Source organism: Molothrus aeneus, chromosome 4 (assembly GCF_037042795.1).
Source record: "Molothrus aeneus isolate 106 chromosome 4, BPBGC_Maene_1.0, whole genome shotgun sequence".
Classification (NCBI taxonomy): domain Eukaryota; kingdom Metazoa; phylum Chordata; class Aves; order Passeriformes; family Icteridae; genus Molothrus; species Molothrus aeneus.
Window position 1 is genome coordinate 51,472,362 of NC_089649.1, and position 72,089 is coordinate 51,544,450.

The window sequence follows — 72,089 nt, forward strand, 5'->3', positions numbered from 1 at the left end:
TATGGTAAACTCAGAGCAGTTCTTTTAAAGTGTAGTTGTTTATTGCTGCATTACCATCGGCACAGTTGGGAGCTACTCTGTCAGGACATTGGCACAATGAGTTTGATAAAGAGATACATCATGGCTCAGGCTGATGTAGGCTGTGTTCTCATCTCAGCCCTCCTAAACATGAGACCTACTATGTTTCAAGATAGGCACCCGGAAAGTGAATGACAATTTTTGAAGTGCTACTGGGAAACTTGTTTGGACTCAAATTTATTTTAAATACTGGTAAAGACAACCCCCTTTCTTTTCCCAAAGAAAGTTGAGTGCTTATCTGAAGCAAGTTGTTTCATTTCATTATTATTATTCTCCACTTCTTTTAGTATCTCCTAGCATTATGTAAAAACAAGAAAAAGAGATGTGTTTTATAGAATGAACTGTGGAAAAATGACATTACCAGCAATCATAAACAACACTTGCTGCTTTTGAGCAGTGGGAATCCTCAGGATGTGGCAATCCTATGATGAACTGGAGATCTTTAGTAAATTTGGATTGTGTAACCATCTAGAATGCAGTCTTTAAATTCCTATAGAGGTATTAAAAAACTGAGTATTTAGAACACTGTCTGTAAACAATTACAGTTTGACAAAAATTGTGATGAGAAAAAGATCTTTGTGATAAAAATGCTAATGCTGTAGCCTGGAAAACTCAGTGCATGTAAAAAAAAAATTAACTCCTGAAACATTGACAGTAATTGTCAGTGAAACTTCATTGTGCCACATGAAAACTGATATGCTTTAATGCAATTTAACTTCTCAATTTAAAATAAACTGGTTTTAACTGACTTTCCTCTTACTCTGCATTTTGCTATTTTATTGTTCTTTTATGGTACACTGTAGTACTCCGCATCTATCTTTCATTGCTTTTGTAAGATTTTTTTTTAAAATGTACCAAATTCTAGGAGGGGAATTTAGAAATCAATAAGTTCATTAAGGAAGTAAAATCTATAAAAATACAGTAGGATTGGTGTGGGTGAAACAATGTGCAATTCACGATATAAGGAAGTTAGAAGAGTTCTAATTCCCTTCATTTCAGACATCAAAGACATATTAACTCCTCCTTTACCCCACATACTACAACTCAACCATTTCAATAACTAAGAGATCTCTAAAAACATTGCTTTTTAAATAGGTTTGGCTTAAAAATTGTTTTCTTTGGATTTTCACTGAGCCAAGTCTATTTCTGAGTGTAAAAACAATCCTGACTCTACAACAGGTGGAACAAGTGAGATCAGATATTTTCAGTATAGTGTTCTTAGACTGTCCTGAAAGGTAGAAAAAAAGAGTACAAAATATGTCCTGTAAACAGTTTCTCTAGAAGGCACAATATTAAAAGTTTAAAAGAACTTTTCCTACCTGTAGCTTTTGTGTGGATCAGGAAGTGGAGCTTTTCCTGATTACAATCTTCCATGGCTTAGCTTGGCTTCTGCATTTGAATGTTAAATATGTAAGAATGCCTTGTTTAGCTTGGGAGTTTGCATGACCTCTTAATGAGACACTGTAGTTAGTGTCATTGGGTATTAAGGCATCATGTGACTGTAGATGAAAATAAAATCCTTTAAAGTTTGCATTTAATACTTCCTAGAATCTGTAACCCTTTACCTGCAAGTTTGATAAAAACCTGATAGAACTCACCGTTTTCTGGCCAGGGATAAAAGAAGGAGAGGCGGAAGAACACGTGCCACGTAATTCCTTTCCTCCGGGACAGTCACAACGACCACAACAAAGCCCGAGCCTGTCAGTGTGCTCACGCTGCCATTTGCGTATTCTTTAAATTAAATCTCCCTATATCACAAACAGTGCTGGAGGGATTTGGCAGAAAGATCCTCTGTTGCATGTTGCCTGGCAATGACATTTATTCCCCACTGTTTTTTGTGATTCTCTAAAGAGAAATTCAGCTCTGAGGTGTATTTGCAGGCATTGTGTCACATTTACCTTTGAAAGGTGCTGACTTTCCTGAAATAATTTTGATTTGAGTGTGGCATTTCCAGAAGTGATATGAAAGATGTTCTATTGCCACAAACAGTTTGAGAGAGTTTTCCCTGTACAGAAGGAGAGGTTTACGTTAGGCAAGCACCTGTTGTGTGTGATCTTTAACATATGTTGGTGTACCTGGAAACTGTAAAACAACGTCCTGGAAAAAGACCTGGTGCTAAGATTGCCTGTGTGGCAGCTGAGGGGTGCAAAGCAGAGCTAACAAAGCCTTATCCATAACTAAATGCCTTAGGGTGTGGTGGGGGGGTTGTGGTGGGAGGTTGGTGGTTTTATTTTTTCCTTTTTTTTTTTTTTTTTTTTTTTTGCTGTTAAGCCTCATGGAAGCACTGCACTGAAGTTTGGTGCTGTATCGAGTAGGCGTGCTGTTCTCACTCTAAATAATGCCGGATTTACAGTTGCCTCCCTGCCTTGCAGGGCTTGCATCCTCGCGTTCCCTGTGGAAGGAGGGTGCTGGATGAAGGTCACCAAGGCTTGGTTTGCCCTGCTATACTTCCCCTCGTGTCCCGGCACGGAGCTGGAGCCGAGGCTGTCAATCTGCTGTCAGCAGCGGGCTGGGGCAGGCAGGTGCCTGCCTGTAGCAGGGACTCGGATGCGCCACCTGGCCCTTGCAGGAGCCAGCACACACAGGGGCTGAAACGGCATGTGCCAGCAAAGAAATCAATAAAAGCTGCTTTAGATAGTCTTATTTTAAGCAGACAAATAAGTCATAACGTGAAGACCAAGCATTATTTGCAGGCTATGAGCTAGCGTGCTGCAAAGCTCTGCAACAGGTCTTTGGCACATTTTAAATATTTTTCTCCTGCAAATGATTAGTTTTAGCTGAAAATGGAGTTGAACCAGGAAGTTTCTTTGTACAAAACATTCACTAAACTCTCCAAAAGCTTTCTGGTCAGTAAATAAAGAATCGGCAGGCTAACATATCCCCAGGTTGTGAGGGAAGGTGATGGAGGCGAGAGATGCACAGAGTTGAGGGCTGCGGATCTGCAGCTGCGAGCAGCCCTGTGCACGGCGTGTGCTCGGACCAGTCTCGTGGTCCTGCCCAGCCACAGGTCACCCCATGGCCAGCTCTGTGGTATTTTGCCTTCTGTGGTATTTTACATTGTTCTTGTGGCTGCTGGGCTAATAAGGTGGGCTAGAGGCTGAGATACGTCCAGTCAAAAAGCTGCATTTTAAGCCAGGAGACCGCTCAGAGCAAACACCGTGAGGCTGCCTTCCCCCTTCTCCTCGTGCTTAGCACCCTTTTCAGACCCCTTCCATGGCTACTGTATTTTTTGTTGTTCCACAGACTGTTCATTTCTGAGATTTCTCAAACCAGCACTTGGTATTCCTGTGGAGTAGAGCAGCTCTGCCCCAGCCCCTGCAATCCCAACCTTGCTGTGCTTCTGAAACCTATCATTTTCTGTATGTGCAAGCTGCTGGGATCCTTTTGGGTTGATTGCCTGACAGGTTTTCACAGATGTGTCCTGCAGGAAATGGTCACTTGTCTCACCAATCCATAGTGCTTGTTCAATAACATGGGTGTTACACTTTTTCAAAGGAAAAGTAGTTGAGACATTCAGCCTTCAGAAATCCTCTTTTCCCTCTCATCTCATTCTTGTACCTTAGTCCACTGTTTTGGCTGTGGTTTTCTGGAGAATGCTCCTGCTGAGATAGAAGGCTGCCTCGAAAAATTACATCCTAAAAGGCTAAATTTGTGACTTCATATGCTATTGTCAATGTGATATTACAGTGGGAAGTGCTGGGCAATTTACTAGCAAGCAATGGGATAATGCAGACAAATGGCAGCAAACTATCCAGCTGCTTTGGGGATGTTCTGTTCTCATCTGTGCATGTCTGGATTTTTGCTGCATCTCTCACCTTGCAATTCTGTGTATTTCACTTTAAATATGCTAACTAGAACTATTTTAGTCTAGAAGCTTTCTCACATGCACTGAAATGCATGTGTAATCAGAGATGTAGTAGGAGAGCAGGCAGATGAATTTATTTATACAGTACTATGTGGTGAAAGCTCTGACAGTGGGAACATGAGAACACACCTTAAATCCATTTTTGTACATTCCCTGCTGAGGCTGGAGAGGAGACCAGTGAGCTACCACCAAAAGAGCAGGTGCTGCAAATGGAGAGTGTACCGTGGCTGGGAGCACATCAGGGGCTTTGCTGAGTTGGGATGGAGCTTCACCCACCCTGGCAAGCAGGGCAGCAGAGGCAGGGAGAAGGCCCTGGTAGGGGCAGATTTCAACAGTCACTTGGGGAAAGGTGTGATTTTAAGAGCATGTTATACTGGACTTGGAAACATTCCCTCACACTCTTCTGCTTACTGGCCTCTGTTTTCAAGTGAATTGAGCACTGTATAGCTTGTCCTTGATCGTGAAAGACCCTTTTTCACAGAAGGGTGATGGTTCAAACTGCTCCTTCTGGATAAACACATGATAAAAGGCTTAATCCTGCCTGGGAACGATCATGATGACTATTCTTGCAGCCTTTGACCTTCCTGTTGAAACTGAGAATTGAGATTATGAACTGGACCCACACTGAGAACATCAGTTCATGTCATAAAAGTCAGGAGATTACCTCCAAAATGCAAGGAGTGGTGTTCTGTAACCAGGCTGGAAAGGTAAACCACGGGAAAAAATGTAGCTCACTGATCTCCCTGCAGCCATGTCGTGATCTAGGAAGAGTAATGTCTGAAACAGGTTACTACGAGAACCTGAAGTAGGTTATATTTGTAGCATAAATACTTTATAATGATTCTTAGTAACAAACCCTTGTTAATGAAACCTATCCAGAGGCCCTAGTCCACACTTGGATGACTACATGATCAATTTTATGATTATATTAAAGAATGCAATGATTATGTTAAAATATTATTATATTAAAAAATAGAAGAAATAAAAATAGATTTCAGAAGTCTGTCCTTTTGCAGTCTTACTATTTATACTAAAAGAGGTATTCTTAAATCTTTAATCAACAAAATGAAACAATGCAGATTGTTGTTAACAGCTTTATGGAAGTGCCCCAGAGGACCCATTTTATGATGAATTATACAGACACATTAATAGTTTTTGACAAAGGGCAAACTCTCAGGGTTTTAAGCTGAAACAGCCCCCTCTGCATACAAACACCATTTCAGCAATCAATGTTGGCTTTAAATTCTCATTGCAAAACGGCTAACACTTCTGTTTCAGCAGGTAAAGGGCTTGAGTGTGCCTCATGGAAAAATCAGGGCTGGGGAGCCACTGAAACCTGAATGCCTTCTGAATGCAAACTTTTCCAGGCTACATGTTAACCCACATTCTGATGTTATCTGATAATAATGTGAAAAAAAGTCGAATGGCCACAGGCTGTTTGAAATGAAGTCACGGGCCATGCATTCCCCAGCTGTGGTGCAAAGGAAATGACTGATAAAAATATTTTTTCTAGCTGACCTCTGGCTTACCTTTGTCTGCCTAAGAATTTCCGGCTAAATTCCCTGTTAAAGCTTTCTTGCAGCTACAGCCTATTCCTAGAATCTTCTGTGTCAGAAAATACAGACTCCACCTGAGCTTGTTTATAGATGCACTTTATCTAAATGATAAATGAAAGTTTTGTTCTAGAGATGCAAACAGTGCTTCTTAACAAAAAGTAAATTGCACTATTCCTATGTAGGGGTAGAACAGCACTTGGTATTTGGATGGCTCCTTATTGGAGAAAGTACTTTGTCTCAGTACCACTTGATACACATACTTGGGGACAGATTTGTGAAGGGCTGTGGAGCAGTCACTCTTGCAGTAGCAAGTATCAGCAGCCTGGAGCCACTCAGAACCCTGTGTCTGCTGTATAGGCTCAATATGAGGAGTCTGACCCCTGAGAAATTGATTCAGAAAGCTGGCAAGCTGAATGAATGAGATAGGTTAGGCACAAGGTGTGATTCTTGGGGGTGTCCTGTGCAAGGCTAAGAGTTGGACTTGATGATCCCTGGGGGTCCCTTCCAACTCAGAATATTCTGTGGTTCTGTGATTACATTATACTCCATTACTAACCCCAAATCAGCCACTCTCCTGGCAGACAGAGGATGCATTTTACCCTTCCAAGATAATAAAAGAACTAACTTCCCAATATTACACGAGTTATGGACAGGGAGTTCATGGCCAAAATGCACAAGTCATGCACCGTGTTTGAAAGAAGGTGGAAGCTGCCTCTTTTGGGACAGGATCCTGGGAACTGTGGTGTCTCTTCCCATAGCTTCACAGGTCTGAACTGGAGTGGGGTTTCAGGTCCCTTTTTTTGTGCTTTTTATTGGCTTGGTCACAAAAGCCTTCATGTCTGTTGATTTGCATACTGTCAGTATGCAATCCAGTCATAAACATCGTCTAAGAAGGGTGGGGTTTTTTTGGCAAATCTCATTGTATTTTGAATGCTTGATTTAGTTAGCTGCAATGGGAGAAACACTGGAATTTTTCCTTATCAATACCGTCCTTAAAAATTATTTATGTACAGGCCAAAGGAGGCTGCAAAGGCCACATGTCCCTCTGTCAGAGTGGAATTTCCACAAAATTAAGGGACACACAAGTCTGCTTCCACAGTTTATTAGTACAAACAATGCATACACAAGACTGTATATTTGTTTGAAGACTGCAATAGATTTCTAATTTAACAACTCTGTAACAAAATTTAACTAAATTTGACATTTATGAAAATATAAATCTCTGATTGGGTAGGTTCTCCCAACAATACAAAGTTTACATAAAAACATTCAATATGATCTATTAGTTGCAAACCAGTTAGGAAAAATCATTCAAGTCACTTAATATACTATATTGGCTTGTACATTGAACATTCACACACTACATTAAGTTCTAGCTTAGCATTCATTTCTTGGAAATTTGTAGTATGGAATTCTGATTTTAAAAATAAGATTATTCTGTTTAAATAATTTGAAAATATTTCCATGGGTATGCCATCTTTAAGATATGTAAGTAGGGGAAAATTTTCTTACGCTTTCAGATCTTGTCCAGTATATTTACTTAGGAAAATGTAAATTTTTTTACAGCATTTTTCATTATTTCACAATTTCTGCCTTGAAACTGGTAAAACTGTACAAAAGGCTCAGAGTAGTTTCTAAAGCAGAAAGTGAAGGTTGTATGCATGTGAGAGTAAGAAAAATCCATTACAAACTGGACTAAGAAGGGACCTGTTGACAGCCTTTACATTTAGTGGAATATTTCAGCAGGTACACAAACAGTCTCAGAGTGTTTGGTCATTTGATCGGTATTTATCATGGGAAAGAAGAGAAACAATACTAAGGCAAATGTCATAAGGACTAATACATGGCATGTCTGAAAACTACCAGGATTACTTTGGAGACAGAGGAGATACTTTAGACTTTCTTACAACAAAATGGACAGCAATATTTTAACATAAAGAAATTAATGTCCTTAAGTGTTCATCAGTAATGCTCCTTCTCTTTGAAAAGTTTTCGTTACAATCTGTACTAATACACACTATGAAGACAAAACATTTCCCCAAACCAAAAATAAAACCCCAATCCCTATACTTCCTTTAGAATTCAAGACTTTTATAATTTTTATCACAATACAGAAACCTGAAATCCCTGCATGCAATTTTAAAAAAAAGCTCTCATTCTGTTCATTGAGGTGAACAAATACTTGTTGCCTCACGTGCTGACATGTTAGCAGCTGACTGGCACTTACTCCTTTCAGCCCAAAGATTAAACCCAATTAAAAAGAAAAATAAAAGTAGATATTTTTAAAATGATGATGGAATGTATCAAGTGTTCCAGGTTGGCAGGTGACATCTTGTCATTGCACCATCAAGCAGAAGAACACATTTTTGCAAGTGGGTATAAAGTTGACTGTTAGCTATAGACCCATCTAGGTGACTTGGAATATAAAATAGTGGTCTGACTTCTCACCAATCACTTAGAGTTTTGGCTCTAGTTAAAACAGTCTGTCAACCACAGATAGAATCACCTAACTTCTGTAATAGCATAACAATTTTGATAGTATTGCTAGAAATTTTTAATCAAGGCCCTGGTGAAATTCTGGACTAAACCTTGTATTCCGAAATTAAAAAAAAACCCTGCAGCCCATTTGCTTTATGTTTGCTCTTATGTTTACAGAAATGTAAGACAGGAAAAAACAGCTGGTCTGCCCTCTGCTGTTTCTATCTGTCTTCCAAGAAACACACTGATTTTTACATGAATTCAGAAGACATACCTAAGCACGTGTACTACTCAGATAAGCTTGCCCAGATGGTTGCTCAGTTGTCAGATGCAAAACTGTGTCTGCAATCTATGGCTGAGCACACTTTCTCATAGCAGTAGCTGTGTCTTTTGGTTGGTGTTGCTTCACCCACCTCAGCCTCTGTAACTGTAATGGGGCTATCCCTTGCAAATACTTCTGTTGATTCCCTCCAAATGCAGTCTGCAGTCACTTTGAAACTATAATTGTGACACTTTGGCCTAATCACTTGTGTTGCGTTGTTGAAAATCTGACGGCTGTTTGAAGTAGCAATTTTGATTTTCAGTGCAGCATCAACTCGATCCACTACAGTGTAAGTACCTATACTTCCATCATCAAATCCAATAATAATGTTTAAATGTCTCTGTGAGAGTGCAAGAAAAGTGGGAGTTTTATAAAGAGAGCAGGCACCGATGTTTTTGCCATCTGCTAGCCTCATTACAATTAAACTAGAGACTGCACCATTGTCATCATCTTCTTCCCCACGACAACAAATGTACACCAGGTAGCGGCCGTCACGAGACAGCCTCTGCCGCCAGATGACACCTGGAGCGTGAACCACGCGGAGTTTTCCGCTGTGTAGATCAAGCACATTGATGTTCTCATCACCACGGGTTATAATTCCTAGCTTCCCGTTTGGAGATATTTCAAAGTCTTCCAATTTTTTTAAGAAATTGGTAGGCAATTGTACACGTCTGCAGATGACTTCCTCTGTTAGGCTCCAGATGTTCACACTTTCAGTAGATGTTATAAATACTATAATATCTGGGCAGTCTGGTATCAACTTAATATCCACAATGCTTGCACCATCATCACAGCAAAACTTCTTTGTTATACTGCCTGTCCAGAGACTAACTGCCAAAACTTTGTTCTTTGCCATTCCAACCACAAATGTATTTGCAGTTGTAATAAATGCATTCTGTAAGGCAACTAAAATATTGCAAACCCTATGTCCTGTAGCCAGTCGCCAAACTCTGGATGCATTTTGCTCACAGAGAGAGACTACAAACTGATCATTATGAGTAATCATTAGCTCTGAGATTTTTTGTCCATTAATGCGAAAGATATTTTCACCACTGACCGTGTGCCATACATACTGGCTGCATTTGTCATCTGATGTAACCATTATCTCTCCAGAAGACGTCAGCACACAGTTTTCAACAATACCTTCATGCTTGAACACAGCTTCAATAAATCCAGTGCTGAAGTTCCACTTATGGACAGAATCTGATCCATCCAACGTGTATATTAATTCACCTCTGGCTGGCAACACCAGTCTTTGGATGGGTTTGCCAGATTTGTCAATATTGGACATAGCAGTTATGATGTCTATATCCCAGATAGAAAGGACACCACTGGTGGATAAGGATAGCAGCATGTTATGATGATTTGATTTAATTAGCCTGACTATAGTTCCTGAGATTTCCTGTAAGCTTGCCATACACTGTCCAGTATCTCTTCTCCAAACAAAAATGGCTGAGGTATTTTCCATTGAAGCAATTATACAGTTGCCATTTTTGGACAACACGGCAGATATAAAGCGCTCGTTGTGTTTAGCTCTAAACTTTTCAGCCACCTTCCACACACGCGTGTCAAGAAGTTCAATGCTGAGAGCCTTACAAATTAAAATTGCACTTTGGTCTTCAGAAAGCTCTATGCTGACAACTTCACTGTCTTCTCTTCTGCAGTCAAAGTCATCTGTAAGCTGGGGTTTTGCAATTTCCTCTGTATTCCAAACCGAGAGGCTACCCTCACTGTCCACCATCACCATTTCTTGGGCTGTGTCTAAAATGAGAAGGAATTTCACAAATCCACTTGAAAATTCAGAGGTCACAGTGGTCAGCTTCTCTCCACTGCCCAAGTGGAAAATGGTTGCGGTGTTCAAATACTGCCCGCAGAATGCATAAACTCCATCTGGAGAGCACTGCACACAGGTCACTTCGTACCAGCAGTGGAAGTGATAGAGAGGCCAACCGTAAAGCAGATCTATTACAGTAACATCTTTACTGGCCTCCAGCCAAGCAAGTGCATGGTTGACCGATAATGTAAATCCATTTATAAAACTGGAGTCCCCTGCAATTCCACAGTGTTTTGACCCCTTAATTTCCACCTCAGAAAGAAGACAGGAATTTATGTTATCATATACCAACAGAGTGTTGTTTGTTGTAGCTACTACAAGATACTTTTCATCACTAGAAAGCTTCATCCCTAAGATAACAGATGGAGCTGTTGTAATTTGCCTAAGTAACTGGCGGGTTTCTACATCCCAAGTGCTAATGGAGCCATTTTCTAATGCAGCAATAATTGTGCTGGGATTAAATGTAGGCAGAATCTCAGTGACATGCATGCAGCTGGATGACAGCGGCAGGCGCTCGGGGCTGTAAGTCACATCCATGGAGGAATGCAAAGGGACGATAGAGCAGTACTTGGGTCCATCCTTGTCACATTCTAGGAGGAGATGTCTGAGTTTGGGCAATGAACTTACTACTGGGAGAAGTCTCTGCTGCAATTCAGCCGAGAGTGAACCTGGGTATTTTACTACTTTGAACTTTATACTGCGGAGGGTACTGGCCAGAAATTTCAGCTCCTTTTCTTGAGAGTAAGTGTAAGCTAGCTCTATGTCAGAAAGTGCTTTATCAAACTGCCCTATTCTAATCATGGTGTACAGCCAGCTGAAGTTCATGATCACTCCGTACAGAAGGTCATCAGTTCTTCCACATCTTGTTAAGTGATGAATAAGCTCTGTCATTTTTCTGTGATTAATAAAAAAGATATCAGGTTCCAATGGGTTACACTGAAAGACCCAAGGCTGATCTGGAGCCTGCCGGTCAAAAGCCGCCTGATCCACGCAGTGCTTTTCATCCTCGTTCAGGCCTCTACTGGCGTGGTCAGGACAACCACTCAGATACTGGTCATTGCTGTAAAAAGGTTTTCTTCGTCCACCTGACCAAACACCAAGGAAATACTCTGCCATGACTGTGTGCATTTCACGCAAGTCTTCTTCATTGTGCAGGTACAATTTCTGGGCAATTAGTTGCAAGTGCCTATTTGCCCAAAGAAGCAGTGTTACATTTTTCACCTGTCGCTCTATTAAATACCCCTGTAAGCCCTCCTTAAGTCTTGCAATGTATATATATGGAATTCTCAATGGGTTACTCTCTCTGACTCTCTCATTCAGTTCACACATAACACTGTTGTCAAGGGCTAAAATATCCTCCAGTTCCATTTCACTCAGGCCAGATTTGGACATAGTGATGTAGCCAAGTGCTCTTGACAATAGTCTTGACCCACACTTGTTTTCCAGCGACCAAAACAACTGCTCTATGCTTTCATGGACAGTAACACAGAGGGAGGACTCATCCACATCCTTGTGAGATCTCCAGTGCCTGACCTCTCTGAAGGTTAAGTTCACAAACATAGGCAGTGTGCACTTGGAGAATGCCTCATTGACATAGATTTGTTGCCCTGATGTTACTTTCCTTTTAACTCGCAGCAGCTGATGTTTCAGTACTTGACTGCACATCTTTCTGTCCCTTGCAGTCAACTCAATGTAGTTGCTTTCTTCATGAATAAGGCACCTCAGTTTTTGCAGGATCCCATGCTTGTTTGGCAGTGTTGACAAAATTATCCGTACTGAACGTGGAAGGTGAATGGGAAGCCACCAGAGCTTTCTACCATCATCACTATCTGTTAGCTGTTCTAAAGCATCAAATATAATCACCAGTGGCCTGTGAAATGAAGACTCATTCAAGAGATTTATGAACAAGTCCCGAAGGTCATGAATCTTTTTTGGGTAACTTTGTACGAGGCAGCGATAGTTGACTGCTAGTTGTTCACAAATGCTTTGAAGTATATTCTTCAGATCTGTACTTGTTTCAGTAGAGCCCAAAAATCTTATAACTACCACGGGGTCAGAATCTGGTCCCATCTCTTCTTGCAACCAGGAATAGGCCTAGAATATAGACCATAATTTAGTTTATATCTCAATGAAGCACAGTAACACAGTTTATTAATAGTAATAGTCTACATATGAATAAACATTTAAAAATATTACTGGTTGAATAGAAATGCTCTCACTGGCAGAGTTCAAGGCGGGTGCACTGAATAAAATTCAAATCATGTATCATCTGTGTTTAGCACAAAAAGGCTTACATCAAAGGGGACATGACTAGAATGTGTTCCATAAATCCTGGGGTACTCTTCACAAAATCTGTGTCTCACCTCTGAAAGTGTGTAGATAGAGTCTCTTGTAAATAGACTTCCTTAGACACTACACAATGTCATCCTTGGTCTGCCACACCAGCCTACCACCTAAACCTGTTTAGCATTGATTCTGACTGAGTAAAAAGACATGTCTCTAGAGGACACGGATCAGAGTACAGATCCCTGGCCCATAGAACTACTTTGCCCTGGTGTACCTGTGACTTTTACTCTAAAACACTGCCACAAAAAAGAAAAAGTGTCTGTCTCCTAAAGTTTTCTTGGTTAGAGCACTCCAAGCTAGTGAGGAATGTAACTTCTTTAAATCTTCCCAGTCTGTGCAGGCTAACACACTCAGTTCTACATCTCTCCACCTCACTTTATGTATTTTACACTATTTTAAAAGAAAAGCAGTACCAGACTCTCTAGGCTGACTTATGTACTCAGATATGAAATGAGATCTTGAGTTGCAACTCCCAGTTTCATGTGTGCAGCTAATGTGACTCCACAGGAAGTAGAGACAGGGATTTTAAACAGTATTGTTCCTTTCTTCATTTCCTTCTGGCTGATATGGCTTTTTCCCAGCTCACTATGCTAAATTCTCTGACCACCCTGGCGGATCACGCAGTTGTGACTGTCATCTGCAGAATTAGGTCTGGTGATGCCAGCTTTGTCTTGTTCTGCATCTTGTCCTGCCTTGCACAAAGTGTTTCATTCATTTCCCTGTAGTACTCAGCTCAATGACTTAAACAGCATATTCCAGATAAGTAAGTATGGGTATTTTTGCAGCTTATTGCATGTCGATTTGTAGCCAGTGTATTAGAATAATTCTGGAATAGTTTCTTATGAGAACATGAGATGGTATGACTTGGAAAGATGTACTGCATTTGTGTTTAAGACTAAAACCAGAATAAGATGTTTAGATGGTTGTGGATTCACAGGGCCTCAGAGGAACAAGAAGGAAAGAGATCATTCTAAATTATGTTAATTCAGAATATTAGATTAGATTTCTAAGAGCTTTAATAAACTATATTTGTTTTGGCTAAGCACATGATACAGATAGGTTATCATTGAAAAGTAATATTTTTCTGCACATGTGTACAATAATGTGGCAAATATACATGTTATTATTTTTATTTTCTGTATTGAGGGCTGATAGATCTGTTGAAAAAAGAAAGAATTAAATTAAATGGCCTTTACACATAGTAGTGCTCTCAACATGACCTTAGGATGTAAGATATTTATTTACCTTCTTCGCTGCTTCAGCTAACAGAAGAGTCTTTCCTGTGCATGGTCCTCCATATATGATAAGAGGGTTAATGTGTCCTATTTTTCTTGGTAAAACATATTTGTGAACGATGTTTAATGCCTCACATCTATATTCATAAAAAGTGGAGTACGTTTTACACAGCGATGAGTGTTGAAGAACTTCATCGTACAGCACGTCTGTCTCTGTGTCAAAATTCTGCTGCACTGTAGCTTGGATTATGTCAATCATGTCTTCATAGAACTGTTTGCCAAGTCCTTCAATGTAATGGCTCTCCACTTCTTGGGAGTAACCCAGTTTCATGTCACAGTGGGTGACAGAGGTGTACACTCTCAGATTGGACGATGCGACAATGGTAGGAATGAATTCATCCCTGAGCTTGATCAGTTTCTCATGGGCTTCAGGATCTCGTAGGAACTTCCCAGCTTTATGGACCACATCCATGTATTTTCCCATCTCTGGAATTTTAACAAAACGCTCAATGTTGGCAATTTTCCGGATGTAGCAAACACACTTCTTTAGGAAAGCTGGTGTTTGTTTACCCAAGGCAAAATCAAGTTCATCTTCAATAGCTGTGGATAAAAAGAGAACACAGTCTCTGTCAAGTTTTCTTTATAAACAGTTCAAGAACATGCCCCACCCCCAACAGGCAGACTCGATTGCATTTGTTCTCTGTAAAAACAGAAAAAACAAACACAGAGAATTTGCTGAGTGCTTTTGTATGGGTTTTAGTCTCAAGCAAGCACAACAAACCTTTTCCCCCCCTTTAATTATATGAGAAATGCCAACAGAAATATATTTTCATGTTTGTGGAAAGGTTGACAGAGCAGACAATAAATGAATACATAGAAATTGTTAGTGTGGACCTTACCAGAGGAAAGATATCTCTTTGCCTGGCTGTGTTTCATTTTTCCTTTCTCATACAGCAATTTCACAGCAGTCTTAAAAATCTTCTTAATCTCTTCTGATATATCTTGCCATTTGTTCTCATTCATAGAATTTGAAGAAGATTCCATCTTTTAAAAATATCCATTGTTAAAAAGTAGGTGTAATACATACATGTACAACTTCAGAAAGTAGAACTCTAATATTCAAGGCCAAAAATAACATTGTAACAGAGAAACACATATACTAACAAAAATCAATAAAAGATAAACATTTCATACTGCAGATATTCATATTGCATTCCATTTTAGAATTCTAAGAGTTAGCTCCTTTGAGTATTTTCTAAATCCCTAGTATAGGCAGCTAATGCAATATTTTTCAAGAATAGGGCCAATAACACCTTTATAGAAAGAGGGTTTTGAGAACTAAGCCTGAAATAATAATAAAGCAGCAGCAATACTACTAAAATTATTGCTCCTTTAATGAGATGTAATAATGATAAAAATTCAAACTTGGATCTCAAAACTGAAAATGGGGTTCCTGGAACCTATAATTAAGTGCCTTCTATTACCTACCATATTTTAAAAATACAGGATTACCTGTGACATTATGATCACTCACATTCATTGCTATAGTAACACTAATCTTAACTGTCATCAGAGAGGAACTCTAATATAAATTCACTAATCCTTTCAGATGGTATCTTGCAAATGCCATGCTGGTGCTTTCTCTAAAGCAGCTAAGTTTCATTTACTGCTGGTGAAATATTTCAGGGGTCTCCAGTTTTCTTGGAGTCTCCAGGATTTCGTGGAAGCTCCAGGATAAATTCCCTAGCAACTCTTTCTTGACAGAGCTGAGTATCTTTTTATTACTTTCTATAAGTTTATGAGATGCAACTCTGTGATACATCTTTAAGTTATGTTACATCTACATTATAGCTTTAAATTGTGAACATCCTTTTTAAGTTATGAATATTAAGTCATTTAAGTTATGAACATCTTTTTATTTAGTCCTATGTTAGTCGGTAGCTTCAGGAAAAGTACAAAGATTTAAGAACAAAAGCCCCCAATAATATAATATACACTCAAAATGAAGTGAAAACTCTTTCAAGGACTTCAGTTTTTGTACACTAAAATATGTCCTTAGGTATATACTGGATGTGTAGGAGGGTAGAACTGAGCCCTGAGCAATAGATACAGTTTTTATCATCAATTAAAGACAAATGCCTGCTTTAAAAATTATAATTAACAGTGTTGGAAAAAATCTTATGTTATAATACAGTTAATAAGTTAAAAGTATGATACCTTGTCACTGTCAAGGCGGTCACGACACAAAGCAGAGACCACAAGCAGTCTCAGTTGGCAACTCTTTATTATTGAGCATGGCTGACTTTTATACACTTTCCAATTGTTTATGCTTCTTCTACCCTAACTATTGGCCACAATAAGTCAACATAATACTATTGGTGAAAAGTTATAGTGACTTCAACTAATTTTCTACAAATACTTCATCCAGCTGCAAGGTTCTCTTATCTTTCTTCTCTCAGTCTCCTTGGTTACAGCCTTAGAGAGAGCTCCTTATCAGCTTCTTCTTACTTCTCAGCTTCTTCTCGCTCCTTTAGCTAACAGGCCCGCTGTTAGCCCCTTCCACAATACCTGACTCGGGGCAGTGCTAAGCACTTGTTTGACAGGTTTTCTTCTATGGGGATAGAAGGGAAAATGTGTATTTCCTCTGCAAGTCCTGCTCATTGAAATCTAGCATATGCACAGTAAAAGGCAGAAGAACCTGAGTTCTCCATGTTACAACATCAGGGAAGGGACATCTGTACAACTGTCCCACCAGCCCTGACAGGGCACAGATGACCCAAGTTCACTTGCTTTATCTAGAGAGCACATCAATGCAGGAGTTGTGCTCCTGGGTGTTTTGCAGCTGCTCTTTCCCCGTGTACAGGAAAGGAGCACTACAGCAGCAGTTGTTCAGGTGTGGACAGGGCTGTAGGACCTAATTCAAAGACAACAGCAAGTGCCTGGCCTTGGAGACTGCCTGTCACTGTAAAGGATTGAGAAAAATTTCGTGAGCAGGAGACTGTGACTTACCGTATTCTGGTAGTTCTTCAGCATTTCTGATTTTGGTCTGAGGTAATATGCTGGTGGCACAGCGTTCTCATCCCTGCAGTACCACTCTTCTAAAATCCTTGTCTCTAGCTTGGCCTCTACAGCAGCATCCAGGATCATTTCAAATTCTGCTGACTCAACTTCCCCTGGTATTCGGATGTTCCCATACTTCTCTCCCAATAGGCCCTATGTAGTTACAGAAAAGCAGGAATTAAATTTTTCTTTTTCATTATGCAAAAAGCATCCTCAGGATCTGAATTTCCTAAAAGTAAGTCTGGTAATGACTTTGAAATTACTAGGAAGGGAAACAGATACTGTGTGACAGGAATTACTGTTAAGGGTACTGTACTGAGCTATATTTTACTATGATAACTTCAAAAATTTCAAGTAGATGCATTGTCTCTCATGGTACTCAGTAGTATAAAAATACTACTAGTATTTTTAGTACTAAAAAGAAGGCATTAAAAAGAAATAATTAAAAAATACCCAATATACTTAGCACAGTATTGACTCATGTAGTATTGAGTTCCATTAGTCACAGGTTGAGATTATCCTCACATGTAAAAGCAAATTGACACTGTGGCTTATACCAGCAAGGATCAGTGTTGCAGAACCACAAGCTGCTTTGCTGTCCTCTATTCTTGTTGTCTTTGCCCCAGTAACTGTCCACTGAATGAACAGTGGGGCAAGGAAGAAGCAAATACTGAGTAGAAATTGATCAAACCCAAGGTTTGTGGAAGTCAGTCCTTAAACTGGGGCACAGGAGACATTTTCCTTAAAAAATGAGGATTAAAATACTGGTTGTGGTGCTCTAAATATACTCTTTTAAAATAAATTTATTTCTGTAGTTTACTGTCTTCAAACATTTTGTGAAAATATGATTGTAATGTCCTACAACTTCATAAACAATAGTATTATAGGAAATTAGTGCAATCTTTTGACAATTTTTTCAAACTTGTGACCGTTAGATCAATTCTGCCTTAAAGACTTGGTCCACAGAAGTCAGTGAGAATTCTTGCTTAATTTAAAATGTGATTTTAAAAAATTCTTTCCTCATTTTAAATTTATTCGTCAAAGATCTCGTGTTAATGAGAAGGAGTACTTAATGTGGAGAGGAACCAACAGTATCATAATCCTGATTTGAATCAGAAAGATCTCTTGGTAAAGTAATGCTAATGCAAATATAGTAGTGCCCTAAAAATGTAAGTGAGCATGTTTGTAAATAATATCTAAATATTCATTATTTTTAAACCACTTGTCATAATGAGAAGCTGTTTTAAACTCTTCCAGCAGAAGAACACCCTGAAAATCAATAACTGATGATGATGAAGTCTGCTTCACTGATTATAAAAGCAGGAAGCAGCAGGACACTTTGCTGAGCCCAGCTATGCTGGCACACAGCACTCCAGTGGCTCACCATGGCAGATGCTGCAGCCCCAGAGCAGACATCAGAGCAGTGCACCAACACTTCCTAATCCTTCCAGGGAAAACCAGTCAGCTCAGACCACACCTGACATTGTGCAAACCGACCTGGCTGAGTTCTGCCTGGAGCAGACTAGGGAGAACTCGTGAACTACCATGCTGGCTCTGATGGCAAGCACTTGGCACCCTCCACAGAGGAGCACTGGCAAACAGCTGGTGGACAGGAACAAGTCAGTGTCTGCCCACTGCTCAGGAGGAGCAAAGGAATGTAGGAATTGTGATAGTTCATACAGTCCAGGATCCAGTTTCTGACAAGTCACAGCATCCAAGTCCTTAAAGAAGCTTCTCCAGTAGAGAGCTTTAGGGGAAAGATGAGTTTGCCTGGCTGCCATTCAGACCCCACCATAGCTCCATTCAGGGCACACATCAAGGAGTCATGAGAACAGAATAAATGTGTTCAGCAACTAGAACTATATAATAATTAATTTAATGAAATAAAATGATCCAGTATTTCTATAATCTAAATTTATTTTTGATCATTTTGATCATTCCAGCTAGTAGCTCCCTTCAGAGAGGGCTAGGCTGCTTCAAATAATGAGATAGATGGGGAAAATTTCAAAGCTTTTACTGTTCTGATCTATTCATAGAGCCCTGTAATTTTGGAACTCTGAAGCTGCAGAGGTTAAACAAAATATAGTATTATTTTCCTTCTTCATTCAAGTGAGGTTAATAACTTATATCATGGTGAATTGGAAAGCCTCTTCACATTCAGGTTGACATAGAAATCTCATAAATTTCTCTCAGAGGAGCTTTTACCTTGTTTAGAAATTATTACTTAGAATTCATTAGTCCCCACTTTTTCTAAATATAAGTCTAGTGGATTCAATAGACAGTTCCCTCAGCAAAGATCAATAACTGGACCCTTCATTAACAATACTAAAATGTCAACATTATTATGTCTGATTTTAATGCACTGCATTTAATCAACTAAATTTGTTTTGGAATTATTCTGTGTACTTTTCTGCTTCTCTGGTACAGGTTATGCTGTTCTCTCTTCACTGTACTATAGTTAAATAATGACTGGTTTTACTTTAAAATGAAAAGACAAGACTTTTTTTATACCTCTCATCTGTCATTGCAAAAGACATTATGTAAATAATCTTGTATTAGGGATTATCCTCCTGACTACTTGAGCAAAACACAATAAAAAAGAACTTTGACATGATCCAGCAAACCCAGCAAACTAAATACAGTGCTGAGCAGGTGTATCATTTAGAGCAGGGTCATCCCAGGCACTGCACTGCAGCTGTGTTCCACAGAAGTTACCTGAAGTTCTGGTATTAATACCTGAGTCAGTGTAATCATTTGAATAGTATTCTGGTAGAAAATTTTATGAGGTAGAAAACTCTTAATGGAGTCACTCCTTTGTTTTCTGATAACTTCAGACCAGCCTCAACCAGCCTCAGCCCAGTTTTACTGGTCCTTTAATGGAGGCATTGAAACAAACCCCTTTTTTTACTGGAGAGTACAGAAGTGACTAGCACTGGTTTTCTGAAGGACTGTGGTATCACAGCCCAGGCTGGGAGCAGGAGGCATGCTGAGCAAGTGCAGCTGTTTTCTACTGAGAAACTAATGCTCAAATGCTGGGTTACACCAAATAAACATACCAGGTTCCTGGGGAACAGTTACTTCACCCAAATGCCCCTTCTCTAGATGCACTGCATGTTTTCCATCAGCAGTGGCCCTAGTAAATTAAAAAAAATACTAAGGGCTATAAACAGACTATATGTATTTGCTGGAATTTTTATCCACTATTTGTTTCTAAGGCTGCATGACAGCCTTAGGATGGGTGCGTTTGCAGGCACAGGCTATGAAAACTGCATCTTCCCATGTTAGAGGAGAGGCTTGGAAGTACCTCCTTCCCTTCACTCTTTTGGTGTCATTCTGGTTAAATTCCTATCTATCTGTATCAATGTAATCTACAAAGCCACTCCAACCTTAGAGGCCTCAATGAGAAGCTCTGAACTTCACTTTTCCTTCAGGAGCTTCAGTGTCTGAACTGCATCTGTGTCAGAGGCTTGCAGCAGCCTCTGGAAATATCTGCCCCATCTCCATTTCCCTATACATTCAGGTAAATATAGATTTCTTCTTAGAAAAATGAAGAAAAATTAAGCAATGGGATTGAAAGTAAACAGAATTTCTCACAATCTTCATGTTGCTTCATACTTAGTCTGTAAACAAGAATTACCACTATTTCAGATCCTTTTGAAATATATTATAGTACTCAACAGTAAGAACCCAAAACTTCAATTTATGATAACATTGCAGCCTTTTGATGAATATTATAGGGAATTATTTTTAAAGGGAACTATAATGTTTACACTGTGTTCACTATCAATAGACAGTTTTATATGCAGGCTCGTGAACCAAAATCTCCCACCTGATGAGTCATTTTCCTCTAATAGTAAAACGACAAATTAAAACTCATGAGATTGAAGGTGATTGAACTGTATAAAACGACCAGGCTGACAAATGTATAAAACCCTCAGCAACCATTTGTGTCTAACAAAACTTTCCAGAATTAGTACAGAGCAGCCTCAGCAGCAGCCTTGTTAGATTTCACAGAATCACAGAGTGGGTTAGGTTGGGAGGGACCTCAAAGATGATCTACTGCCAAGTCTGCAGCCTTGGGCAGGGACACCTTCCAACAGACAAGGCTGCTCAGAGCTGCATCCACTGTTGTTCCCATCAGGAGTGCTTTGTTGAGGCTGAAATCACTATTAAATGAAGGTTAAAAAACTACTGTCTGTACAGTGGGAAGTATTTTTCATTCTAATATTCTTGGTGTGGAAGGAGATTGAAATTATAGGTGCAGTCACAATAATGACCAAAAGGAGGACACAAAGAAGATTTAGATTTGATCTTGAGGTATGAGGGATTCACATGGCGTGTCGTATGATTAGTTCAGACATCATCACCAAAATATTAATGAATTCTGATGCCATACATTATCTTAAAGAAGAACAAGCTGAAATTTTAGATATAGTTAGTTACAGCTAAGATATTTGGTGGTAATTTTAATAAAAAACAGCTGTCAAATAACAGCAAATTATATTAATTACTGATTGGTTTAATTAATCTTTTTTTAATGAAATTATATATTGACATCTGCAAATGAAGCCATTTGAGAAGTCAGATTTGTAATGTTTTATGGAGTGGTTTCAGGTACTTGACAGCTTAAGAGCAACACTTTTTTTTGCCATTTCGCCAACAGAGATCTGATCCAATGACCTTTTGCTGAATTACTTGGAACCAGTCCTTTGTCTTGGTGTTTGTGAAGATGTGACACTGAAGTGCATACCTATGGCCTCTCTGTCTCTTCTCATAGCAGTCCTGGATTGCCAGCTTTTTGAAGCATAAGCATTCAAGAAATTATCTTTGAAGGAATCAAATCTAACCACAGCTAATTTTTAAACTTAATATACTTCCTTGTGTACAGGGCTAAGCACTCCTTAACCAATTTGGTTTAGCAAGATCCATGAGAAATTACAAGTATTACTGTCCCCATGCGGCACAGGAATTAAGCGCAGGGAATTACGGCTAGGCCGGGACTCAGAGCTGGGACAGGTCTGCAATGGTTAGTCATAACCACATAGTGGAAGCTGTTTTTTCCTAATTCTCAGCTTTGTCCTTCTTACAGAAACTGCTCACTACTGAAGGAGGAAAGCCCTGACCCCTTGTGATGACATCCTGAGTGACTCACATTTCAGCCTGCTCGATTAATATAAGCTTAGACTAAGATCACTTATACAAAGAGGAACAGCTCCACTAGGAGAATGAGTATCTCACATTATTGAAGAGGTGCTCAATGCTGCACACTGTGGGCTGAGATTTGGAGGGATTTAAGTGCTTTTAAAACACCTTGGGGGGTATTAAGTTCATCTGTTGTCAGGGGTTGGGAAAGGCCGGTCCTACTGATGTCCCAGAGGTGTCCTTCTACCATTCCCAGGAGAGCTGTGGATTGCAGTCTGGATCATGCCATGCCTCAGCAGGGGACAGGGCAGCCACCTGGAGCAAGGCATGAAATAACAAAGCACATCCATGGTGCAAAAGCCCAGTTTCAAAACCTCCCCTGAACTGGAAGAAGGACAAGTCTGTGGTCACCAGGTATAAACCCCACTCATCAGGCCTCAGAGAGTGAATGATTGGCTCACAGTCACACATCAAAGGCCCTGCTACTGCAGCTCCTTTCTGTGCAAGCAATCTCATAGCATTGAACATTAGCAACTGAGTATTAGCTGCAACAGAAATATGAATGCTATCTTTCCACAGTTTGCACGACTAACAAGGGCTACAAAGTCCTCTAGATCCCTCTCTCTCCCCTATGGTCACTTACTATTCATTGCCTTCTGTTTATCCTGGGGTTAGAGACCTAACTCCCTGCACCCTCAGCCTTCGCTTCAAGGCTTCCTCCCTTTTGTAGTAAAATCTTTCTTATGAAATAAAACCTTTTTTTACTCTTTAAAGCTATACATTTCAGTCAAATAGCCATTTTTTCTCAGACAAATACGTTTTTTTCTCTACTGCTTACTGGGATGTTCACACACACGTTGGCTGGTAAAATGTATGTTACTATGCAGTGGATCAGACTTCTTTAGACAAAAGAGACACATAAAGAAAAAAAAGTAAGTGAAGTATTGACATTTATATTTAGCACCAGGCTTAAAAGACCTCAGATTTAATAAAAATATTTTTTCTAAAAAGCATACTTACTGTAATCGGATTACAGTACCCCTCAATTTCTTTCAGTTGCTATATTTGTATGTATGGAGACAGAATCACTTCAGCATCACTACAAGAAATGCTCCATTGTTTTAAAATCTTACTTTTTACATGCATGCTGGTTACATTCCATGTCTTGTCTTTCATATTGAATTTGGAGGTGGTCAGACAGTACATTTGCACGTGCAAACCTGCCCAGGAAGCCTTTCAAGTTCAGGAAGGCACACAGAACGGTAACATGTCAGCATGTTCACCCTCCTTGTCTGCAGAAATGTGGCATTAGCTGATATAACCATATACACAGTAAACCATATCTTGAAAATCTGAAACAAATGGTCAGGATACCAGTTTTTAAGGGCCTTTTATTTAACATCCCATCCTCAGAAGTTTAATACAACAATAGCTCTTTCTGGTTTCTTGCAGGTATATGATAACTCTGTTCTAACAGTATCCTGTAGAAATCACTTATGTGATATAAAATATGCAGGTCCAGCCAGACATGTTTTTTGGAAAAAAAAGAAAATTAAAATAACACGATTAGCTGGGTCCTTGCCTGCCAGGCCTTGAAACCAAGAATTTGCTACCAAAAAGCAAAAAAAAAAAAAAAAATGTCCTACTTTATTATTTTTTATAACTTAAGGGAACAATAGCCAACTTATTTCAAATTCAAAGCAGAAATGCTAATGGCTAAACAATAGTGAATCATCAGATCTAAAGCCAGAAAAGTATGTTTACTTCAATTTATCTCAATGGAATATACATGTTAATTGCTTGTTAGGGCAAACTCCAAGCTGTTGTACCAGAAACTGAAACCAAGGTGAAGAAAGCTGTAATACTATGCTTAAATGAAGCCAAGTTTTAGGAAGCTGGAGTTCCAGAGTAGCTGGTGCCCAGGAAATGTCCTGAAAATAACTGCCTCTACTCCTTTTTATTGAACTTCTAGCTGCAATGAGGTACAGTGTAAAGACCTCATGATAGAAACACAGGGAGAATGTCCTCCAAATAAATAAATACATTTGATGGCTCTTCTTCCCAATCAAAGGAGAAAAGTTATGTTGCACTGGTATTAAGTCTCCCAAAAATACTACCACTAGAAATTAAAAATATGAAAAAACCACAAAAATGTCATAATCTGTGACTTCTGGGATGTACAGGTCAAAGTGTCTTTTAGAGCAGCATTTTTCTTCTCTGCCAAGATCTGTAAGGCAGTACAGCTAATCAGAAAGAACATTAGAGCTGCCGCAGATCTCCTAAAGCCTCTTTCCTACTTTTACTGCATCTCAGTATGGAAACTTTTAAGTTCCTGATACTTTTGTCACTGACTCAGACCATCTATCCATAAAATGAGGATAGTGATAGCTTGCAAAAGAAGCCTTTTATTTTGAGTATTTCTATTTTGATATGCAAAGGATGTGTATTTATGTATCAGCAGTGATGGAACTGTTATTTTACACTGTTTGTCCTTTTTAGTTTTTAAGGGAAAAATGAGACCATAGGCAGCATCAAACATTTTCATTTGCTTTTTCATTTCATTTGCTTCAACCTATGGAGATAGGTTGAAGCTGTGAATAAATAGAATTAATTTTAGAACTTCAGCTGACTGTAGAAAACACAAGAAATACAATTTTTAATTGAAGTTGCTGAAGTGAATAGGAAACTGAAGGCATAATAAAGACGTTTCTGTACTGAGAATTGTTCTTCCCCCTGCCCGGATATATATTTATGTTCCCTGGCTTGAGAAATATTGCAGTGTGTTATTTCACTGAAGCATGCCCTAATTTCTGTTTTCCCTTTTTCCCTGGAGGCATTGCAGGAGCAGCCTGGGGGGACTATATCAGTTTCAGAAACTCAAGACAGGTTTTGGTTTCAGTTAAATGAGAAACAAAAAGGATTGTTGAACCACCTTGTAAGAAAACTGACTGCAACTGGGACTGGAAGGATGAGGTGCAAGTGCTGAAGTGTTTTGCTGTGAGTACAGTTCCTGACATAAAAGGTGTAGAAAAGAAGAAAATGATGGTGAAGTTGCTTGATGCTTGACCTGTCTTTCAGAAAACTAGAGTGGCAAAACCTGGCTATAAATGAGCCAATTCCCTCAACTCCGAACTTCGCCCATAGTGCAGTATTTTTAAATCTCAAAGCTTTCCCTAGTGGTAGGGACGAAATAAGGATGAGTAATTTCTCAGGACATAGTGTGTAGGAGCTACCAGTCTATCATACAGAGTGAATGTGCTTCCTCAGAAGAAATTCATGACCTACTTCCTTGATACAGTCTGCTTCATCAGAACTCTCTCCTGGCTGAGAAAGTGTCAATGGTCTTTCTCCACAATCTCCCTGTCTTCTACAGGATCATGCAGCACCGAATTAATTTTGTTGCCTTTTCCTTCACTGCTTATTCTTGCTGGGTCTTTGATCAGCCTGAGAATAGATGCAGGTGAGAAAATCAGTCAAAATGTTATAAATAGGGAAGAGGTCAGTGAATAAAGATAGCATAGAGGAAGAACTGGAGATTTTGCCTGCCTCTGCCTAAAGATCTGAGGTGCTCAGGTGCTCACTCTGATTCTCCTCCAAACAAATGTGTTATTCTCACTTTGCTATATTTTTGAAATTGCATGGGAGATTTCTTGACAGGCATGTACATTTTCCTTTCACATAAAGCTCAGGACCTTGCGGGTAATTCCTACCACAGTCCAGATTTCTGGCAACTCTCTGACAGGTCCTGTAACACTTGACAAGAGTGGAACTGGGTAGAAAAACAAATCAAAAGGGTTAGGTTTACTAAAAGACTGCTGCACATAGCCCAGACTGAAGTCAATAACCTTGTCTGTGGAAATCACTGCCTTTACAGAGAATGAGGAATGCACCTTTGTTGGAAACAGCAAGGAGATCAATACTGTCTTTTAGAGGAGGGCATAGTGGTGTAACCTTCCTTGCTTTGTAAAATAATCACAACACTCATCTAAGCCAGAAAGAATTGTGATTTGAAACCCTGTCTTGCATCTCACAAGCAAAGAGCGGCTAACGGGGAAAAGCTTCTCCTCCTACTGCTGTTTAATGTGCCCCCCTGAGTACCCAGGGACACAGATATCATGGAGTCAGAAAGGAGGAAGATACTCTGAACCTATTAGTGGAGTCCCTGGGAGGACAGGGCACTGGCTTCTGGGCCCCAAACCCTGGAGTCAAAAGCTGGCACTCTTCCACATTCTTACTGCCCTCTTTGGAATACTTTGTATGCAAGAAGGGGCCGTATCTTTTATTTTCTATAAAATATGCTCTTTCTTTTATTTATCAAAAAGGTATCTTAGTTTCTGCATTCCCATTTTGGGATGGTATTTATTGTTAAATGGTGAGGCAAAGAGCTTAGATCGAGCTAAAAATTAAATAGTGCCTTTCTGTTGGGATATCTTCATGACTTTTCTAACACTAATTTTTACACAGTAGGTTATTTGACTTACAATTAATGGTAAGCATACAAACAGTGAATGTTAAGTACTGCCTGAAGGTAATGGGTCAGATCATTAGCCAAATTTTAAAAATTCTGCAGCAGATGTCCACGGAAATGAAAAGAACATGGCAAAAATACATATATGCCACTCAACTGAATGAAAACACTGCCTTGCCTGTGCCATGCACTTGTGTGGCTGAGAGGCACAGGATACAGACTGCCAAAGCCTGTGGCCAGCTGGTGAACTGTGTTTCCAGCCATGAGCAGCACTGGTATACTAAAGCATTTTAAAACCGTTTCAAGCATTAAAGTAATTTCTGTACTATGCAAAAGAGATAACAAGAAAAGAACATGTAATTTACTCACAATAATTGTAGTCTCCCCAGTTTTCTAAGCAAATATTCTGTGCTTCATTTTTTCAAGGTGGAATGAAATAAAAAGTTACTCTGTGAGTAACATGTGTTAGTTGATAAAATGTATGTTACTATGCAGTGGATCAGACTTCTTTAGACAAAAGAGACCCATAAAGAAAATAAGAAAATGAAATATTGACATTTATATTTAGTACCCGGCTTAGAAGACCTCAGATTTAATTTAATATATGCTAGGTGCTAGCAGCACTATTAATATCTCTCTTTGAACTTACCAGCTGCCTGCTAAATATTGTAAAGTATGCTGTTTCTCTACACAGAAATAGCATTGAAGGTTTAGAATCCCCTCCATCTCTCTCATTTCTGCAGAATAGCTGATGCTGGATTTTTGACCTACAGATTTATTTGCAGGGCAGATCATTGCGTTTAACTGATTACAGTACTACCTCAGAAGATGGTTTGGTAAAGTTCTTGAGGGTCATGAGAAAATAAATTGCATAAATCTCATGCAGCCTATTTCTTCCTCTACACATTACATAGAATGATGGAAATATGACTTCATGTTAATCGTATTCTGGCTAATGTGGTCATTCATATTAAATATAATACTTAACCTTTCTGGAACGCAGCACCAGAAATTGTATTTATGTCAAGAAAAAGAAGTACAATGGCTTAGCAGAAAATATGTGCAGTCTTCTGACTGAAAATGCAAGTTATTTTTAGACTACACAAAAACCCATGCAGTTTCTGTGTTACATGGAAAAGCTGTCTGATCAATCTAGTACCTGTTTCCAATGGGCCAAGTATCAAAAACAGTTAAGTATTTAAGATTTAGAGAATCTTAAAATACATTTTAAGTTAAGTATTTAAGATTTAGAGAATCAGGAAAATACATTCCCATCCCTAAAGCAAATGAAGGAATTCACTTACAATAGCTTAATCATGTAATATCAGCTCATGCTTGATTTTACTTTCTGTATGTATGTGTTGTTCAGAGCCAAACTATAGGGAAAGGGATAGACATCCTTTGCCTTTTAGTCTGGAGGCTGTGAAAGAAGAGCAAAGTTTGCTGGGGGGAAAGCTGTGTATTTTGTCTTTAAAATTGATCACTTTGTTTTGAAGGGTTTCAAAATACACAAAGCTCTACTTTGATTATTTACAGAAGAATCTTTCCTGTTGGCCAAGTCCATCTAAAACAGGATTAATATCTGCAGACATGTACTTTACTCCAGATCAATGCCAAGAAGTCCTATGGAGCCATTCCTGATATGACCCCAAACCTGCTTATATTAGAGGGAGTTTCTTACTTAGATGGTTTTAAAACCAGATGCAGAGAGAGAAGAAAAGTAATAATTTGATATTTCTTTCTTGGAATTTACTTTACTGGAAGAAGTGGACTGTTCTGCCATGTCTGGCTTCACATATGTATCTTCATTCACTTAAAAACAAATATATAAAAATAAATAGAGCTGTGTCCTGGGGGAAAATGAAATACTGAAATGCCCAAGCACAGATAACTTCTGCTGAATTCCCCAAAGCACTGGGTCCTCAGCAAACCCCCTGAACTGGATGTTTTAGTATAGATACATTTGCCTGACTTTTGCCTCCCTAACTTAAAGTGTGTGGAGAATTTCCCAGGAAAGCAAAAGCAAAATATAACTTAAGCATTCCAGACCTTGTGTGTACTTAGTTTTTACATTAGGAATTAACCTTAGAGTAACACCAGAACTGAAACTGGAGTTGATGAGATCCAGCAGAGCAGTAATAATATAATTTGGAATTTTCTCTGATCTGGAATGCACTCAAAATTAATTATCAACCATTTGTACTAAGAAGAGAGACAGCAGCAATATATTTCCTGGAACAATTAAAGCATGTATTGTACTGAAGAACACAAAGACACAAACAGTTGAAACAGTCCAGTCCATAATTTACCATACTTCCTCTTCAATTTCAGCGTGATTTAAGGACATGCCAAATATCATAAATTGCTAATATTCTTTTAAAATCCTACTGAAATTCCAAATTTATAATGCTAGATTCTTTAGGTCTGTGGAAGTTGAAAGAGTGTTATGCTTCCCTAGGAACTGTTCAGGAAGGGATTCCTGCGTTGCTCCTGAATTCAGGCCTGTCAGTTGCTTCCTCCTGCCCTTGCCCTGGACTGAAAGTGCAGAAAAGAGCTTTTATACATCCCCAATAGGTCTGTGGAAAGAGGAGCTTCAGAAATACTCTCTGGCTACCTCAGCAGATGAGTGAAATCACAAAGCCCGATGCAAGAGCTCAGGTTACATTTGTTACAACTCTTGAGGACGTGGTGAGACCCAATTCAAAGTGTTTGGTGATTCTCGTATCTCTGAGTGGTCACCTGCTCTCCACCAGCAAACAAGGAAGAGAACTGGTTATGGATGCCATGAACAGGTTCAGATTAAGAACAAGCTGCTGGCAATTTGAGAGGGCTAATGTAAATTCCAGTTGCTGTTCAGAGTACATTGAGAATGTTTTTAATATTCTTTGGCCCAGATGTTTTAAATGATAGGTGGAGATAACCTTTAAGGTTTGCACAATCCCAAGCATTAATTGAGCAAACCTCTACAGGTAACAGACTGACCTTTAATTTCCATTTATCTTTTTCATTTTACAGTCTTTCAGGACATAGTCATGCAAGGACAGCAGTTCAGGCAGATGGAAAAGCACCTATGTGTTATAATTTTCAGGATGTATGTAAATGTAAAGGTTCCAGTGATGCACTAAATCAGTTTTTTCTTTGGTATTGTTGCGTAATATAGAGTTTAAGCAGTTCACAATTTAATAAATATACTGCATTTCAGTCTTCCCATGTAGATTCCTAAGACAAGAAATCTCCAGAAAATTTGTATGAAAAGTATTTTCCACTCATAAATGAGTCTTCATAAATTATTCTGTAGATCAAAAATAGCATGGTATGTATTTACCTAGAGTAAAACTGTGAATATTTAAATCATTTAAATGAAAATATAATAGGCACTGATTTTATACAGCAGAAAAAACCACAAACAAAAACCACAACCAAACAAATAACCCCAGCTTAACCAAAATCCAAACAACTTCCCTCTCCCTTAACTGAATCAAGTATTAGTAGAGGTTAGGCAGCAGTTAAGAGAAGAACTGTACATTCCCAAAGTCACAGGAAATTAGTTTTGTATTTTTATCAGAACAGTCTCCTCCTTGTGCTTATGTGTTAATTTTGATTATATTGTTTCATATTTGGAGAAAAGCTTGGGACTTCCAACTTATTCACTGCACTAATTTAAGGACTGAATTTCATTTTCTCTCCATCCAATATTACAATGCAGGCAAAAATTGCCATAAAAAAACACTTTCTAAAATCAGTATATATCAAGTAGTTAATTCTGAATAGTTCCATTTAATCCCAGATCTGTGTCTCAATTCAAAAAGTGGTAATTGATAACTAAAAAAAACCCAAAACCAACAAACCAAGCCAACAAAAAAAAAAAACTAAAAAACCCCACCAGCTGAAAAGAAGTGGTACATTTTATAGAACTTTCTCAAGAAATGGCAGGTTGCCCAAAGCCTGCAGTGCCAAAGTCAATTTTTCATTATGTTACTATAAATTAAAAATAATTATGCTTGCTGCAATAGAATCATCTCCAATTTTTGTTGTAAATGAAATAAGCCTCATCTTACTATGGTACAACAGAGAGAAAAATAAATGTGCATAAACAGATTTCTCTGGTTTTGCCAGTCTAGTCACTGGGAGTGCTACTACTTTGGCCCATACTTGGAAAACCTGAAATAAACATTGAAGTCATTGGCTCACTGCAACCTCTTTGCTAACTGTTTCATTCTGTTTAAAAATTCTGATTCAGCTTGATTTCTTTAGTAACAATATCAGGCAGGCAGTTTTTAAAAGCTTCAAGACTCTGAGCTGCTAAAATATGCAGCAATACTATGTGACAAGGTTTCCTTCACTATCAGAGATTTTACAAATCATGTCTAAGGACACTGGGTGTTGCCACATGAAAACCTCCATGCCCTTCTGTTCCAACTCTAGTTTTTTCATCAAAGGGAAGATAGAAAGTAGAAAAATAAACCCAGAAAACTAAATATAGTCACACAAGATGAAAGCTACCCAAACTCTCTAGAGATCTGGGCCACTATGTGCTTGTGAAAAATAGTGTCATGACAGCATCAAACCCAGCCCAGACTCTGTACTCCAGATGCTGGGTTCTTATGGTGAAGCCTTTGTTCTCCAGAAAGTGAGGCAACCAGGTGAATGAATAAGAGCCAGAGAGATGGTTGTAAGGGTGTGATAGAAGTACAGAATGACACATGCTTGTCTGATCTTTGGCATGGAGAGATGTGATCTCCAGCCCTCACAGCAGGCAGTGTTTTGTATCCTTTCCATCCCACTGGATTCAGTTCACAAAATCTTTAACATTCTTCACTTAAAAAAATAATCAAGGACTTGCAGTTTTTTCTCTGCCTTATTATGACAAGACTAAGATTTAGAGTTGACTTAGCTACGTTTAGACACAAATGAGAAAAACTTTGTAGCTTTTGTAAAGTATTTTCTTGGCAAATATAGTATAGAAAAGAAAATTTGGGATAGAAGGCATGGTGTTAAGACTGTTTTGCATTGAAGTCTAGCAAGTGACCATGGAGAGAACAATCAGTTGCACATCAGTATATCAGAGAGGACCTTATCACTCTCTACAACTTCCTGAAAGGGGGTTTTAGTCAGGTGGGGGTTGGTCTCTTTCTCCAGGCAACACCTGACAGAAGGACACAGGAGGAGACAGTCATGTTCTGCTGTGTCCTTGGCTGCACCAAGGGAAATATAGGTTGGATATTAGGAAAAAGATTTTTATACAAAGGGTGATCAAGTACTGGAATGGTCTGCCTGGGGAGGTGGTGAAGTCACCATCCCTGGATGTGTTTGAACAAAGATTGGATGTGGCACTCAGTGCCATGGTTTAGTTGAGGTGTTAGGGCATGGGTTGGACTCGATGATCTTGAATGTCTCTTCCAACCTAGTGATTCTGTGATATCACACACTCAGAGCCTCCTCAGGTTGTCACTGACTTCCAGTCTCTAATACCTGCCATACTAAATTGTCCTGGGTTTGTGACATGAAAGAGCAAATGCTGATCAGAGCAGATAGTTCTTTGCTGCTGCTGCTTTTTTGTAAGTCTTTCTAGGCCAGCTGATAATGCATGTGTGAGAAGTACCAAGAATTAATTAACTGTGGACTCCTTAAACAAGTTGTCAATAATTCTGTTGTGATAGAAGTACAGTCATACCCATCTTGCTATGAGGACTGATCATTAAAGATCCTTCTTTCCTCTCCACTAATACTGAGTAATCACTGTTAATCTACAGAGCTGCATAGGGAAATCTTTGCACAGCAAATGCACAGCGATGAGCATAAAGCATTTCAGAAAGAAGAAAATCACGCATTTGTTACTGAATCATGCATGTTAGGATAGATAACATTATATTTTTCTTGTAAGGTAAAACATTATTTTTATACCCACAACAAAACATGGACCTGCAGAACTTTTCAAGCAATCTTCAAGCAGCTTCATGCGAGTCTTCTGCAGCTCAGGACTGTCCCATTCATCTGCTTCAACTCCCCAGTATAAGTCTATGACCTGGAAAACAGTATGCAACAGAGTTACTTCTTGTATGCTCTTTCTACCAATTGAATTGAAAATGAGCTTTGCCAACATCCTGTGCACTAAGCTTTGCTCTTCAGTGTGGTAAAATGCAATGAGTTCTACATCCAGTCCTTACACAGACTGGCAGAGTTTCCTCATACAAATGAGAATTCCAGCCTCTTACTTTCCCTCCCAGATAGTCCCTCCTGGGACAGCCTCTCATTTCATAGTCATATGAAGATCAGCAGGACAAGATCTTGACTTGATGCAGTCTTTTATTTGCTACTAGATTGCATATAATGGGTAGATAAGAATAATGAGAAAGAATTGAAAAAAAATCCTGGCTCCATGAAAATTAATGGGAATCTCACTGTGAATCACAGTCAAGACCATGACTTGACACCCAGTGTCACTTGTATCCACAGGATACAAACTCATCCTGTGCACATGGCTCAAAAGAAAGAATAACAATGGTTTTACATTATCATACTTCCTTTGTTAGCTGATCCTTGCACTTTGGAAGCAGAGATTGTAGAGATATGCACTGGCAGAGAGCTTGCTGTCCAGCCTTGCATATTTAGCTACAGACTCAGTTTTATGACCTTAATTAGTTGCAAACATGCTCCTGGAAGAAACTATTCATGTTATACTTATGTGAACAAATTAAGTGATGACCTGTGATTTCATTTTAACTAAAAGGCTGAATTCTTACAGTGGGAAACCAAATTTAAAAAGATACTGATCATATGTATGATTTACTTTGGGAGCAAAACCCATGGTACAGGCTAATACTCTCTCATTTACTACTGATTCTTAACATCTTGTATGCAATTTTAACAAAAAAATGTCTAAATGGATAATTAAAAAAAACCAATCAAAATTGTGTTAATATATGAATATAGTACAGAATTACAGTTTATTTTAATATTGTTTGTTCTGTGGAAGCAGTCTGCAAGAAACAGAATCATAAAATTAGCTATTGTCCAAACAGATTATAAAATTAGCCTGAAGATTTAATATAAGAACTAATAATGAGTTGATGTAAAATTAAATTTCAGCAGTTTACAGCTGGTTAATCTTCCTGGGAAATTTCTCCTACCAATACCAAAGTGTAAGACCAAATCCTAGATCTATTTATGCCGATGTGTAATTGCACTATCAATAGTTTGATTGATTATTTCTGCCTTAAAAGTTCGTGACTCATATCAGTGTTTGCTGCAGCAGGCACATTGTTACCAAACATGACAGGTAGTGTCCTGTGTGACTCATGAGGAGTGAAAAAACCCAGGTATGGAATGCATTGACTGTAAATGAAGGTATTGAGTGTGTTTTCTTGGCAGTCTAAGTGTAGCTTACGCTGCCAAGAAAATACACTCAATATCTTTACAGAAACTCAGTTGAAAAATTGCATGCAGGAACATGCATTTTCTGCTCTACAAAACTGCATTTCCAATAACCTTCCTACTTCCCTCATTTGCACAGATTTCTGTCCTTTCTTTTTAGTCTCATTAGGAAAAAGAAGTGTTCCCTTCTTCCCCCTACTTTCTGATATTTATTAATGCAACTTTATTATTGAACTTCACATTGTATTAATCTGCGATTACTTGCATGACGTATGATAAAAAATATTATAAAATCCTTCAGATACCAATCTTAGCATATAGTAAAAAATGTTTTAATTACTTGTTGAATGAATTTATTGTGCTGCTGTAGTTCTTCTGAAATGTGAAAGCAATTTCTATTTTAATTAACTGTTCAGAAATCACATTAATTCTGAAAATGTGAAGAAGAAGGTCCCTGGAGTACCAGACAATTGCAGGGGTTCAGTGGCTGTTTGTTATTTTATGGGGTAACAGTTTTGGTGCATAATATCTTAACATGATACAATTTGGTCCTGCAAGAGTAAATATTTTACTAAACAAACCCCTGAAGGCACCAAAAATTGCTAAGTAAGGTCTCATCAGTTGATCATTATGCTAACTAAAATAAATAGGATTTACAAAATTAAAGAAATGGAACAAGGAGACAATTATATCTGATTCTGAAGCATGTTTTTACTTATATTTGGAAAACTGTGTGCCAAACACTCAATCAAACTCTCAGCAAGGCTGCCAAGGTCATATGACAACTAGTGCCCTCTGCTAGAGTTCCTTACCCACAGAGGACTGACACTGCTCTAGTGCAATTCCACACGAGTCACCTAACAAGAGACTCTTCATTCATAATTCAGTGTTTCCTTTTGCTTACTTTAGCTTTTGTCCTACCAATCCTACAGTTTCACAGATTTTGCTTAGGAGATAAAATTATTTTATTTTTATCACTTCCAAGAGCTTAAAAAAGAACTACAATTTCCATTCAAGCAGAGTTCTACTTTCCTTCTACCATATATATGCTGTTGAAAATTATTTGAAACAGTTCACTGTTTTGAAGAAGAAAAGTGTATGTTGCTAATTAACTATGTTTGGTTAGCCTCCCAAAATTTTCAATTACAACTACTTTCTTTAACCTCTCCATCCTCTCCTGTAAAAATACTGTATTTCAGGTCAAAACCACCATGAGTTCTGAAGTATTTTTCTCAGCTTATTTGCCTTCTTAGCCAATAAAAAGTGTGTCTTTTTCTGAAATATTTTCTGATACAATGAAAAAAAGTCCATCAAGCTAACAAATTCATAGTGTAATTGAAGATAGTCAGTTCTGCTTCCACTCATATGGTGATTATGTCCAGGAAGAGCTCCCACCAGATGGATGATTCCTACAGATCTCATGCTTTGCAGAAACTGGAACAGTTTTGAGTGCAGCCAGGTGACTCAGTGAATCTTGCAGTAATGCATGTACTCAAATGCTTTTCATTGGGTCATGATTTATTAGGTAGAGGGTGTCCTGAATAGTGCATTTGTGGTAGTCACATGTGAGTTAGTTCTCGTTTGGTCAGTACAAGATTACATACCAGGATGAAAAGTTATGTGCTCTGCTCTGTACAGAGAAATATAAATTTACCCCTGTATCTGAAAATTACATATTTTAACACTGCATGTAAAACTGTAGTCTTGACTTTGCATGCTAACCTAAGAAATTTAGTGTATCAGAATAAGAAAAAATAAAGGTCTTACTAAAGTCTACCTCAGAGTCTCTTTCAAAAGGCTTTGCTACTTTTCCTTGGTTATTTTTTTACATCTGCCTACTTTGCTTCCCCAGAAATGTGATAGCTTTCTAGCAGTTTTCTCAACAGTGTCAGTAGAGCTGTCTTTCAGACCTCATATCACATAAAGATGCTGGTGTTGAAACTATATAATAAAATAATTTGCTTCCATGAATATTAGCTAAAGTTAATTGTTTGTCCCCTAGAGACTACATTACAATCTATTTGAAGAAAGACATGTGTCCCCTCACAAAGAATTCAGTGGATTATGATCTACTTGAAAGAGACGTTTCCTTCACCAAGAAGGCTCCTCAAAGATAACAGAAATAAGGGGTTGATATTTTTGATGAATGCCACATGGTAGTAATACAAGAAAAATATTATTTAAATATCTTTTGCTATTCTTTTCATGTACCACTGCAGCTGGGACTTCCCAATCAGCTGATGAGCTAGGACCTTCAGATGAAATTCTTTTATAGCCATAATCAAAAATCACTGGAATTTACCATCATGCAGATTCAGCAACTCCACTGTAACTCAGGGAATTAAAACCAAATATCCTAATTTAAGAACTTGTTATTTTGATTAAAAACCAGCTGCATGTGCATCAAGAATAATACACTGGGAGGAACAGGATGTTGCATAAAAGGCATTAGCCGTTCCCAAGCTACACTCTGGAGAGATGAATTTTTGGGGTCACTAAGTATGCAAGGAAAACTTGTGGATGCAGAGCCAGAATTTTTGGAAGACTGAACAACATTTGTGCAACATCACAAGCTGAATCTGTTTATCTTAGCAGAGAAATGGTTCCAGGCCTGCTGACATATAAAGGACTGTGAATTAGGACATATCTGATTTAAAGTATCAGTGACTTTAACAGTGTTGCCAAACACACCTGTTTTGAATCAAATACAACTCTTTATTACCAACTGGCTCTTGCCAAAGATGTGTACGAGTCTATTTCTCTCATAGAAAGAGAGGAAAACACAAACTTATTGAAGCAATGGGAATGCTACAGTTGACATTAAAGGAAGCAAGTTCCTTAGTATATAATCACAATAAAAATGCACCATGTTCAATTCATTTTGGTAATCAGTTTTGGCATTCACCTGGTAAATTATTTTCTACATTACAATGGAACTTAAATATGGTTTCTAGAAACACAACACAGTAATTCAGATGTAACATTACTTCTTATATACTCTGAATACCTAAAAGAGAGGTGGTGCTTTTTCATTTATTCAGAATTTACCTAAAATCTGCTGTAAAATAAGTACATCAAAGTTCTGAGAGAGCAAGGCTTGTTTAGCCTGGAGAAGATACAAATGAGAGGGGATTTTATCCAAGCACACAAATAACCTAAGGGTGAGTGTCAAGAGGAAGTAGCCAGGCTCTTCTTGATAGCACCAAGCAACGGGACAAGAGGCAATGGGCAGAAACTGGTGCACAGCAAGTCCCACCTAAACATGAGGAAGAACTTCTTCACTGTGAGGGTGACAGTGCACTGGAACAGACTGGCCAGAGAGGGTGTGGAGTCCTCTTCTCTGGAGGTACTCAAAACCTATTTGGATGCAATCTGATGCAACTTGCTCCAAGTGAACCTGTTTTAGCAGGGGAAATGGACTAGATGACCTCCAGTCAACTCTTCCAACCCCAACAATTTTGCATGTGATTATGTGAAATAAAAGTTTTTGTAATTTTCTATTTTACCAATGATATTTAAAAATGTTATCTGTTCTAAATGGAGTTAATTTCAAGACAAATTAATACAAGATTCAACACAACGAAACCTACCTGAAATTCCAGGCCATAGTTTTCTCTGCAGAATTCTCTCAGCTTAGGATACACATGTTCTCTTAAGGCTCTCCTTTCTGCTATTGTATCTGTTGTGGAAAAAGATGCTATTAACAATATTTATACAAACTCTTCTTTTAGTCAGGGATACAGATTTTTCACTTAAAAATGAATGCTTAACACACACAGAGCGCTAATGAATATCAAGTGCTGGGATCTTATCTCCAAACTGTATGTTGTACAATACAGGGAAGTATTAGCATGTGTAAATATATGTAAAATCACATAAATGTGTTTGTATGTGCCAAAATTATGCTTCATACACATTTTAATGTGGCAGCATATTACAATTCAGTGGAGCTGAATTCATTTTGTAATTCAGCAGTCAGAATTTCTTTATTGTTTTGACTTCTATTTAGTTTCCAGAAAGTTGAATTTTACAAATAAGAAACACCATGGAAAAAAGAGATATACCAAAGATGAAAGAGATCTCAATACTCAGAAACAAATCAATAACATGAACTAATAACATTGTCACAAATGTATCACTTTCTTCACCATCTTTAATCTAATAGTATTCTGAAAGCATAATTCATCATTATTAGCATTATTTTTCTTTTTTCCAGATAATTCCTCCTATAATACCAAATACACAGTTCTGATATCATGTAATTCTTACCATGCAAAATGACATGTTTTGATAATGAAGTACCATATGGCAATCACACCAAAATTATTATTAAGTTCAGTATGTCCAAGTAAATCTCAACACATTTATATAAAACCTACCACTTGCACATACAGTCAAATATGAAGTAAATTCAGTTAGTAGTGAAATTTTGTACAGATAATAAATTTTATTCTCTTTCACAAGACTATGATATGTGATGGATTTTGCTATATTGTAACTGAGTTGAGAACACACAGAGATAGAGCACTGTTGCTAAGTTATTTCCAAAAATAGAACAAAACTGTTGTAAACCACTAGCTCTGAGTGCCATGTATTGAAAAATGAAGTGTTAACTTATAAATGATGAGGAACATCTACTGCAGGTAATGCATTATTTGTGTAACTGCCCTGAAACAAAACAATAGATTACAACTGATTTGATGCTTCCCATATTGTTGCAAAGAAGAGACATATAAGCAAATCTAGCAATGCTTTAGAGACACAATCAGAGCCACAGTTGACAAACCTGAGTCAGATGTCTGTTCATAAAATCATGGTCACAGACTTATACTGTTTTCATCATAAAAAATCTAGGAAAGTGTGAAATATATATCAAATGAATATTCTTCTCACTGTTTAAGTGTATCTTGGAAATATTACACAAATGTGTGGTATAATTACCACTTATTTGCATGAAAGAAAGCAATCCAGAAACATCCAGAGAATTATTTCTCCTGAAATCTTCACCAAGGTAAAAAAGTCTGTAACAAAAGGTTCAAAAGTACAGTCAGGTTTAATTCAGTTTATCTGAATTACCATGGTTCTTCCTTCACAAACTTTTGATGTGGAAAAAAGTCAGAGACGCTTTCAGAAAACATCCCCTCTAAGTGGAATAATGTAATACAATGCATTTATGCTTTATTGTTCTAAAATATGCTATGCTTATGTGTTCTAACAGTGGTCCAGGGAGCATTAAAGTCCTTGCTACATCACAAGCTTTCCATTTGACTGTCCACATGCCATGCAAAGTGAGATTCTAAATCTAAAGTGCAGACTTATTTTATATACAATCTGAACACTGTTAATGAGAGACCCTGCTCTGGGCTACATTTGTATGAGTGTAGCCTCAGTTTCTCTGGGGCAGTCATTCCTCTCCCTGACACCCCCTGGCTTCACCAGCAGTGCTGTGCCCAGCTCTGGGCACCCCAAATCAGGAGGATGGGGAGGAAACTGGAGAGGCTTCTGAGACAAGCCAGAAGCACACGGCCTACACAGAGAGATAGAGGGATCTAGTCCAGTGAAGAGTGTAAGAGGGAGCCAATGCAGCCTACGATTACTTCCAAGGCATTTACAAAGATGATGGAGCCGAGCTCTTCATGCCAGAGTGTACAATAAAGACAAGGATAACATATTACATCTTGGAAGTTCAGGCTGGGCACCAGGAGAAGCTGCTTGGAGCTCTTCAAGACTCAACCAGGCAAGTTCATGGCTGATCAAGTTTCTGCTGACAGCACTCAGGAGGGAGGTTAGCCCTATGACCTGACCTGAGTTCCTCTGCAGTAACCTGCAGCAATCCTCAGGAGAACATGCTGGTTTGGCTTGGTTATCCAGGCTGCTTGTACACTGCCTGGGAAGACTTTGGCTCCTGTCTGGGCCAGTGGGAGCAAAGCTGTAGAGGAAAGCAGCTGGTCCCAAGGACCCAATGTCAATGCCATATATTTTTCAGGGCATTTTACTTTACATTGAGCTCAACCCTCACAAACATTTGGAATGTATTTGGTGAGAACCTGGAGTTATCTTCCTGTTTTTTATCAAAAAGGAAACCATGCACACCAAGACTCCCCTATGATGTGAGTCAAAGTGTATTAGATAGTGATGATCAAGAGATTCACTTCACTTGCAGATCTGGCTGAATACAGACACTTCCTACAAATATTCAGGAATAGAGTGAAAAAACCAGCACTCTCAGCTTAGACCTGCCTGTGTCAGTACATAAAAGGGATGGATGAGTTGCTCCCTCCTTAGGATCCACAGTCATTAATTTTCTCTCATACTTTAGTGTCTAAGTCATCCTTTCCTTACAGAATGTAGTACACAGCTAATAAGGCTAATTAGTCAGAGGGTCACACAATTCCAACACAGCAATATTATTTTGGTTCCAAAGCAATGGTGTTGATGTACCTTGTGATAATGTGTAGTTTTTCTTTATTTGAAATACTTCATTTTTTCACCTTCACAGTAACTGAGACCCTTAGATCAGTGATAGAAGAATTTGTATTCTATTTTTTTTTGCCTTAACACAGGTTAATTTTGGCATGCAAGTTTATGAAAACACAGAGCATCATATTTTCATGATCAAGTAGAATAAACTCTGTTGAAAACCGAGTTATTACTCAGTTACTGAGATAAACCAAAATGATTCTTGCATTTTTAAATGAAAATCAATCATGTCTACAGCCTGGTTATTAAGGAAGCAACAATCCACATTATTGTTTGCAGTTACTTAAATGTGACAGCAGACAGAATGGTCTTAGGGATATAAAATAGGTGAAGTTGAAGGAACAACAACAAAAAGGAATTTTTTCTGGAAAAAAGCAGAATTTTAAATGATAAATAGGAAATACTTTGCCTGAGGTTTACAACAGGTAAAACCACGTTCTCCTACTTTTTGTTTATGCACATAGGATTTATACTGCAGAACCCTGCTGGCTCTAGTTTTAGAAGATGGTGCTGCTCCCTGCAGCTTAACGTGCAGAGTCTTGATCAGAAAATGAAACAACACACTGCAGGAGTAGTGCTATATTGTAATATGTTAGAAATGAAATAGATAAAATATAGCTTCAACTAGAACTGTGGTCTGGATAAGACACTTGGCATACCCATTCTCTATTTTTATTCCTCATTTCATATCTAATGGAGTGTGCTTATCTAATTGGAATTTGAGTCTGGTGCTGATATTAATTAATTTTAAGAATTCCTGCATTTGAAATCAGCTTTGAAACTTTAAGGAAACAGAAGTGTATATAGTTAAGATGAACTCTGGTAATTAGTATGGATGGCAGATAAGCTGGTTTAATTAAATATAATCTAAACTTGATTTAAAGTGATGGCAAATCTGTGAAGCTGGCAGCTCCTAACAACATCACACAGGCAAATTCCACCTTCCAGGCTGCTGCTGCAGATGAACAGATTAACTAAATTACATTCTTCTAGCAGTGAAAATGAGACAGTAGTTGTGAGATGAGCTTACTACACCTCTTAATGTTAATTCTGATACTCAGATATGCAAATAATAGTTCACAATAAACTGTGGGAACAAACTACATCTGAAAAAACCTAAGAGAAAATTTAAAAAACTCCCCCAACCCTAAACTTGTCTCCAGTATTTAAACAAACCCAAACCCACAAGCCAGTGACTTGCTGAGTGCACATCTTCCATACAAAAGCCATCTCTTGCAGATGGCTGCCTCCTAAGCCATTCCACAGCCACACTGTCCTGCCCACCCCTACACTCTGAACTGACAGAGAATGTCAGCCCACCCTCCTTCTCATCCTGCTCCCAGGGGTTATCCTGAGGACTGAACTGAATTAGTCACATCTCCATCTACATCCATCCTGTCCAATAAACACAACTGTTTGTGTGCAGTGTGATTTCTGAAGGCTTGTGGCTCAGTCAAATCACTGCCAGTTTTCATTAGAGTGCGCCAAGGTGCTGCTTCTCAGCGTGAACTATTCCCATGCCAAAGTCTGACCTTCAAACACAAGCTGTTCTGCTATTAAAGTCACTTATTTTATTTCAATAGAGCAAGTATATTTTTCATTCTTGTATTAGTAAACAGATGATGTGTATTTACAAACAGTTGCCAAAGGTTCATCTCTGGGATAAATTAAGTCATGGAACACAGCCCTGTTGAAGAAAATTTCAAAGTGTATATACAAGTGAAGAGAAAGAGTTAACATGGGCCTGATGGAAATTGCCTATTTTCAAGCACCAGCTATTCTGTCCTAAGACAGTTTATTTTCTTGCTAGTGCTGTACTGGTCTGAGTTCAGGCACAGTGATATGAATGGCTGTTTTCATGTATGTGGGTTGCAGTCACACATGGACTCTACCCAGTCAAGGCTTGATGCAGCAGAACAAGGAGATTGCTCAGCCCCATTCTCCTATCATGTGTTGCAAAGGAGGTGCCAATGTGGGCACAGTGAGCCTCGCTCACCACACTCAAAAGAGCAGCACATTCAAGTTGAACATTCAATCTGCTCATGGAAAAGTAACCTGTGAGTACCCATGCATGGTGCAAGCTAAGGCCCTCAAGCAGAGGAAAATCCTAATCAGGGAGGGTGTTTGCCCTGCCACTCTGACTGACAGAGGAACATTGCAATACCCAGCTTGAGAGAGCCAGCAGCTGACTTACATAACAAGTTGAGGCAGGCAGCTGAACCTGGAAGAACCCAGGCAGAAAAAAAAAGAAAAAAAAAAAAAAGCTGCTCTTGCAGCTGTTCAAGGCACCACAGAAACGAATGTCATATGGGGTCACAGAGCTGTCTACAGGTGTCATCTCCAGGCAGTCACCCAAAAGAGAGCAGCTCCTCCCAGTACATGCAGAAGAAAGAATTTCTGTATCACCTCCTCTATTCTTGGTGATCTCGTGCTTTGCCATGGGTCAGGACAGACACTTGGAGGTTTTCACCTCATGTCTTTCAGCCCACTGCTCTGCTGCCAAAGTCTCCTGCCCAATTCACATCATTACATTTATTATCACATGATGTTGGAGTCTCTTGTGCAACTGTGGAAGCCATGGATGAGCAGTGAACTTCTGATCTAGTCCTGAATGCATGTCCACTAAGATACTCAGCTGTTTGCTTTCTCTAAGTTTTCTAAAGGCTTAGATTAGATAGAAGAGTAGAACAGATTCCTACCATAGGATTTTTTAAATGCATTGCAATATTAAAAAAATGTGGGTATTTTATAACCATTGTCTGTTAACTGCAGTGAGAATTTCTGCACTTTAATTATCTAAGGTTAAAAATTACTTAGCAGCAGTGCCAAGTAAGAAGTGTCTGCCAAGCCTCCTAATACTCGTATGTTCTTGACTCATATGACTGTTCAACTGAATTATTCCTCTTAAACTGCCCTTTTCACTGATAATGCACAACAGCACTGTGCTGCTAAAACTTCAAATACTAGGAGGTAACATGTCCCTAAATATTATGGAAAACTTGTCTCTGAAAATAATACCATAATAATATGTAATTTTCATTTCTGTAGTGCCTTTCATCTCAGAGCATTTTGCAAGCAGTGAGTTTGAATCATGTTGCAGGTAAGAGAGGGGAAAAAGACTTGAGCTCCCTACTACCCTTGCCTTCCTAGAAAATGAACTACATAGACACTGATGTAATTTTTTTCCCTTGGAGTTTCTGTGAGGAGAGAGCACCAGAATAGTCATCCAAAGCTTCCCAAGATTAGGTAGACCAGGGATGGGAACAGGTTGGTCTGAGTCAATTCTCCCAGTGTCCCACCCCCAAATAATAATGTCAACCTTGAGGTTCTGGTACTGGCTCTCTGGAAGGCAGATAAGAAAATGGACAGTCTGAAGACCATTCATTAATTCAACTAAACCCCCAAAATAACTAACCATCCAAATAAATCCTGATTAGCAAACAACTGCAACATTACTGTGATGTAACACAGCTATGTGTCCTCACTCCACCTGATGGTCAGAGCACTCTCAGGAGATGGGCACTAAGTCTGTGTGACTCAACCTTCTCAGTTCTTAAAAAACATAAATACAAGACTGGACTAAGCATTTCAGCCTAAAGGAATGTCTGCTTGTCATGAAAGTCAGAAGAAATAATGAAAAATAACATTAAGATGGTAAGTAATTCTGAAATGTGTCTCTCAAGTGGGAAGAAATGACAGGATGTGATTACAAATTTGTGATCTACACCAGAACACTCAAACAAACACACTTTCAAAACAAAAGACCTAACTAGGCAGGATTCAAAATGTAGGGTGTAATTATAAGCCTAAAACTTCTAGTTGCAGCAATTCCCTCTTCCTTTTTAGCCCCAAATCAAACAATACCTGATTTAAAATGAGGCATAGTTTTCTCTGAAATGTTCCATGTTGTCAGTTCAGTAAGATGACAAATATAAAAAACACATATACATTAAGTGAACATACGCAACATGTGTTTTTTAAATAATGGTTTTAAAGTTATAATGGTTTCACAGTGTCATTTTATAAAATACCTTGCATCTTGACTGCTAATATGCTTAACCAGTGCCACCTATTGGTTTAACAACAACACCCAAACAATTAAAAAAAAAAAAGGTTGGATAGTAAAATCAGAGGGGTCCAGACTCATGTTAAAATACAGAATTTAGGGGAAACATCAGTATTAAACTGATATAACAAAAGGGAAAAAGTGGTTCCTATATCCAAATATCAAGATTTAATTTATCATTATTCTCACGATTGTCTTCCCAATCTGAAACCGATGCTGGTTTTGACAGTTCTATTTTATGTGCAGCATGCTTACATGAAACAAATTTGGAATTGGATGCAAAAGTTGGTGAAGTTAGTGGAAAGATCTGCTAATCTCAGCAGATTTTAAATAAAGTTCTACATTTGGCATGCAATGAAAGCCTAAATCTTTTGATACCTTACTGACATCCAGAGTCTGCATGAAATCTCTCAATCTATAAAGAAATCAATCAACCCGTAAATAAACAGTACATACTCCTGTGTCACTCTAGTGGTGATGACATGGATGAAAACTCTGAAGCAGAATTTTATCTCACAAAACGTGTCCTAATTAACTAACCTCACATTAGCCCTTGGGAACACAGCACCCTTATATATAGATGTTCCTAAATAAAAGAAGAAGAGTTAGGTTGACCTGGAATCCTTCCCCAGACCTGCATAGGTGCAGATTTGCAAACCTGCACATTCCCCCAGACTAGTGCTGGGTGCAGAGATGTCCTGGTGTCCCCTGCCCGTGCTTTGTGGCACACATGGGAATGCCACAAACTGCAGGAGCTTCAGCGCCACCCAGGCTGCAGGCAGCGCCTCTGCAGGGGGAGAGCTTTGTGCACTCTGCAAAATGCACAAGTGGAAGAATTCAAAAAAGTCTAATTCTTTCATGTAATAAAGCCAGTCAGGAAAAGCTCCTGAAACCATGACAATTTGCAAACCTTTACTGTGGTACAATTAAATAATGTGACGGGAGAAACCGAAGACACAGCACATTTAGAAACACCAAAATTAAGACTGAAAATTAACTCTGCAGAACACCAAAGATTATGAAAAATAAGCACTGGAAAACAACAAGGCCTGTTAGGACAAGAATTTGCTACTATGATCAAAATAAATGTGAAAGAAAAAACTCTTGTGAAATCTAAAGGAGGAGTTCTGAATGAGTTGTAGAAAAATGAATAACAGATGACAGAAATAAAGACCAGTGCAGAACAAAAGTTATGAGCAAAAATCCCACTGATTCATTGAGAGGTGTCAACTCACACTTCAAAAAATTATGGGATTTCCCAGCAGAAGAAAGGCTTACAACACTGTAAAATGTTTTTAACAAATAAGTTATGTGCACTGCAATAACTTTGCTACTTTTTTTCTCACCTCACAGACCAAAGAGAAAACCATCAGGATGTGTTACTATGGCATTTAAGGTAATGAGGCTGTGGCAGTCAATAAAGCAAAAGGATGTCAGAGACATTCTTCATCCTAACTGTAGGTTCAAGTGCTGGAAGAGAATGAAGTAGTATGTTGTAGGCTTTGAGAAAGCATAAAGCACAGCAGAGCCCTAAAAAACCACAAGAAAGCCAGTCTCATAAAAGCACACACTTATTTCACAGTACAGCCTGGTACAGGACCATCACATGTACCTCATTCTGAAGAAATTCCAATAAAAACTCCTATTTGACTTTTCATATGGCAGTACTGCAAACCAATGGAAGACCTCTGCAAGCACTGTTGGCTCCTGAGGAAAGTTGCCCTTCCTTTGTCTAAATTTTCTGCTTTAAGTGCACTAGCCATGGAGTTCCAATCCAGCTTGCATTCTTCCTTAAATTTGGTACAATACAGCCACAATTTGAGTGACTACAAAACTGGTGAGGTCTGTTGGGCCAACTGGAAAAGCACGACTGAGAAATGTGTGGGCTTCAAGTGAATGATGTGAAGGCTTTTATGCCAGAAGATGAAAAAGCCTCGAACCTGACACTTTTGGGTGTGCAGAAGCACCCACATAAGAATAAGAGCAGCTGCTTGCTATCAGTGCAGTAAGTTTGCATCAATACAGTAGGAGTTTTCTTTGCAACAGATTTTTTTTTCGTGATGCTAAATGGAGAGGATTAAATAACATCATTGAACAGTCAGAACAGCTCATGGCTGTTGTAGAAACTGCTATCAAAGATGAATAAATGAAATGACAACCCCAGCAAAGAAGAGCAGCTGCAAGAGGGCATTAAGCCCAGGACAGTGGGACTACATGAGGGAGGGATGCCAGATACTCAACTAGGGCTTGCCTGAAGAAGAGGATCTCAACTGATTTTTAAGGACCACCTCACTTCATGGCAGACAATTTCAACCTAGGTATTAACACCCACTTACAGACCCTGTGGTACAGCAGTTCTTAAACTGAGAATTCCAAGTAGGGCCTGCACTGAAACTCATTGAGCATGGCCAAATAATTTACAAAGCTGGCTCGTTTTGATGGATTATGTAATGTCTGAGAGGCAAACAGTGACTGACATGTAAAGGAAGAGTGATTTATCAGACCTTGCTCTCCTTACCCTTCCAATTCTAATGATTCATCAAAGCATTATTTTTAGTGAAGATTATATAATCCAGTCGAAAAGGCTATTTTTAATATATTCTAAAATGTACCTGTTTTTATCAGTTATTCTTCTCATGTCTTGATTTTCCTAACTATTGCTTTCTTGCTGTAGGTTTTATTACTTTATTCTGTTTGCTAACCACATGTTGATGATTGCATGTAAACATGTAACATTACATGTAACAGAAAATTTGCAGTTTAACAATCTTGAGGAGTTAGTAATTGAAAAAGGACAACACATGTTCTAGTCACTTCAAGAAGCAGATGTAGTTGAAACAAGTAAGTCTAATTTCTCACAAATACCTTATACAAGTATGATACAGAAAATAATATTTAAAGAAAACTTCCAAATGGCATACCAATTTAATTAATTGGTGACTGAACTACAGAATGTTTCCCAGATTTGCGCTTTTGAATTACTTTAGCCATCCTCCAACTCTTTACTCTTGTTTTCCTGATTATAATACCCATGAGTTATAATTACCTTTAAAGGAGGATAAAGACCTTCTATGCTGCTAAGGTCTCAGTGGCAGTGTAGAATCTGGCTGAAAGGGTGGACTTGACTTTATTTCCATTTCTTGCACTGCCAGACAGTATCAGTCTTTCTCAGTGCCTGCAAAGGTATTTGTCCCTTGGCCACAGAATAGAGAAAAAAAAATCTTTTATCTGCCACACCTACACAGTTAAAGGCAACTGAATTTATAACTGGAGATTTTGTTTGAAACTATTTTGAATTTACATAACTACTGTGAGGAGCTGACTGTGGCATTAACATTGGAACAATATACCAGCTGTGGAATTGCTTAATAGAATTATATAATATTATACCTGGCTGATTATAGAAAGTGTAAAATAGAACATTTTTAATTAAAACAGGTAGAGTGTAAAGAGATTATTTGCATTTTAATCTCCGTTTTCTAAAAAAAAGGAGGAATAAATGATGAACTGTATTTTCTACATGTCTTCTGTTCTCTTTTGAAAAGTATTCTTAACACATTAACTGACAAATCAGATCAACAAATCCCCATGTAAATAAGAGAAATCCTGTAAATGAGTCTCCCTTTCATAAATAAACCACCAAAGCAAAAGCTGTAACATGAGCCATAACATTATAGACACTTCATAAATGCTTCATTTCCAGAAAAGCTTTACCTGAAACAAGCAGACCACTGCAGGACATACATCCCTGATAAAGTTATCCTTACAGGAGTTTATTGATTGTTATTATCTATCTTTTATACAGATGCTCAGATTCAGTCCTGACATGGTAAAAGGATGAGGAGAGAGAAACTGGATCTGAGAAATTTGTGAATAATTACACACACCAGTTACTGAAAGTTATTGAAACTCATTCTAAACAAGGAAGTTTTCAATAACTTTTTTACTTTTGGTAATTGTACTGACTAATGAGATTATTTTGTGTCTGTATGTTGCTTGCAAGCATGACCACAGTGCTACTGAAGACACACCACTGCAGTATGCTGTAAAGTCTGCTTTCCTGTGGATTTTCTTAACTGGAGGCAGTTTGGAGGCAGCTCATGAAGAGTGAGACAATCTGCCAGGAATGGCACAGGTAAGTTTGCTCCTGCCTCAGACAGGAGGACAGATCTGAAAGCCTCAAGAGGTCCCTTGCAACCCCTGTAGTCTGTGATTTGCACAACAAAAAATGACTAATGAAATACTTGTCTAAGGTCCCTGGACCTCTGTTCCAGCCACACATACCTGCTTTAGGTGCCATGTCACGGAACTCAATGGCACCAACTTTGCCCAGTATAGATGGCTCAGTTCTTTATAATCCCATGTCAGAAATTACTTGCATTTCAAAGTAAATCATGATCCAAATTTTGCCAGTGTTTTGATGTACCAAATTAGGGATCATACAAACAGAAATGCTTCAATAACTTGTTTCAAGAGCACTACATAATTCTTCACCACTTTTACATGTAATACAATACATATATAGATAAAACATATATGATCCTATAATTTTCCTAGTATTTTCTAGCAACCACTCCTAAAAAGATCAACACTTACTGCCCACTGGTGTCTGAGCTATCAGAAATATTATAGAGTGAAAAATACAAATTTTCTTCAGAACTTACTACTTTTTCTTGCCAGAACAGTACAGGCTGTGAATCTAGCCACCAGGACTATTATCAAGGAAGAAAATACTTTTGATCTCCTTTTCTAGAATTTGTAGGGCCTTTATTACACAGCAGTAGGTATGGAAAAATAAAAATATTAACTCCTGAATTTCAAAAAATCACTTATAAAGTGGTCATACAAGATTTATGTTTAATTATCACAGTAAAGCAAGAACCTCTAGATGTGTCATGTTGACATAATTAGGTGTGGAAAATTCTTGATAATAAGGTAACCCTTAGATTAGAGTCCTGCATAACACTCCTTTGGATCAGACTTCATACCTTATGATCCTTAGATTGTTGAATGGTGTAATTTCCTTATTTATTTCTTATTATGACTCCATTGTAATAACTCTGTAGGAATAAGGACATTTGGATACCCAGGCCTTCACAGCTAACCTCTCTTTCTATATACACATGCACAAAATTGGTTCACTACAATGCTGGTTTTGGATAAAGGTACTCTTTTAGGGAGATCTGCTTTTAGATACCCCTTCTCCACAGATACTCCCATGTTTGTTTTTTGAGCTCTCTTCTTTGGTGAATGTGCACAGTCTTGTTCATAAAAATATTCCCAATAAAGTCAGCAGAACTAGGCATTTTACATGGCAATAATCCATCTCAAGATCTGGAAAGGTTGTCACAACTACCAAGACTATTGACTAATTACCAACACAACTAGACAAATTCATGGAAGCAAAGGGCCTCACAGGTTTTTAAGCACAAAGACATCACCTTCATCCTTTTGTCCCTCTTGTGATTTATTATTCTTTCATCATACAGCTGAAATTGCCAGTGTCAGAGAGGAGTATTGGGTTCCTCTGGTCCAACTCACTAAGCCTGATCTTACTGCATTTGCTCCTCCTTATCTTGCGTGTAACAGCTGATTTGCATAACTCTTCAAGTATGGATAACTCCTCTCATCTAAAAACATTTAACCCACATGGTTACTCATTGGTTCGCAATCATTTAAAAGTCATCTTAATCTAATATTTTAAACTTTAGTTAAACTCTGAAACTAAAGCTGTCCAGATAAGGATCTTAGTCATTAATTCTTGTTTCATCTTAATGTTTTGTAAAACATTACTAGTTAGAGACTAAATAAAAATTTCACAAATAACATTGCTATGTATCATACATATACTATAGTAACTATGTCAACTATCTATCTCTGCTTCAGTTTGGAGATTCATAAAGCCTAGATGAGACTGTGAAGCTACTCAATTGCTAGGAGGGTGAAATGGGCTCTATTAATAAATATTTTCAAGGGTTTAATCATTCCACAGAGGAGGGTTACTGTACTGAAGAATGCAGCTCTGCCACCCCAGGAAATGGTAGGAGCAGGCTGAACACGAGTATTTGACCAGCTCTGACAGTTTGAAATCTGACCTCTTTAGCTATTTGATCAGTCCCAATGATTGATACACACAACAGCATGACTCTGGATTAAGTTCAGTGTGGAAGTCCTGCCATTTTCTAGTCTTTCCAGTTTCTGGCAGGAAGAGTATTTTGAACACGGATAAATCAGGTCTCTAAAGGTGACTTTTTTCTCTATTCTGCACAAGAATGACAGTAGCTGCTCAGGCCTAAGGTCTGTGCAGCCCAGTGTCCCACAGAGGGCAGTAACAGGTGTGACAGAGGGAGCTAAAGACCAGGTCAAAGATAGATGGAGCCATTTAATTATGGTGGTGGTGAGGTGGCTTACAAAAGTTGCATTTGGCACATGTCCTCCTTACCCAGCACAGCACCATGCACATGGCACACTGCACTGATTTGGGCCTTCTTACCATTTACTCTGCTACACTGCTTGTTTTCAGCTACCTGTGATTTAGCCCTACTCCCCTTCTGACTACAGATTTTGTAAGTAAAAACTTCTCTCTGATACAAACCCCATATTAATAAGAATAGTGTCAGGCCTTATTTTAGAGGAGCACTGACACAACCATTATTAAACTGTGTTCTCTAATTCTATCTATTATTATTCTTCTTTAATTAAAATTCCAGTAAGGGGCTAAAGCAGTTTTCTTGAACAGTGCTGCCTATATTAAAACCTGCCTGATTTCTCTGTAATCCATGCACATGACTATTTATGATATTCTATTTATATCTACCACCTTCAATATATTAAAACCTTAAATTACTGTAGGTAGATACTACTAATGTATTATTACTGCAGCCTGAAAGGATGCACACAAAATACTCTTTCAGCTGCTAAATTCAAAGAAATTTCATTTGTTTTACATGACAAAACTACCACTTGGGCACTGAACTCATATCTTGAATTAGAAGTTTAGTAACTCCTTGAAGTTTTCTTATGTGACATATATTTTAAAATTGCCCAAACAAAACTTAAAGTCTAATGTAGGATTTTCTCTTGCATGTTCACAAATCTGTGGACACATGCCCACACAGTCATTGTATGCAAGTTTCTTAAGAGGAATTATTTTGCTGCATGAGCTTAGAGATAGGACGCCAAGTTATGCAGTCAAGTACCTTTTGTACTCCACTGCTCTTATGTGATTACACAAATCCCACCATAAAATACACGTGGCCTCCTTGAAGCACAGCCTTGGAAATCCTCTTCAGCTTGCTGCTCAGCAGACTGTTGCTCAGCTGAGAGGTCATCCCACTGCCCTTGAGCAGGCAGAAAAGAAGCTCCCCTCTCTTGATTGGAGAAGGCTCTGGGACACTGCCTACTTGGTGCTATCTCTCATTTAAAGGTCTCATACTATGCTGAGGGACCAATTCCCAACAAAGACCCGATTCAACACCACTGCTCTTCATCATCTAATACATTATTTGAGAAATTAATATCACATGAAATTTTCACACTTGTTTCTTTGTCCCTCACTGTACTTAGAAACTGTCAAGGGTCGAGAAACTCCCCTTCATCACTGAAGGAAAGCCACTGCCCCTAGGAATGAGGCACAGTCTAGCATGCAAATAGATCCAAAGAAATAAAGCAATATTTGCCAAGTTAGAAAGAAAAAAAAAGAAACAGTAGGTAGGTTCTGCTTTGTTTAATATTATTTTTTCAATGTTATGTAAAGCAGTCATACTGCTGTGCAAAGCCTTTACTTGTACAACAGCAGTCAACAGGATCTAGGCAGCTCTTCAGTACTGCTAGAAATACATCCTTGAGTGATACCCTTTGAACATACTCAGTTCTCACAAAAGAACTGAGCACTACCAGCAAGTTTGAATATACTCTATGACAGTGTGACTAGAGTGTCACACATCCATTTATACCATGCTATACAGTTTAGAGTATTTTACATAATTTATGTATATGTGTGCATATGTGGGTACAGACAACTGTAGATACATAAAATTACAGTTTTTTTAATATTAAAAATAATGGACATGTGGTCAAAAATTTTAAGTAGTTAATGCAAATACCTAATTCATTTGAAGCTGATAACTCCAGGTGTTTCTACCAGGAAGATGACTGATGACCAGGAGTTTCAGGTAACTTTGCTTATTTCTAAATAGCAAGAAGAAGTCACAAACCCAACAAATTACATAGCTTGCTCTTTTACTAAAATACCCCCAACCCAACACCTCTTGATTATAGTACTGTTGCCAAATGCACATCCTACCTTTTGAGTACATTAATGAAAATTTTGTGGAAAATGAAACAAAAGTTCTCAGTGTTTCCATTTGCATATTTGGTACATTTAGAGGAAATCCTTAGCCCAGTCCACAGGCTACATAAGCAGACAACTCACATGAAGAACAGGAGGACACGAAGAGCAGTTCTTTTCATACAGACTGTAGATTATTACATTTTTTCAAGTTCATCTGTGTGACAGAATAACAGCAACAAAGGCTTGAGGATCTACTTAGCAAAAAAACATCTTGTACTGCCTGGTTCTGCCTTGCAAAAAAAGTTTAAGACTACATAGAATTTGGTCATACAGTCTCAAAGAAAGTCAGAGCTTGCTTTTTTCTCAATTACCCCAACAATGGAGTTGTTTCACAGCACAAGAGGAAAGAGAAAATTATACATAGGAGCAGAAGTACAGGAAATGGCAGGTTGCTTTCCAACTTAATAAACTGTTGGTATCTCTAACCTCTGGACCTCCTGAAATAAGACATATTTCAAGTCAAGGTTTACACCAAACCTGGGTACTTTAATGATTTTTCTCCCCCAGGCTCTGAGATACTTTAAAACTACTGAACTCTCTTCCCCTCCCCCACAAGTGGTAGCTTGGTTTTTGACTCTTAAACACTACAGTGATGTGCGTCACACAAACCCATAAATAGGTACAAAATTAGGTAACCAGAACTAACACTTAGCACAAAAAAAGTCCTGGAGTTATTTGTCTCCACATCTCCGCAACACCTCCTTTGCAATTTCATACACTTGAACATCTGTGGTTTTCTTTAGCTAAGGAATAAATTCCACTAGGATTATATAAAATTGTCTTTATAAAAAGATCTTCATGTAACGTATCCAAGTAGGGACACCATATGGTATTTTGGGACTGGTCACAACGGACCATCATTAACTAAGCATTATTCTGGCTTTTGAATATCTTTCCACTTTAACGTTTCCTCAATTATATTTTCCTTAAGGAAAACAATATTTCAGGTAAAAATAATATAACAGACCGTGAACATGCTAAGAATGCCAGATTATGCATTTCTCTTATCATATCACATATGGCAATAACTTTGTAAATAAAGCAACCATAGTTCTTCATCTGTTTTATCTACCATCACATTCTAAACTACAAATTCACGTGATTTTTTTTCCTTTCACATGTACATAACATAGATAAAAACACATGTAATTCCTGCAAAGCAGCCTACAACAACAGGTCCAAATGAAAACACTGGTAAGACCTGTTTCTGCAGTCATTATTTAATTCTTCTCTAGTTAACAAAACTAACTGCTGGTGGCAATTTTGCTTTACAAGTATCATGAGAGCATAAGTAAAGTTGGCACTGAACACTTACACTTCACAACAATGGAGTGTTTTTCAAATTATTAAGATGTTCTGGATGATGCATGTCAATGGAAATGAACTAAGGTGAAAAACTGAAGAGTAAACTAAGAAAACTCAAAGTCATTCAATAGCGTAAGACAAGGAAACCTCACTCTGGCAATTCATGGGGAAGCTGGTGAAGTTCCAGCTGTACAGGTTGGTTTTATACTGTGCCTGTACAATGGAATCATTAAAGTGGTGGTAATATCAGTAGTATCTTCTCATAGAATAAGGTCTTCATTTTAGATTTCTGCATGTATACATAGGACTTCATACTTAAGATTGTCAATCACGTCAAAACTAGTAGTTGGTTTAATGGTTTTAAAAATGGGTACTGGAGACACAGAAACCATGAGGAATTAAACAGGGCTGTTAAAACAAAGCTTGTTCATGATCTCATCAAAGTTGTTTGTTTGTACAACAGAGAGTATTAATAGGCTAAAATTGGCTAAAACCTAATAACCAGCAAAATCCAGTAACAGCAATCCAGTGCTGGAACTCAAGAAGTATGCAAGGGTGCTGCTCAAAGGAGAGTGCCGTATGTAGCTGAAAGAGTGGCTGGGAAGGGGATCATCCTTGTCGTGTGAAGTGCCAGGTGCAACCCTGTTTACTCTTTGAGATCAGGCTGACTAACAGCACCTGTGTCAGGACACACTCAGGTTCTATATAAAGGTATTATCATGCTGTCTGCAGTGGAACCACCTGTGTGTAGGATTTGGCTTTATACACATCCCTTGTCAGTGCATTCATTTGTTTCTACTGATTACTAAGGCATCTTCACAACTAAAACTCCAAGAGATCAGAGTAAAAAAAATTATCCATGTCTTAACTAATTGAAACAATAACAAGCCTTTGAGTCAAACTAGCAAAGGGCTGATTTTCTCACTTTCAGAAGAACCAATAGGATTTAAAGTGTTCAGAGTTTTGACTGCTTGTTTCAATTCACTGGATTTCATTTTCAAGACAAATTCCTAACTCCATTTTAGGCACTAGTTTCCATGAGAGCTCAAAATATTCCCTGACACCACCAAGCTCAAAACAGCCAACTTTGCAACACAAATGATTTTATGTTTGAAGTAGTGACAAGAATCATTGGACTGTTCTGAACGTATATAGGGCTGATACCACAGTTCCTTGTAAAGGAGCCATATGGGAGTTTAGACCTGCTGTTTTTCACATGAATTGTATGTTCATGGCAGGCATCTACACAGGCACTACTGAGTAGCAGAGAAACTGCCATTAACTGACTGGCTGTTAATAGTGCACAGATTGCTACATGGAACAGTAAAACACTCATTACAATCAGGCAAAAATGGCTTACTTTTCTTATCACTCTGAAATAATGAAAATATCTTAAGAAAACCAAAACCAACACAAATCTTCAACTTCTCTTAGCCAAATTGCCCATTTAAATGCATATTCAAAATATTGCTGATTGCTTGGATCTACTGAAATGTGAAAACAGATTTATTTGTATTCAAATAATAGAACAACTTCCATGTTTCTAAAGATCTGGTCATTTTCAGTGATGTGAAGATGGATTAATTGATAACAACAACTTGAGCAAGACAATGCTGCTAACTAGTACAGGGAAATACAGTTTCATTTATCTACAAGATTTCCTCTAGAAAACAAAACTGCAAAATGAAGCAATCTTGCTCCTACTACCCATGCTCACTGCTTCCAGTTGTTCTTTTCAGGGACTTCTAGTTAAGAAATTTTTCAAATAACCACTTTCCTAGTTGCATAATAAAAACATAATGTATTTCAGTCATACTGAAGTATATTTATAAAGAACAGACCAAACACTGATTACCAGAGTTCTCCCCTACACACTTATTAAATATAATTCAAGAAAATTTCTTTCAGGCTTGTACACTTTCAGTGGTAGATAAATTATTCTTGTGGCTGCTAGCAGGATTAATCCACACTCTTCTCTGACACCGCAGTTCAAGTCTACCTCTGAGTCTGAGAGCTCACTGCCCTTTTCAGGAATGCTCTGCATCAAGAAGAATGGGTATAAACTGTAGTGATAGGCTGAAAATTAACAAGAGAGGCCCTAGTCAGGCAAGTATAAATTGTAGCTGAATGTGTTAAAAGGTTTACTGAGTAGGAATACTTCAACCTTTTCCTCCAGAATTTTTGCACAGTGAACTTTTTCAAATGTTTTACCAACAACAGTTCTATTTCAAAGTACTTTACTAGATGATGTCTAAATCCCATTATAGGCTAATTTCTTGTTTATTCATGTTTCCTTTTTCAAAAGTCACATTTAGTCAGTGATACTTCAACAGCAGTGCTATCATGAATAACTAGTAACGGTTGTTTCTTGTCATTGAGAGTTCTTAAGTGTTCATAAACAAAACCTGTAGCCACTCTGAAATTTTTAAATTTTAAATTTTTAAATTATTCTTAAAAGCAGGAGCAATGCCACAGATAAAATATTTGGCATAAGGAGTGTTATTCATTGTGACCATGTGAGACTACAAGAAAGATAATGTAAACAATCCTAAAATGTTCAAATTGTTTTCTTTCAGTGTTGGGATTTTTTTTAAAGCTGATATTTTCAAATTACAATTCCAGGGCAAAATCCTGGAAATGGATATATATGGCTTTAAATCTCAACTTTCAGAATGAGTTTTGTGGGTTTTCTATTTTAGCAAATAACTAGCTCACATACCAAGCTACCCTAAATGCCATTCACATCAAATGCAGAGGCATCAGCAGCTTCCCAGTTAAGGCAACACTGGCAGAAATCCATTTCTAATGATCCACAGTAATTTTCTTTCAGAGTTTCAGTTTTTCTAAAAATCCACAGTAATTTTCTTTCAGAGCCAAATAGATTTTTTTCAATTATCGCTATTTTTATATCTCTTTGCTGGGATTGCAGCAATAAACTGCAAACATTTTCATGCCCTCCTTAAAGAAGGTCATCTTTTTAAACAAACAGAGATGTTGAATATGAGACCAGAGAGTTTCCTTGTGTTGAAAGCAAGTAAGAAGTGCTGGAGGTGTGGGAGTTCTTCAAAGCAGCACTATGCCCAGTTTTTTTGCTTGTGAGCACTATTTCTCATACTCCTGTAAGTATTTGTGCCAAGACAATTTTAACTTCAAAGTTCAAACTATTTTGTCATTTCAGGCATGATTTTCAGATCTCTGATGTTTGCATAAAAGGTGACAGTATTGTTGAATTAGAAGTGTTGGGAGGAAGGTGGTGGGTGGTGGTGTGAAAGATAATTGTGAATACAGTGGGCTCATTTTTTTACAGACAAGTAACGTCACAAGTGTGAATGCTTAATTTATTATTTCCGTGCTTCAAGTGGGAATATGCTTCAGCAACTCCTATCTTACAAGTGGGAATGACACATCCTGAATGCATGCAAATTCCTCGAATCAAAGGGTAATTTTAAAAATAGGCTTTAAACAGCAGGATGCCTAATTAATTCAGATACTGGGTATACGACCCTGACTTTATTAAGCTAAAACTGCAGGTTTCAAGGTATACTTCCTTGGAAGCAGAGTATAGCCGCGATCAAAGGATCACCTTAGCTGTAGCCTCAGCCAGTTAAGATCTGCTTTCATTGTGCTGTGAAATCTACCGGAAACTCTTATTAACCAGACCCCCCAGGAGAGCTCTTCAAAACATCCCCCCTGAAAAGCCTCCCCTTCGCTAGAAGGCAGCCCGTTTCCGTGTCTCCAGATCCCCGTGTGCCCTGCAGCTCCGACAGCGCAAAAATGAGAGGATGCCCCGCGCCCCGGTGCCTTTCAGGCGTGTTATTTATAGACATCAAACTTAAGGAGCGACCTACACCGGTGCCTCCGAACCCCGCTCCGAGCTCGTACACCCACACCCGGCAAAGCCCGCCCCACAACCCCGCTGCCGCCTCGCACCGCTCCCCGCACCGCCCGCCCCCGGCCCGGCGCCCTCACCGCGCCCGGGGGCCGCACGGAGAGGGGCAGGAGCCGGTCCCGGCCACGCCGCGGTCCCGGAGCGGGGGTGCCCGGGAGCAGCGGCCCCTCGGAGCGGGGGTGCCCGGGGAGCGGCGCGGGCGCTGCGGGCGGCAGGGGGAGCTGCGGGGCGGGCGCGGCAGCCGCGGTTACCTTCGGGGTTGGCGCTGATGAAGACGCGGACGCTCCTGCCGCTCGGCACCAGGTGGGACGGCAGCGCGGAGAGGTTGCCGGAGAACGCCGCCCGCCGCAGCGCCGCGTCCCGCGGGCAGGGCAGCCTGCCGCCCGCCCCGGCCGGCCACATCCCGCAGGGCGAGCCGCCGGCTCAGAGCAGCCCCCGGAGCGCCGCGGCGGCGCCAGCAGCTCTTGCCGCCGGCTGAAGGGCAGCGGCCATGCGGACCCTCGGGCTGCCCGGGGCCGCCGCCTGCCTCCGCGGCAGCGGTGCGGCTGGGGCTGGGGCTGCGGCCGCCGCCCGGCGCCGGAGCGCGGCGGGAGCGAGGAGACGAAGCGCCGGCCGCCCCCGCGCCGCTCCCTTGCGGCGGCCGGCGGCGAGGAGGGCGCGGGCAGAAAAGTTTGCGGCGGAGCGGTGCCGAGCGCGGCGGCGGCAGCCGGACCCCCAGCGCCGCCCGGCCGGGCGCGGCCAGCACGGAGAGCGGCGGGCGGCTGCGCGCCCGGAGCGCGGTCTGGCCGGCGAGTCGCTCTCGTTCCCCCTCCGCCAGCGAGGGTTTGCGGTGTCCAAAGCGGGGACGCCTCCGGTGAGGCTGACGGCGCCTTCGCTCCTCCGAGTGTGTCACAGCCCCGGGATCGGATTTTTATAGGAAAACTGCTGCCGGCTCATCCTTTGGACTCGGAAGAGTTCAGAGCCCTTCTTGTGTTGTGTTCCGTAATCTCCTGCACAGGAGTCCCACCTGCTCAGATACAAAGGAGAGATGCTCTTGCTGCTTTTTTCTTTCCTTTGTTTTTAATCAGTTATTTATTTATCGGAATAAATGAAAAGCTGCGGTTTGAAGAATGAAAGAGACAGGAAGCAGCGAGACGCGCCGCCGGCGGGATGCGGTCCCTTTGCAGCAGTCAGTGGCGGGGCATCCCGTTGGGCAGCGCCGATGAAATATTCAGGAGGGCGGCGGGGTCGGGCCGCGGCTCCGCCGAGCGCGGGGGCGGGCGGGGGCGGCGGGCCGGTCCCCGCTGGAGGGCGGCGGCGCGGGGCGGCGCGCAGCGGAGCGGTGGCCCCAGCCCCAGCGGGCCCTGGGCGAGCCGCGGAGTTTAGAAACCTCCCCGGGAGGGGCGGGCAGGCAGGGACATGGCAGCACGGCGGAGAGGAGGGGCTGGGGGCAGGGGAGGGGTGGGCACGGGGCTGCAGACAGCCTGGTGGGTTTGCTGGCCGTGGGAATCCCTTCTAAGGGGGAGGATGGAGACTTCGACGGAGGGATTTGTCAAACACTCTGCAGGTGTTTGTCCGTGTTTGAAAGGCTGGCGACAAAAGTCTTTAACGCGGGTGGTATTTATACGTTTCATGTGCTGTAACTGATACGAAGCTGATTTGTCTCTTTCCAGATATACAATACAGGATTTTTGATGTACACGAAACAGTCTTACTGTGTTTTTAAACGCAGTGTTTAAGGCCTGTACTCGCCGGCGTTACCCCCTGCGCTGCCGTGGTCCCAGGCGGATGAGTTGCCCGCTGTGGCAGCAGCAGGGGAGTCTGAGCTGGCTTTTGCGGAGGCAATGATATAAAGTAGGCGAAAGCAAACTGCTCATCTCTGCTTCAGAAACGAAGGTGACAGCCAGATGTGTTCCTTAAGTACTGATGAGCAGATTTGTTTAAAAAAATCCTGATTTCTTAAAGAAATATGGCTTATGTAGAATTGCATCCTGTATGTATTTGCATGTGAGCATAAGGGAGTAAATTTGGTGCTGTTTGCTTGCTGTTGCTTTGTTAGTTCTGCACCCCATAAATTTTGGGCTGATTGCAAACAAATGAAACAGAAGGGTATATTTTGAGATATTAGTTCTCAAAGAAAGAACATTCCTCTAAATTCTGTGAACGTAGCTGGGCAGGGGAGAATGTGCTTATGTGCAAAAAGGAAAAAATATGCAGGATATATTTCAACCATTAATGTTGAAATGTCAGCATTGGGCAGAAGGGTTGTGGAACTGTTGAGAACTGAATGTCCAGGAACTGGAAAAATCCCATTTTTAATCCAAATGTATTCCTGTAGGATTCAGCAGTGTCCAATAAGGAGCTAATCTCACTTGAAGCCTGTCATAGTAGACATGCATATTTATCTTCTCTCTGGATTCTCTGATGCTCTGTTTAAGACAAGCCTGAAGCTTTGCTATAATTCGGTTTAAAAATCTGACAGTCATGAGATGCAATTCCCTAGGAAATGAGGCTTCATATGTGTCACTGCCTACAAGACTGTTGGTCTTATCTGCGCTTCCCTTAGCCTTTGTGTAGCCTATATGCTTAGGCGTGCCTTTTTCTGGCTGGTGTCATGAACAGGTAATTTCTGCAATACAGAGATGAAAAGCAGCTCCTTGAGGCTGCAGACAGTTAATGAGTGCACAAAGGAAATGATTTATGGTGTGGGCTGAGTTACATCTTACATACTTTGCTGAGACTAACTCTCAGCAAAGTACGTAAGTAAGTAACTCTAAGCTGGGCCATCTCCTTTGCTTCTCCTGCATAAACTACTAGGCAGTTCTTAGGTAGGAATTTGCTTGTGGAAGCAGCTCCTGGTAAGGATGCAGAGACTATCACTTCATATTGCTGCTGCCTTAGTGTTATCATCATTTTCTCAGACAGCTTCTTTGGAAGATGAGGCTCATTGATCTACCCCTTTACCATGCCAGCCATAATGCAGTCATTTTTTTAAGACACTTTTTGGCAGTCATCTTTACTAAGTTGAAAACTTGAGTTTGCATAATTTGAGTTCTTTTGAAATTTCGTCTTTGACAGCATTGACAACAACATCAGCTTTAACTGAATATGTTGTTTCATGAACGCAGGCTGAATGAAATGGGACCAGGCGTGTCACTTCCAGCTGTTCACCCTGTCTGTTTGCAGCCTGGCTGGTGCTGTGCTGGTGGCAGCAGGTATAGCTGTGTTGCATATGAAGCAGGTAGTCCGTGCAGCTTGCAGGCTGCCACGGTGCAGCTCAGAACCTGTGCTGATCTATATTCCTATTTTGATCTGTACACTGGATTGCCTTTATGCATGACTCAGCTTTCTGTCACGGTAGCTGCCACCTCTGTGAAAGCTGAAATGGACAGATGCCTCAGAGTGGTAATCTCTTCTGCTGCCCAGCTTCAATCTGTTTGTGTTTGGGGCTCAACATCCTAAGCTTTAGCACCTGTGAATATAAAGTGCTGGAAATGAAGTACAGTGAGGTTGAAATGGAGAGGATAAAGAAATGACTACAGAGAAACTAATTTATTGCTTTACCTGAGACTTTATCAGTATGAAAGCACTCTGGGTGAACTCAGTTGGGAAATTAGTTAGTAGCTTTTCTCAAATTAAAAAGACTTACTTTGTTAATAAAAAAAATTAAAACAATATAAAAAAGCATTATGTAAAACAAAAATCATGTCTAGGGTTCTTCTGTGTTCGTTATGAGCATACATCAAAATGATCCTGTTTCATATTGAATAACATGGTTTCAAAATTGTTAATTTAGAAATGATATATTAAAATCAGTGTCTGTATTTGAGTCCCCATGTTAGTCATATGGAAGCTGTCTGGGCAGAGGTTCTTGTTGTGTGGAAGATGGTAGAACATTGCCTGAAGGCATGATCCCCAAACTTTCACCCTGACTTTATTGTACTTGCAGCAGATCTACAGTGTCTGTCATTAAAGTTAGTGCAGGAAGTCTCCTTGTGTCAAACAGGAGTAAAAAGAGATCTATAATTCTGCAATCACTTCATATAAACATGGCTTGATCCTGAAAAACAATAAATCTGCATAGTAGCAGTGAATCTTTGCACATATGCACTAGGTGTATGTTTTTTCCCTTTCAACATAGTTTCTTGGTTATCCTTCTGTGCTTATTTGCTCTGAGTTGAGTTATATTTAAATGGAGCAACAGAATTAATTCTTTGGTAAAACACATGAAGTCAAGTCTAGTTATTCCTGATGGTCTGATTCTGCTGTAACTCAAATAGAGTGGTGCTTTATTTCTTGAGTAGCCCCATAGGAAATGGTAAGATACTGAATGTAGGAAGAACAGTTCAGTAGTCCTGATTCACATCCATCGTGGTCAGTAAAAAAATGTTGTTTGGCTTAAACCCAGCATGATAAGGGTCTGCAAATTAAAACCAGTTTTCTGAGTCAAATTGTCTGAAAATGAACATTAAGATCGGTTCTGCTATGTTGAAGAGCTTGGGAAGTAACCTGAATGATATGCTACAGGTAGTGTTGCAATGCAAACTTAGCTATAAGAAACACTTATTCTGTCTGCAAGCTAAATTTAAGTTCTTGTTCATATGTGTTCTAATACTTCAATATATCTTGTGGAGTGTGCAAAAGCACTTGGTAGTAGTTCAATTTCAGTCTCACTGCTGTCAGTGGAGACAGGCTCAGAACTTCTTCAAGATACTGAAGTACCTTCAGTATCTTGAAGGCATACCTGTAGCTGGCACTTTTGGAAAAAACTATACCAAGTATGTGACAAGGCCACAATAGTTGAGGAGTTTTATTTTTATCTTTCAAGTAAAGTGTTTTTCCTTGCACTAAAATACAGGCACTGTGGTATATACATAAAATACCCATCAGTTCTCCTCAGATATTTAGAGCCTGGTTCTGCTGGGGGCCGCATGTGCAATCTTGCTATTGTCTTCATTCCAGACCAGTAACTATTTGCAGGAGTTGGGAAGGCAAAGTTTTAAGATCAGGTCAAAAATCAAGGTTTAAAGGTCTGCAAATTGACCAGCATCTCATCTTTTGCGTGGAGATGAAAAGATTCCTGTGTAGAGTTACATCATCTGGTGAAATAGTAACTCAGAGCTGAGTGTTACTTTGCTGCTCCCCAGCAAGCTGGCCCAGTTTTACAAGCAGGCGATGAAGGCAGTTGCCTAGAGCGACAGACAGAAGGAGGCAATAAAATCACATTCTAAGCAAGAACGAGACCCTGTGACTCTGTGCCTGTTTTTGGCAGCTTAATGAGGACTCAGTGCTTTCCCCAGGCACCATTCCCCTCAAGGTGCTGATGTGCTGAGACTGAGCAAACTCCTTACTACAGGAGCCATGGCCATGGCTGTCTGAACATCCCATCTGTTTGTGCTTGTCTCTGCTTCAACTTGCTGCTGCTGAAATTAAGTGGAGAAACTTTACATGCTCCTCCTCTGTTCCTTTTTCTTGACAGTGCTGTATTACTTTTGCCAAAATGCTTAGATTGGCAGGAGAGCAGGGACAGATGTGCTGAGACTAGAGAGCTCACAAAATTCATGCTTCACTAAAAATTCCCTTGTTATTATTAGCCTTGCAAATTAGGAATGACAAGTTGCTGAGCTTTACTGAGTTTATATTTATGTCAAGAAACTGATAGCAAGAAATAAGACGTCTTAGTAAATCTTACATGGATACTGGATTGCTATATGGATCTTTTACTGCCATCTCAGGGTTCAGTTAACACTCTTGATATAGGCTTCCATTTTCCACCCAGTTTTGGGTGCTAAAAATGTTTCCATCCTTTGCTCCACTGATTGTGCTCTGACACCTCTAGACTTTTGGGATGGATCTCTCTTCCATGCTGTGAATAGGCTGCTGTATCAGGCTTTGCTAATAGACTCGGTGGAGACTTCAGTATCACTGACCACGTGGTTAACAAGCTGTAACAGAGACCCTGTCAGGAATGACAGTCATCTTGCTCTACTGCTGTTTAGAGGAGCTGCCTGGAGCAGCAGAGATTTGTGAGCTGTCTGCAGGGGCTGAGGTGACACTGTATTGGTTTGCTTGAGGCTCACAGTTGGTTTGTTGTGCCATCCAAAGGCATGCACTGAAAGCATTGTTAGGTCAGCCTTCACCACACATCAAGGTCTGTAATAGAAAGGAAATATGTATGGATTACAAAAAAAGAGACAATCTAGTCTCATCAGAAATAATAAGAATTTGGAAAACACTGCATTTCGTTAGACTTTGCAACTTTAGTCAGTCACTGTGTCATCAAAAGGAGATTTATGGGAGGCAGATTATCCCACGCTGGCCCATTGGAATGTTCTTACACTGTGTAACACCTACATTACTTCATCTAAAAGAGGATGCTAAACTTGGGTTTCATAAAACAGGGACAAGTTTGAGTTTCCATATTTTTAATCCAGGAATACATTTTTCTTGTGGGTGAGCCTGTAATAAAATTCTGTTAACTTCTTTGTGTTCTTTGCACAATTTCATAAGTTTTTTTTTTAATTTTCCTTTTTGTTATTTTGCTTTTGAATATGCAGTAATGGGATATGTGTTAGGTTGTCAAATCACTTTCACAAATGCTAAGGAGAGGACTCCAGCCTAGAATATGATTTACAAATGTGAAGGGATAAGAGCAATCCTGGCTTTCAAGAGCAGTCAAGCAATGTGATTATGGACTGCTACAATACACAGATTATTTTGTATTTCAAGGAAAAGAGAGAGCTTAATACCTGATTGGGTTTGTACCTTTGTAAGCACATTTGTACTTCATTCCCACCTTCAAATTTCAGTTATTTTATTCTAAATCCTGGCACCTGGGAATCTGCCTTGACCCCTGGCTTGACAACAGACTGGAAATTGAAGAGGTCTGCACCCTGGGGTTTTTTGTTTGTTTGTTTAGGTTTTTTTGGTGTGGATTTTTTTTTAAAATCTCCTTTAGAAATTTTCTGTTTTCTTTGAAACTGGGCAAGGCAAACATAGCCTTTTCTCTAATGTTGTAAGCGGCTACAGCACAGCTATGATTTTATCTCATCTCATGCTTGATTAAAAGGTTTTTCAGACCTAAAATAACATGATTAATTTTTGGGGTGTGTGTTAGTTTCTGCTGGAAGATTAAAAGAAGCCCTTTTAATTCATGCAGAGTTAAGAGTTCTCTTGCACACATATGTAGATGTACACTCCCCAAGCATAGGTGTGTACACACATGTACACACTCAAAAGACACACAAGAATGTATGGATAACTAAACTCACATGGAGTATGCAGTAATAAATTCAAATTTGCCTGCATGCCTTTAAATTTTATCCTGTTGCACATAAGTGTTATAGCAACCTATAATTAACTGACCCAGCATTCTCTTTTACAATCCTTTTTCATATCTCAGTGCAGAAAAGAGGGGTGTTCATTTAATGAACAGTTTTCGGTTCTTTGTCAGGGTGTGTTTGGAGGCAAGCTTGCAGGTCACTGTGAAGACCCTGTTAGAAGCAGGTTTTTATCTTGAGAAGTGTCCCATATGATTTCCTAAGTTAGTGAGTATATAAGCATTTCCAAAAGCTGAGTAACACCCAAGCCAGAAGAAGTTTTGTGTTTCATTATTGAAGCAAACTTGTTCCACCGAAGCAGAGGAAAACTAACACCTAAAGTATCAATTAATTTTGGATGCCCTCTCTGAGACAGCAAGGACTGCATTTTTTTCAGAGTAACTTGTATTAGATACTGAGTAAAAGGCATGATTTTTTATTAGCTTTGGTTGTAGCTGAGAGTGTTCAGTGTTTTTGTGTATCAGCCTTAGGACTTCCAAGTTAGGTCCCCAGAAAATGAAGAACCTAGAATTAATGCCCACCCCTTAAAATTTAAATTACTTAATTCGCATCATAGGAAGTCTGGGGTAGAAGCCAGGACAAAATGTCATTCCCTCCCCCTCTGCAATGTTCACTTTCTTAGCTGTGAAAGTGGTTTTTTCCTTTAATTCCTTGCCCCATTCCTAACCTCAGCTAAAAATAAGTTTGCGATCTGCTTTATTTTATGGTCCTGCATCATCCTTAAAGGTAGTTACAATAAAATAGGCAAAATATGCTCCCAAATGCTTTTAACTTACTCATGAAGCCCCACTTTCCCTCCTTAGCCCACCCTCTGAGTGTCTGCTTCCCTAGGGACTTTATCCTACTCTCCATTCTGCTTGTCTTAACCAGCTCTTTTATACATCTCCCAGATTCCTGTCCAATGTGTTTGTCTCTTTCCATTGCCCAACACCTGATTTTTTCTTTTTCTAGCTATAGGTCTGCTTTTTGTGCAGTGTGAGTGTCTGTCTATTGTTCCTCCCCCTACCTTCCCTGCCTTGTCTTCATTTTTTTGGCCAACCATTCACTTTTAGTTCATCTTTCCCTGTGCTTTCTGAGGTTCATGACTTCCCTTAAACGTTTTGAGCTTCTCTTCTCCCCAGTTCCCTATTTTACTTCATTCTTTTTCACCAAGGGCAGTGGGGTGGCCCCTGCTCCTCCCTGACAGACACTTCTCCTAGGACAATGAAAAAGAGCTTTAGTATTCTGGAACATATACTGGTAGTGGTGGCAAGCGTGGTAAAGTCTCATATTTGAGACAACATTTGAGATGGACCTAAAGGCTCCTGGGTCTAGAAGTTGCTTATGGCAACAAAGAAGATGCACATTGCACTCTCTCTGAGGAAATGCAATCCAAATACAAACCAGAAAGTAAAGGAAGAGGAAGGACAGAAGGCTGAGATATTTCTCTGAGAGCCTGTCCAAGTTTCTGTGTCACTGCTTTTGCATAGACTGTTGTGGCAAGGAATCTTGGAATCATATCTGAAACAGAAATTAGGGAGAGGCTGAGCCTGGGAGAATGTGCCTGTCTGCAGCTGAGTTAAGAGGGGCCCATCTGCTGTGCAGGTTTCATGAGTGTTTTCTTCTTCTAAGTGAACTTCACCTACTGCACAAGTGGCAAGTCAATTTTAGATGCATAAGTCAAAATATTCATGTTGCAAGGTTGCTGGTGAATAAAATTTAACAATCTGATTTGGCATTTGTGTCCCTGTGTATGTATTTATTTACTTGTGCACATTACATGCAGAATAAAATTACTGCTCTCTGATGTGTTTGCACTAATAGAAAATGATGCCATTTACACTCCATTGTTAATGTGATTTTATGGGATTTATTGACATTGCAAGTTTATTTTAGACCTATGAAGGCCTGGGGAAGTAGGATTATAATAACAACATTAATTTGTCTTAGTGCTAAGAACAAAATAAAGAAAAAAAAGAAAAAAAAAACCAACTTGCTAAGCTTTGTTTAACCTGCAGGGGTTCTGGAAAAGCATCTGTCACTTTTTAAAGTCTTACTTAGTATATGCCATCATTTTTCATCTGGATCCTGAATTGATACTGCAGCTGTGCTGGAGGAAAAGGAAACCTCCTCCACCTTTCCAAGTCCAGAACAATGTACCTAACCTTGGAGGCAAGCAGTGAGAACAAAAGGGAGTGTCTTTGCATGAATCTGATTATTCTGGCACTGAAGTGGTGGCAGTGGATTTCTGTGTCTAGTCTACTGTTGCTAAGAGTGATTTCTGTAAGTTGATGGAGCACAGAGTACCTTATTACCAAATGTCTTCACAGACATGTTTTTCAATCATTGCCGTGTCACAGTTGTACAGTGCTGTGCTCTGAAGTGTTGTGAAGGCCCTTACACTGCTTCAATGTAAAAACATTTGCTGAAGAATCGTGAAGACAGCTATCATCATCCAAGGGTGAATCTTAATTCAAAATAATCTTTATCCACAAAAAGAATTGGTCATTTGGTTCATTGCTTCAGTAAAATGATTTAAATTTTATTTTACAGAAGCAAGAATAGTTTAGCCTATTCTTGGCAGTCAATCATGTTTGCTGAGCTATTTAAATAATTCAATAACTCTCTTCCATGAGCTATGTCTTGCTTATTGTAGGGAATTACATCAGTCTGTTCTTTCATCAATGTAGGTGTGTATAAACCAGCAGATGCAAAAATAGAATTATAGAATCGTCAGGGTTGGAAGAGACCTTTAAGGTTATCAAGTCCAACCATCCACCCAGCACTGCCCCTGTAACCCCTAAACCACAGCACCCAGTGCCAGATCCAGATGTGTCTTGAGCACCTCCAGGGATGTGACTCCACCACATCCATGGACAGCCTATTTCAGTGGCTGACTACCTAAACAGTGAAACCTTTGCTTTAATCTCTAATCTGAATTTCCCCTGTCTCAGTTTAAGGTAATTTCCTCTACTCCTCTCACTAGGTATGTTGGATGAGATCAGCCCCCACCTCCCTACACCCTCCTCTCAAGTGCTTGTAGAGAGCAAAGAGGTCCACCCTGAGCCTCCTCCAGGCTAAGCAAACCCAGTTCCTTCAGCTGTTCCTCACAGGACATGTTTTGTCCTATGAGGAACAACAAAAATGTATCAGGGCTCCTAGCTCTACAGTCCTTGAGGTTGCTGCTAGGGTGAGATGATGTACCAGCTCCTTTTCTGCATTCCAGTTTTTGGAAGACAATCTGCCTGCTAGCCTTGGGCTGGATGGAGCAGCAGCAGGTACCAGGCAGAGACAAGTGCCTGGACACTCAGTGGCTGCTTAACTCCAGGCACCAACCTCTGACTCAATCTTTGCCAAGTTTTCTGTGAGCAGGTAAGTGTGCTTTACATGCCATTTGATATTTCCTATCAGTTGAGCTGCCTGAAGGGTGAAATCACTCCTTTTTTAGTTCTCCTGTGTAAGAGAGTTGGCAGATGCTCTTCCAAGAGACACAGTTTTCTCTTGTTTGTCTGGATGCCAACTGAAACCAGTTGGATGGCTTTAAATCTTTTATAAAAACAAGTATGTAAAAGCTTTGCTTTAAGGTGTCCAACTACCCACAAAAAAATCTAAAAATAATAAATTCCCTCTTCTTCAGAATTAGAGCTTGTTCTCCCGGTAGGAGTGTGTGAAATTGCTTTATTGGCTTTTTTGTAGCTGCCTTCTATTGACAGAAGTGAGGCCTGAAGATGCAAAGGGACAGTTCAGGCATGCTTGGGGAACCCAACCCCAAATTCTCCTTGAGTCTCAGTTGAGGTGGCTGTTTTCACTCTTTTTCTGTTTAAAAAAAAAAAAAAGGAATCAAAGCAATTGAAAGCATTTTATCACCCCCCCAATTAATTTGTTCATGAAAGCACATAAAAATGTGAAAGATGAGGAGAAGTGCCTTCCTTTGAGGATGTGAGTGCTCACACCTGGTGATTTCAGTAGGAGACAGAGCAGAGCTAGAACTGGGATGAAGCACATACAGTTAAACAAATTATTAAATCTGAGTCAGGAAGATGATTCCCTCCAGGCCAGGCAGGGCATTGAATGTATTTACACCACAAATTCTCATGCCTACAGTAATTTTGTGTCTTTGTAGTGCTGTATGCACGACAAAGTATTCAGGCTTCAGTTTGATACTGGGTGTTGAAATGTGTTATGGTGTATTATAATATGCTGCTAAGTAAAATGATTGTAGGGGGATAGAATGTAAGAAAATGAAGATAGTGTAGAAAGTGATCTTGCCCCTAAGGAGTTGCAGCTGGGCCAATTATCAGAGATTAGAAACAGGCCTGACCTTAACAGGCCACAGCTGTAACCAATGAGAAGAAGGCTATAAAAGAGTGGGGTGGCTGGTTGAGAAGGGAACTGGAGTCAGTTGGCTGCTTTGTGAAGAAGAGTCAGTGCTCTGAGGAGGTGCCCATGAGAAACACCAAGAAGGTATGAAACTTTTGCAATAAGGAGACAACAGTATGGAACCCCTGCAGTAAGATGGCAACAATGGTTTTCCTGTAGGTTTTTTTTTTTTGTTTTTTATTTTTCCGCCCCTCAAATATGTGTTATGTATTCTCTTCAACTTGCTGATGGAATTTTCTACTGAATGAGGTATGGTCAAGGTGTCAGGATTTAACTCCAAGGCCTGTCAACATTTGAAAAGACCAAACAAGTTAATTAGCTCATCTGAGAAATTTAAGGCTATAATTCCAGGTGATCATGATGCATCTTTGGCTGCTGCTGAATCCCTAGTTCCATAATTGCTAATTTAGGTCATTCAGCCTTATGGTTTCTGAGAGCCTCCTTCCTTAGAAAATAATTATTTCCAGGGATTTGCAGAAGCTAGGGAGTCAAAGCTGCAGCTGATGACTGAATAGGTTTAGCAGTAAGTTTATATGCATCATTTCCTCATTAGTAAGCTGTGAGGGAGCTGAGATACAAGCTGCAGTATCTCCTTGCCTCACAGGAATGATGGCAGCATCAGAAATCATGAGAAAAACATAAGCATAAGACCCTCCAGGTTGCACTGGATGTCCATTACAAATTTCAGTAGTTGGGATACATAAAATGAAAGAATTTTAATTAAAAAAAAAAAAGAAAGAATCTACTTTACCAAGTCAGGATTTGGCCAGGACAATGGACTTGAGTCTACTAGTCTTGAGAGGACTACTTTTGGTACTGTCAAAACACAACTGCACAAGATGCCATTTAACTCTTCACCTGGAAAATGGCATTTTGATCCACATTCTCTGCTAAATTCAACTTGTGGCATTGAAACACTGAGAGCAGGTAGGTGTTACAAGTTACCATGGCACCTCCTTGGTGATTTCCACTTCATGGTTCCCTTGAGCAGCAGTATCTTTTGAATTTTTCACAAACGCTGTGTCCTGGAACGGTGTGTTTGTATTGTGTCCCTTTTTCAAATTTTCTTTTAAGGTATAACACCAAAACTGAGTTTTTAAGACTGAATGCTTCTCTTTGAAGACACAGCTTTGAGGTGTGAAACATTAGCAGCTCAGACAGGTGCTGGGACTATTTGCATTGCTGGTTCTGTCCAACTCTGCTGCACTGCTTGGCAATTAATGTGGGAGTAAGTAATACTGCTTGGCAGTATTTTGGGACATCAGCAGCACAGAGGTTTCTTGACATAGGTGTGACTTGTATTTAGGATTGAATTAAAGTTTCATTCTTCATAGAAAAGGTGTTATAGAGGTTGCTTGCTGCTTTCCAAAGGAGATGGGCAGCTGAGCTGTTCAGAAGATAAAAGCACAGTTCTGAATAATTTGTTGAGCAAATGACTGTCTGTGCCTTCAGAGTGCAGCAATATCATGATTGTTCAGAGAAAACAGCACTGAAAATGTCTGACAATAGTAGAGTCTCACAAAATTTAATAAACCTATTACTCACAAACTTAATTATGTATCACAATGAAATGTATAAAGCTGTTTACTTTCGTACTCTTAAGGGCTTTTGGGACATTTTGAAACAGTATAGAAACAGATGGCACCTTATAGCTGTTACATTTCAGAGTCTTGCTGTGTTTTCAGGACACACTAAGATGACCACATTTTTTTGCCATATAGATTCAGCTCTCTGCAGTCCTCACTTCTCTCTCTCCAACTGGGGCTGACTTCTATCTCTATCAGGATGTGCTACAACTCAAGGGGGATTTTCATTATGTACACTCAATGGCCATTTTTTTCAATGGGTGTGTTATTTTCTCTGAAATCTTGTTTTCTTGGACCCTGTAGGAAAGCACTGGTGTGAGAGATACAATGAATTATTTATTGGAGTGACTGGGTCAGGTATGTGGCAGTAGTGTATTTCAAAACAGTGAAAAACAGTGTGCAGTGAATAGCAGCATTTTGATGTGATTTTCTGCTTATACTGGCTTTTCAGTCTCTAAGAAGCAAAATTGAGCGTATGTATTGAAGTGGAGGTTGGACTGTTCTCCTGTTTGCAGACATGGCTTGAGCTTTATGTGCTCTTAAACTCAAGGCTCAGGGAATGCTCTTGTTCTGTCTGGCCTGGTACAGGCTAGCATTCAGCTCTGCTGAGGAGTAGCACACAACTGAGGAAGAGGAAGAACTGCTAGGAAAACAAACTGTGGGGAATCCAAGCTCAGAGAAACATCATCTGGACCTGGAATGTTCTTGTGGACTCCTCAGTGAGAAGGCCATTTGGGAGGATAGCACAGAGGTGTTCTGATCCAATTATTGCAATTTTTAGAGATGCCTCTGCCCAAATTAAGGTGCAAACAAGACCATATGCCAATAGTAAGGATGTTATTTAACAGTAAATATGCGGTAGAGAGAGATAGAAAGAAATAGGGAAAAGAGAGAGTGGGGGGGAGAAAAAGAGTAACAGAAAGACAAATTAAGTAGAAAGATAGTCACTACTTCTGTAGATCTAGTAGTGTCCC

The 72,089-nt window shown here is 39.4% G+C and overlaps 1 protein-coding gene across 1 annotated transcript; it reads right to left on the reverse strand.

Moving 5' to 3' along the window:
- Positions 1-6,585: 6,585 nt before the first annotated feature.
- NWD2 (NACHT and WD repeat domain containing 2) lies at positions 6,586-58,253 on the reverse strand. The gene is made up of 7 exons (XM_066548516.1): positions 58,103-58,253; positions 37,349-37,437; positions 32,293-32,409; positions 16,724-16,927; positions 14,614-14,758; positions 13,725-14,314; positions 6,586-12,227 (listed from the first exon to the last, which is right to left on the reverse strand). The coding sequence occupies exons 1-7, from the start codon at positions 58,251-58,253 to the stop codon at positions 8,295-8,297; spliced, it is 5,229 nt and encodes a 1,742-aa protein (XP_066404613.1). The 3' UTR covers positions 6,586-8,294.
- Between the last annotated feature and the right edge of the window lie 13,836 nt (positions 58,254-72,089).

Coding starts and splice junctions, on each gene's coding strand:
- NWD2 (XM_066548516.1), bottom strand. CDS start 58,253: ATGTGGCCGGCCGGGGCGGGCGGCAGGCTGCCCTGCCCGCGGGACGCG. Junction 14,759..16,723: donor TGAAGAACTACCAGAATACG/GTAAGTCACAGT, acceptor TATTTTTAAAAG/ATGGAATCTTCTTCAAATTC. Junction 14,315..14,613: donor AAAGAGATATCTTTCCTCTG/GTAAGGTCCACA, acceptor TTTTATCCACAG/CTATTGAAGATGAACTTGAT.